We start from the raw sequence: 72,089 nt of genomic DNA, 5'->3' as shown, positions 1-72,089 counted from the left end.
AAGCCTGGTGGTGACATCACGGCGGATGTGGGACACATTATTTGGCGTTGAGGTGGGAGAAGAGGGCGAGAAACGGTGGAGGGATTTGGTGCTGATGGATGTCCAGTCGCTGGCCACATCATAGGAGCTGGGGGAGGGGGTGGGATGGTGGGGTTAGAGGGAAGGGGGGCAAGCAGACAAGCAACCGCTGCTCCCCTCCCCTCTAATCTGTGCCTGGGTAATCAGAAACACATGGCTCCCCATAATGGCTCCAGTGTTGTCCTGTGAAGTGGAGCAGGGCTGTGAGGGTCATGTACACACCAGCACACACAGTCACAGTGACGGTAAATACACAGCTAACACTTCCCCTCACATGCCACTGCACTCTCAACCCACATACAGTTAATATGTCCTGGCATCCATAATATACAAGTAACTGCAACTTCTCTTTCACAGGCTGTTATCAAAGTGTGTCTAACTAAATAAGCCATGGATAAAATAATAAAAAAAAGGGGGGTGGGGGTGTGAATAATCCTGACCCGGCCTTTGTGAGTCACAAAGATGTGATAAAGCAAATCTGATGCAGGCTGAAAAACAGGGGAAAATGTTCCTGCAGGCTACTTCTGCATCGACATGTGTTTCTGTGACTGACTTTGGTAAGAAAAGAGGAAAAAAAAGGAAAAAAAGAAGCAAAGTGTAAGTTTACATCTCAAACAACAAAGCCGTTGTAAGCTCCAATATGTCGGTCACAGCAACGGCTGATTGTGGGGACAGTTGGGGTTCAGCGCACAAAAACATAAACCATCTGCTTATTTTCCTTGGGCAGACACATTCAGTCTTGTGATCATTTTCCGTCCCAAAATGTGGAGTAATGCAGCAGCTCTCTTCCTCTCTCTCCCTCTCTCTCTCTCGCTGTCTTTCTTTTTCTGCTGCTCCAGGTTAGATCGAGTGAGAGGCAAGGAAAGAGGAAAAAAAAAAAAAAAAAAAAGTTTGGGTCAGCCTGTGGAATTATGTGAAAGCTGAAACCTCAAGCCACATTATGAAGTTACTGCACAGATAGCGGATGGATGGGTGTGTGAGGGAATAAAGGACCGGAGAGGGAGGGAGGAAAGGAGAGAGGAAGGAGTGAATGAGGGAGAAGGAAAAATAGGCTACAGAGAAAAAAACACACAAGAGAAGGAGAGAGTGTTAAAAAGAAAGAGAAAGAGGGAGGGAGCATCTGACTGATCTGCTTTCTATTAGCCATCCAAATCTTCTCCTCCTAATATACTTGTTCCATAGTATTATGCTGACAAAGGGGGAAAAATTCAGGGCAATTTGAAGTCCCAGACAACTGTTTGCACACCCTGTCCATGTGAAAGAAAAGGGGGGAAAAAACGAAGGAAAAAAAATCCCCATCTGGATAGAGAAAGAGAGAGAGAGAGAGAGAGAGAGAAACTGTGGCGTAATTACATTGCTGGCTTTTCATATTCATTTGTATTTCCACATCCACTGTGTCTATGTGTCCTCCAGGAGTTAACTCTGCTGGTTTATGCTGATGCATCAGTGTGGCTCTGACATGAAGCACAGCGGGTCTCACTCTCGCTCTCGCTAGAACTAACTCGTCATTTTCTTGAACTTTAAGCACAGTACTGATAAGTTTTGTCCGTCCATGACTCCAGGTTCCAGCTCCGTTGACCTACTTTCCAGCTCTTCGCCAGCTTGTCTGAGCATCTATTTGGGAGGTCGGCTTGTTGTGTAGTTGCGCTTAATTTGCGCATTAAGAGCAGCCCCCATTTTTAGCCCAATGCCACTGCGAAGGGACTTGCGGGTCTATTATAATGACAGTCTTAAATCGCCGAGTGCGTAGATGTCACTGTAGATCTATAAACACACATTTGATGCTGGCACCCCCTCCATCCCCCCCCCCCCCTCTCTCACTCTCTCTCTCTCTTCTGGTTTGTGCGCTGACCTCAGTTCTCAGTGGTTTTGGCTCAAGAAAAGCACCAGCTCCATTTCCAGTAAATGTCATTTCATAGTTACTGCATTTCCACAGGGCTGAGAAACAACATTTAACGTGTAAAAGGAGGACTGCAATTAGACAGTGTTTTCTTGCAGACAGCGCGTCGACAGGGAGAGCAGATGAAAACAGCATTTTCGAAGCTCCTCCGGCCGCGTCTGATGCAATGAATCAGCCTGGGAAATGACTGCATTTCAGGAAATCGGGCAGCAACAGACACACATTTACGTCAGGCAGCGAAACTGTCGGCCGTTTGAACGCCAGAACAAAACGGGCTACTTCACTTGCATATGTCAAAGTCTCAGACTGTCTGTTACATTGAGGTGTTGCAAGAAAATAACTTGCAAGGTTCACAAACTCTTACAGCATTTCACCTATAAGTTAAAAAAAAACAAATAAAAAGGGATCTGCATGGAAAAAGTCTCTTTATACGCAGATGAAAAATCCTGGAGCAGATCTTTATGCTCGCATGCTAATAGAAGCAGCTGGGCACTGAACGCCTCTTTCAAGATCTAGAACTCAAATGGAGCAAAGTTTTAATCCATTATCCTGAACTTATACACGGGCACCGAGAAGCCGCTCTCGACTCGGCCCGTGGTAGAATTAATATTTTCAGCCCCTTTTAAGTGAAACCCGACTCCACTTTCTTTCTGCTTTGCATTGCAGAAAATATTTGTCTTTTTCCCCCCACTCATAAATTTCTTTCTTCCTCTCCTTGCAGGGACTGAAATGGCTACCAGATGTGGTTCCAATCTGTTCCCGTTGCCATGGGAACGCAGGGACTGGAATAGATTTTTCTGAGTCCAGGGCTTTTGGCTGACTCATAGGGCCTGAGTTTTTAAAGCCTCGCTGTTTCTATAGACTTGGCAAAGCCAGAACGTCCCAGCTCCAAGTCGTGTTTAGACTGGCAGCCGACATGTCACTGAACCCCCTCCCCTTCCCACACTCCTACCCTTGACTTTTTGACCAGGCTCTCTACACTATCCCGATAAAGCCGCCACTTTGTGTGCGTGTTGTTTTTGTGCTGCAAAGCCAAAGAGAATTCATATTTCACACATCAACTTTCTATAGCAAGTCAATAAAATGAGTAAAATATTGCTCCTAGTTAAGCTGCAGAGGCCAAGTCCCATAATCATGCACAGGCCTGTTCCATTTAAATCCATTCAAGAGCAAGCAGGCACAGAAATCCGTCGCAAGTCGTACACATGCTCAATCAACAGAGTTTATGTTTTGCAGCGGTGACACGCAACGCGCATTTTCAAGCTGTGCCTTTCCCACAACATGTCAGGGATGAAAAGCCAGAGAACATGTGTTGGTATGCTCAGCTGAGAGTCTCCTCCATCTGCGAGTTGAGGAACGGGCAGACGGAGGCACTTGTGTCAACATTCCTCTCCATCCTCGCAATGAATCACAATTCGAGCCAATGTTGCGTTTGAAAAACCGGGATGATTCAAAGGGAGACAGATTCCAGTATCTGTTTGGTTGACGGTCTGTAAAAAGGAGGTTAAAAGGAAGATTGATCGGCGACCTAAACCAGATCCAAGTTGTGACCTATTAAAGCCCAAGAACAGGACTACATCTACAGCCAGATGAGCCGCCATGTGTTGGTGAACAGGGGCGGGGGTTCTTTGAGGTAAATGCTCAACAATGATGGTATGTAGAAGGTATAACATTTCACATATTAGTTTTGTGTGTTAGCTCAAAATATAATAAATCCTTTTGGCTACATCAAAGTAGGTTTGAGTCTGTGAGGTGGAATCAAAACCAGACCGAAGCTCTACAGCCATAACAAGACTTTACACAACTCAACACTTTATCAAACATACATGCATCCATTATACACATGTATGTAAAAGGCAGAACACCATGTCAAAAGAGAAGAATCCGAAACAAAGCGACTCCGTCTCCTGTTTCCAATTACCCATCACATGACCCATGATCCATCCATCCATCCATCCTTACATCCATCCATCCATCCATCCATCCATCCATCCATCCTCCCTCGTTGCCTTGTGGCCTAGTCTTGGTTATATCCCTCTTCTCCCTGCCAGATGAGGACACATATTCAGCGCGTGATTAACTCCTTAGCACAGAGTTTCCAATGTTTTCCCCCCTATGAAAGGAGCTCTTGTGCCCCCCCACCTCCACCACCACCCCTCCACCTCTCCCCCCGTATCCTGAAGGAGCCAAATCAACAGTCCCCTGGTTCCCCTCGGGCTCTTTGAAGAGGCCGCTGTGACTGAACCACTCTGTAGGACTCCTGCCTCGTTTCTTGCGACTCAGCAGCACCGGTAGCCCAGAGTCACAGGAAAAGGGTCAAATATCAATCAGCGTTTGAATGAATCTCTTCAGAGAAAACAACAGGACATTTATGTGGTGTAATACTCAATATATCCCCTTTCACCTTATTGTTGTTGTAGTTGATAGCACACCGGAATAAGACACCGGTGGAAGAAGAAGCCAAGCAAGAGGTTATGACCCCATGAGGGCAAACGAGGTCCTGGGTGAATTAGTGTTATGACGGCTGCTGATTAAATGAGAACGGATTTCTAAGTTAAGGCTTGACTAGAGCTACATGTATTGCTTTTTTTTTTATTCCAAAGAAGTAAATGAGGAAACACCGATTTAATGACCATACACAAAATGGAAATCAAAAGTTGCTAAAAACAAACCACAAAAGACAAAATACACCTTAGGCCCACATTTGGTAATGTTTTTGCAGCTTTTCAGGCCCATCTTTACAAAAAAAAAAAAAAAAAAAAAGCACTGTAAACCTATAAAAACAGGCACGGGCAAGTCAGATAAAAGTTGCCGCGTCATTATTACACAATGTTATGGTTTTTAGGTATATGCAATTGTTTCAACAGTGGTATCATAGTAGTATTGTACAATCCTTTCTGTATGAGTTTCTTTTTTTTGGTTTTACGGGAGGCAATGATAACAACTGGAGGGAACAAGAAAAGAGGATTACAGATTTCCTGTGCAGCTATTAATGCCATATAATTACACTCTGCGTCATGCAGTTAAGTGTTATACAAACAATAACATCAACAGAGAACAATTACAAAGCCAATGTAAACTTTACAGGAGGAGAGTACTCATAATGTATGTTTGCTTCAGAGCCCAAAATATGCGACATGTCAAAAAAACAAAAAAAGCAAATACAACATGAAAGCCAGTTCACTAACACCAAGGAAAACAGAAGGACTAAAAAAAGGTCATATAAGCACAGCTTACAAAGATAATAAAAAGTACACAATGTATACAAGTAGAAAATGTTGAAAAAATAACCAAAGAAATGTGTTGTACCTTGATAAAAACAAGTAAAACCAAGACAAGTTTTCAAATTAGCCATTCAGCCCAAAGAATACCAATAAAAATCATCCTTCTGCATCACTTTAACAATAATTGATTGTTCATAACCTAATGCTTCAAGTGCTACTTTCAAAATAGCTATCCATCAGTCACTCAAAAAACAAAGCTTTGTCGTCTTGGCAAACTGAATTCGTCCAGTTTCAGTATCCCACCACCCCACCCCCACCTTGCTTGGCTGACCTTAAAACACTTGAAACAAAAGTTGGCGACAACATTTAGGCTAACGTAGCTCATTTCTGCTTAAACTGATCCACAGTTGAGGCACATTTGAACACTCAAGGCACGGTACCATTTAGTCCTATGAACAACGTAACAATGAAATGAAAGCACCTTGTTCAGCTTGGATCTGCTAGCTTAAGATAATATGATCCTTAGGGGACAAAACATCTTTCACAAGACAGTTTTTTTCATTTTTTTTCATACAATACCCCGATGGCATAAACAAATTCTTGTGAAATGATATTGACCTAGTTTCTCGGCTAAACTGAAAGAGCAAATAAAGACACATGGCTGTCTCCTCCTGTAAACTGATATGCGGAGAGCTCTACTAACAGCCACCTCTCTAACGAAACTATCTATTGCATCTGATTTGCAGGGTGATATTGTCCTGCAGTTGATTTTCTTGAATGCAGCACACAGTAGGGAAACTGCAGATGTTGCTGTAATGCGGAGGAACTGGGTGAGTGTTTGAAGGGATTTATATGCATGACATGAAGTGAGGACGAAGGATAGCTTGGGGTTCATTTTTGGTTTAGTGGTTTAGCTGACTGAATAAAACGTACAGTAAGAGCACATTCTGGTGATTTGGTATTAGCAGAGGTATGAAAGAGGTTTTAAAAAATAGTCCCCTTTTTTTGTGGAAAGTTCAAAAAGCTAGTTTGGGCCTCAAAAAATGAGTTGAGCAACAATAAAGCTCAGGAATTAAAGGTCCCATATTTATATGTCCCACTCTTTTGATCATAAAGCAAGTCCAAATTTTACATTAATGGGGTGAAAAGTATCAAAGTGGTCAGTCCACATAGAACACACACAGCCCGTATTCAGAAACTAAGCCTTTGAATGAGCTGTTTGGACTTCAGCAACTTTGTGATGTCACAAGAAAGCAGTCAATGCTCTCAGCCATAGGTCCATCCAAGCCCCACCCACCCACCCACCCAGACCCACCATCCAGACTTGCAGGATTTTGTATCCCTGGGTGCTGAAGAGAGATTCAGAGTCTGTTGTTGCTAAAAACGTAAAAAATATTCGGACCTTTGAAAGAGACTCACAACATTAAAATCCTAAACGTAGCATATCGTGCATACTTTGGGGCATCAAATTAGCATTCCTAATAGCATGGGGTCGCAACTTGAAACCTGCTTTGGTAAATAAACGTAGATCGTCATCTGCGAAAAAGAATAGCTTCAATGCCAAAAAAAGGAGGATTATATCTGACACATCTCTAACTGTATTTGTGCAAGTTGGTCCATTGAAATGAGAAAACGATCAAACATAAACAATTAGCTTGCAATCCTCAGAGTAACCAAATTTCCTTGGTATTTTTAGTACCTTCAGTACCTGTGGAGAGCGTACATTAAAATAGCTATTCTTTTTTTTTTCCTGACAACTGCATAGCAAATTACAGTTATGCAACCTCAAAAAGCAACCCATATATAAATATAGTGGTGGACATACTGCAGAAGAATAGAGATGAATGAACTATGGATTATGTCTGAGCGCCACTGTTCTCACAGTTGTGTCCGGCGTAGCCACAGGTTGTGGTGTGAGATCGATACATAGTTGTTACACACACACACACAAAAAAAAAGATTCTTGAAATGTAATACACTGGTGTAATAGAGGTCATTATAATACAACTCACCAATATGCCCTCGATTTAAAAGCATTTCTCACTTCTCTTTGGCTGGTCCTGACGTCACAGCACACTCACACAGGAAGACGTTTAAATTCCTTGATTGAAAAACTATGTGGTTCATCAACAAATCCATCTGAGTCTTTTTTTTTTCTTTTTTAAATCCATCACAACATTAAGTCTCTGGAAACTTCTTATTTCACTACCTGTGGTGGCATGATGGCTGTCTTTTGCTGGGGTGTCTTATTTTCAGGTGTATCCAAAGTACCCTCCTTGCCTTTCTTCCTAGGCGGCTTTTTAATCGGAGTCTTCTTTGGCGTAGGATCCAGCGTTGAGTCCCCTGACCTTGAGCCGTTCAAGTCCTGCTTCTCCGGGCTCTTGGCGTCGGGGTTCCCGAGGTCGGCGGTGACGGGCGCCACCATCTTCTGGAGGCTGCTCGTGGTGGGCAGCAGGGGCTTGGTGGAGCCCTGTTGGGCCATTCCACCGGAGGAGGGGGTCCGCTTGGCTTTCTGTGGAGGTGTGGGCTTCTCCCGGTTTCCCTTGGGTGTGGAGAGGCCGTTGGTCTTTGTCAGGCCTGTTCCCTCATTCCTGTTGATGCTCTGGGTTTTCTCTTTCAGCTGAGCGGCCAGCAGCGTGGCGGCCTCAGAGTTCATATGAGGATGGATGACCTTGGGGCTCTTGGGTGGCTCCTTGGGGGTCTCCTTTGGATTGTCAGCACTCTTTTTCTCGGACGAGGAACTGTGAAAGTTACTGATCTTCTTCAGGGCATTCTGGACAACGCCGTTAATGTGCTCCATGTGGCTGGGGCTGCTGTGCTCGTCCCCAGACTTCTTACCTCGCAGAGGTTTGTGTTTGCTGGGGGAACCGTCGGCCTCCTGCTTCTTCTGCTGCTCGCGGTTCTTGTCCTTCATTTTCTGACGCTCCTCACTCTTGGCTGAGCCGTCGCTCGAGCTCCTCTTTTTCTCTTTAGGCACCGTCAGCGCCTTCATCCCCCCCTGCCCCTGCCCCTGCCCCTGCTGCTCTGGCTGGGGAGACCCTGTGGTATTGCCATGTATCCATGATATCTTTGGCTTGGTGGATGGGTCTGGTGGCCGTGGTTTGGGCTTGCCAGGTGAAGGTGGTGGTTTTCCATTGCGCTTGGCCTCTGGTGTTGGAGTACCATCCCCATCCTTGCCGCTACTGTCATCCTCCTTAGACTGCTTGGAGAGGCGGGCGATGCGGGCGTAGAGAGCTGCAGTGGTGGACTCAGAACCACTGGTGGAGCCTTCGCTGTCTGAAGACTTAAGCAGCGGCTGCTCGCTGCCCTCTGGTTTGGTGACACTGGTGTCTTTCAGGGAGGTGTACTCCCCAGCATCCTCCTCATTAGGAACGGCCTCTGGCCTCTCTGCTGCTGGGCTGGGGCTGCGCTTCTCTTTGCTTTCAGTCACAGACTCTGTGGATCATTGGCAGGCGTTAGTCAAGGATTATAAATCCAGTCATCAACATTTTCTCTCATGTTCATTTAGGTGTTTTAAACTTTAAAAAAGAATCCATCAAACCTTTCATGCGAAGTAAAATTCATAAACAACTTAAAAACTTCAATCAATACACGTTGTGGTTTAGTCTGGTGTAGTCGTTAGCAAGAATGTTTTGCCTCAGGCCAATTTTTAAAACAGAGATTTTAAAAATTGATTGAAAAAAATGCAGTTGGAATTTGCTTTGTTATTATTGTACACTTTGTGATTGGCCCACAGTTATTGTTATTTCTTATTCACACACCATATTGCCTGCTGTTTCAGAGGTCTATTAAGCATGCAACAGAGCCACTGGAGCAAGAAAACCATTCAAACGTCTTCAAAGAACTTTTCAGAGTAAAAGCTCAAAGTAGCTGAAAATAAAGACTTGCAAATAGAGAAAAAAAAATCACTAAAACCATCAATCAGGCAACAATCACTGCCTGATTCTTGAATCTATCGATTTTTTCTCAACATTGACAAAATGCCAAAAGTCTACTTCAGGTGGGTCGGGGGTAGATTCTCTATTTTGACTGATAGCCTAAACACTAGGCGATGATTAAAATGACCTGGCCAGATGTTAGCAGATGTTCTGGCCCATAGGTCAACAGTTGCTGACTACCATCACTAGCTTAAACATTAGCCCTATTATTGGCTAATGTTAGCCAACTATCACAACCATAGACATTGCTTGTGTTACAGACATTATTGAGTAAGTTAACACACTTGTTCATTCACTTTATTTTGCTTAAAACAACTGTTTTATGGCAGTAAAAAGTTAGTTGTCTTTATTTTGTTCTGTTTCTTTTTCTACTTGATGATTGATGACATTTTGTGTCTCCCACACCATTGTAAAACATTTGTTATTTTTTGATTTTGAGCAATTACGTCGACAACATTACTGTAGAGAAGAGACTACACTGCTTTATAAAACAAAATCTATATAGAATGTGTGACCTCCATAAAACAGCAACTTTCATTGTTTTCTCTGTAAAGATACATTATGTTCTTACCACATTAAAAAAAAGCACACTTAAAGAGTGATATCGGCACTGCTTCATTTGTTAGTTTGTGTACACATACTTGAGAACTGGAGCGGCTCCACTGCAAAAGATCTTATCTGTGCAAACTCTAATTCAAAACTCTTTCATGATGTTTACTGTAATCATTCTGTGCCTGAGGCTTTTTTTTTTTTTTTTTTACTGAGGATCAATTGTTTTAAAGCCCTTGAAGCATTCACAAGGAGAATGAGAACAAAACCAAACCAAACTACTCAGGGAGCACTAAAAATATATCAGTCAAATGCACAAAAAAATCTGCACAAACAAAACTTGACTTGCAACGTCAGACGTCCAGAATAGAAAGTGATGGAATGGGTATTTTCCACCAAACTTCAAGGGCCGAGTCACTGTTTGGATTTGTGCCAAGCTGACTTGACTCTTCCATTTCCTGTTTATACTCCCATTGGTCTTGGAGCAAACCTGGAGCTAGATGGCAAATCTAACTAACTACCAAACCAACTATCTCCATAATGAGATTTACAGAAATGGGTGAGTCACTGCCCGGCACAGAGGGGGTCTTGACTTCTTCAGAAACATGTCCATCAATGTCTATGTGTGTGTGTGTGTGTGTGTGTGTGTGTGTGTGTGTGTGTGTGTCAAGGCCCTTACATGCCAAAGACAAATTATGGATTTATGTGCGTCATTCTAGATAAGTAAATTGTTTATTTATCCTCAGGATGACTCACCTTCATGGGGCACACAGTAAACTGGCCCCTCGTCTCCGCTCTCAAAGGAAGAGAAGGACTCCTGGGACGACCAGGAGGAGGGGGAGGGCTGCTCGGCCACCGAGGGGGGCTCGATGAAGCTGCAGTTGAAGGTGTTCTCTGGGTCGTGGTGGGCTACTGAGAACAGAAAACAAACGCAGAAGCCAAAAGGTCAGCCAGAGGGTATTGTACCGTGTTACAAGAACAACAGTCTGTTCTCACTCACTCTCACAACGGCAGCAGAGTTGTACAAAGCATTGATTTAAGTGAGTCTGTGGAAAAAAAATAGTTTTATTGGTCTTGCATGCGAGTTAAATTGTCTGATGACATTATTGGTGTTTTGAAAGCAAATGCAGAGATTCTTTATGGAGCATAAGCTCTTCAGTATTTTCATTTATCGATGCCAAAAAGCGATTCAGGTTTCATCTTCAAGACAAGAAACAGCACTGTGACTGTCATACGAGACAGAAAGTCTCAACTCACCCAAGACTAACAGAAATCGTTCACGGCGGGTCAACAACAGTTCCCTTTGAACCCAACTAACAGGGAACCAAGAGTCACTTTGGAAGATCGCCACAGACAGCACCGAGGGCGCCGAAGTTCATTTACTGAATCATTCATCTATGAATGAATAAATAAAATATTGAGTATGGGAGTATGGGTCTTTTATTATTAGCTCTATCAGTAATATGAGTGAAAGTAAAGTTAAAGTGCTTTTAAAATGTGAGTGTGAGAGGTATGATACCAATCTCATCTCTCTGCTACACAAGTTAAGCTTATTAGCTTCATAACTATTGCATATGAAGAAGTGTGTACACCTGCTCGCCAGTTCTGCTACATTGATGTCATGTCATGTGTTACTGTGGTTTTCTCTCATATTTAGACGTGGAGCAAAATGTTGAGTAAACTGAAATTGTTTTCTCTTGTCATCATCTTCCACAGAATCCTCTCCCACAATGATATGTAGGTCAAGCCATGTTTCTCTCTCCCTCTCTCCCTCCTGCATGCTCTCTCCATCCTCCTTCCTTCCTCCTTCCTTCCTCCCTCCTTCAGACACTGCAGTGTTCTGCTGACCCCTCAGTCTCAGGACAGCTGTGGTTTCAGAGAGATACTTGCGGCCGATCTTCCCATCTGGCATGAATGGTTCTGGCATAAACTGTTCTGGGCGTTAACTCTACATGACCGACCACATCAGATGCTCCTGTTTACATGCCCGATGACACATGGGCCCATCCGTTTGTTTAGACCTCAGATAAACCCTCCATGCAAGGAATCCCTCAACTGTGCCCCGGCCAGGAACAAATCCCGGCTTCTTAGCTGTTGTTGTTTGACTGAATCTAAAACAAGACAAGCTACTTTAGGAGATCTATGGCGGGGCTTGTGCAGTGTCAGATGAAAAACTGTATTTACTTTGTATTTCATCTGTGATATCAGTATATGAGAAAGCCCATGATACTCACATTTCATACTGCTTTGTTTGGATTCCCACCGCATCGTCCCTCGTTAGTGTTTGACATGCCCGTGCTTTTAAAATTGCGACTGAACAAGAAAACCTTGACCTCAATAAATCTGTTTAGAGCTTCCTCTCACCATAAAACGTAAACTGAACATGTCCGATTTATTTTTCATTCTCAAACTGCTCTGATGTTTACTCTCTTCCTCACCATGTCCGACCGTCTGCCTCACACCATGTGACTCTTTGTTGAGCCTCTCTCGCTTTCAACATCGTCTCAGACAGCAAACAGATTTAGTCACGGTCAAATCAGAAGTAGTGTGTGAGTCTATGTGCTACATGTTTTTGTACAAAGCTTTTCATAAGGACCCTGATGTGTCTTTTTTTCTTCTTCTTCTTTGATGCTGCTGTGTTTTATCTAGTTTTCCAGACCACAGTTTTTAGCTGCAGGTTGCTACCTCAGATAAAAGGTCTGGTGACATGCTGGGATATAATTATGAGTTCAATTAGGTTAATCTTTATGTAAAACCATTGTTTATTAAAAAAAGTTTTATCCCCAACAAGTAATGTAAACCTCTGACCTACATGTTTGAGTATGGGAGTCTATGTGTTACTTGTAGTGTGGATAATATCAACACAGGTGCAACTTGTCTACGATAAGTTAGGTACACATAGACCAAATAACAAGTGTGTATATATGTACAGGATATTTCCATCCAAGGACACCTCTGTGTAATTATTTAAAGATATCCTGTTTGCCATGCATTAGTGCAGTGGTTCTCAACCTTTTTTGGCTCGTGACCCCGTTCTGACATCACAAATTCCAGGCGACCAAATCAAGATGCGCCAGCTCACATATTTTTATATGCTGCATTTTATTTGAACTCAATTTTTATTCGAGTATAGAATACAGTTGTTTAAGATTGTGTGTGGTGTTTTCAATCATAATTTTAAAAAGAAAAAAAAATAGTTAAAAAATATTTTTATCAGTAATTTTTTTAATCAATTACTTGACATTTCAGGCGACCCCATTTGAATTCCAGGTGACCCCACGTGGGGTCCCAACCCCAAGGTTGGAAAACACTGTGGTTAGTTAGGGCTCCCGTGGCTACACAAAGTCTAACGTGGCTCTTCTATTCTCACTAGATTTAAATCAGCTTTGTGTGGATGTGGAAGATTAGTAACAATATACAGTACATAATAACAATATACAGTATATAAAAGGGGCCATTGAAAAATATTTATCTAGAGGAGTCGATGACACAAAAATATTAGCGAGAAGAATAAATAAATGCATGAGATGGCGTATGTGCGCTATCTGCACTTCTGCCCTCGCAGGGTCGTTGCCGTGCAGCAGCAGCAGCAGCAGCAGCAGGCAGATAGACGGAGACAGAGGAATGTGGAGCAGCTAACCTATGCAGAGACTTCAGCTAAGTTAGTCAACAAGCTAACACATGGGCTATTTTGCAGCATTAGTTCAACACAGCGATGAACAACTGCTGCCCTTGAAAGCTTTCTCCCTCCCAGACCGCGGGGCCGGCAGTTCGCTCCGCAGACTGGATGCCACTGTGATCCCTCCCTACATGGAGGCCCGATACACAACGGGGCATTATTGACACATCCCAGCTGCAGAGGTCCACCACCACAGTTGCTCAGTAGGGGAGGGGAGGTGGGGGTCGTGTGTATAGACCCGGGGCAGTGGAAGTCTAGAGGCTGCAGAGAGCTGGAGAGAGCTGAAGGTCTGTCTGCTGGTTCAAATGTCTGGCCCAGCTGCGGAAATCTGGGCACAGAGTGGGGGATATTGGTTGCCAATAATAATACGAATCAATATGTTTCAGCCTGAAATAGCCCATGTCAGGGTTGCATGTCTAAACAAGTCTAAACAGTTTAGCCAAACACATTACGCATCCAACGTGGCCACCTCAGAGCCTAGAGACCAGACACTGATCCCAATTGTTAACACATTACGACTTCTTTTTTTTCGGTGAGGGGGTGGTTGTTTTTTCATTAAGCAGCTCACAACTGCATGAAAATGAACCTGAGCGTGTTAGTGCAAACACATTTTGCAAAAACCAGGCCAACCTTCCCCCGGATAAATAAAGATGAAAAAAAGCAGGTGGTGTTCCTCTCAGCGCTCACCCATGGAGGGGGGGAAGCATTTGGACACAGAGGATGCGAGGAATGCCGCACAGACGTGATCTGCAGGGCGTGGAGTAAATACACTCAGGGTGGAATGCCAAACTACAAGCAAACAGTGGGTAGCTTTGCCAAAAGGGGAATAGGTGACGCTGCGTTCATGTGGCTGTTTCTCTAAGAGGCACAACCAATGCTACGACATGGACGGAGGAGCAAATGTTGTCTCCTTCCTCCTCCTCCTCCTCCTCCTCCTCCTCCTCCTCTTCCTCCTTCGCTTCTTCCCTCTGACGCTGCTTTTTCATTTCTTCTGCCACATCTGTTGCCAGTGACCCTGGTGTGGATAAATCACAGTTCTGACACAGGCTGGGGTAAATTTGACCATTTCCTGTTTTCACCTCCTCTGGGCCCCCTCTGGAATGTGTGTGTGTGTGTGTGTGTGTGTAGCTCCAGTTAGGCTGTCTTAAAATTGGCAGACTACACTTGTGTGGGTACGCCTAACAGAAAGCAGGGCAGCAAACATTTTGGATGGGGACAAATCAGGAAGCAGAGGACAGACAACGATCGGTTGGGATAGACGAGGTCTTCTCTGAAGTCTGATTGGTCCACGTCGTCTTTGTTTTCTGAAAATGTTGTAATTCTGATAGTAAAAGTTGTTTTTTTTTAAATGTAGAAAATGCAACACGGATTATTTGTAAAGGCCTTTGACATCTAGCCTCTGGCGCTTTGCTTCACATGGTCAGGGTTTTTAGAAACAAACACACTGATGTCCCTCACTGTGATGACAAAGGCAACTCTGTCCCACAACTCTGTTATTTTCCGAGTTGAAATTCACTGGAGACAGATTCTTGGTTAAATAATCAGCTGGATAACCGAGGAGGCACGCGCTGCTCACACAAAGGAGCAGAAAGCAGGTCGTCATGTTTTAACTGCTTCCACGCCACACACCCACTCCAACAGACCTCTTGAGATTGACATTGATGTTGACCCACATCACCCAATCAGGAGGCTCCGCAACACTGACCAATCAATTTATCAGTGAATCTACAAGATGTCAAGAAAAAATCCCATTACAAGCTCTCTGAAGCCTAAGTTGACATTTTTTTTGGAGGTTTGCTTGTTTCAGTTCCAAATATTTTCAGATACAAAACAAACAAAAAGTGGCAAATTATCACATCGGGGGAGTGGGAAGCATGCCACTGTGACTGTGTGGCATTGTTTTCTTGATAAATGGCTTTTAAACGATAAACAGCCTATAAAAAATTGTTGTGCATTAGGTTTTGGTCAGAGAACTAATTGTTTAATTGAGTAATTGCTTTGGCACGACTACAAATGTCATCCCGATAATCTGCCAGTGCTGTTGTTTAAACATGATTGATCTCCCACTTGAAATCAGTGAACAAAAACCTTTGCACAATAATGAGTCCCACACAGCGACAAGAATAATTGAATGTATTGAATTTATTGGATGTCCTTTATAGAAATGTGTAGCCTATATGATAGAAAACTACAGCTGCTGTGGTCTGATGAAGAATACAGTGATGTATTTATCCTGCAACTGCATGAGCTGTCACTACAAATAATAATAATTTGTGCTGTATAAAGATAAAAGAGAGGTGGTCTCTTCCTACAGCTGAGAGGGTCGGGAGGTCAGTTTTCCAGATAGTTGTGTATTTTCACAACTCACCAAACACTCTGAACACAAACGGCCACGTTATACTATGTGTGTGATGTGCTTTCAAAGATCAGCACATCTCCTCTGTCTGCTTTAAAAAAAAAGAAAAAAAAAGAAAAACGGGGTCACAGACAGATCTGTCACACACCACGAGACCTCCACATGGAGAGCAGCAGAGCCGCGGTGTCCACCCAAACAGAGCGGCCTTTGATAGCGCATCACTCACCACCACCACCACCACCACCACCCTACCCCACCCCACCCCCAACCCCCTCCGACAACCACTGGCTGCCTTTTAATAACACAGCCTCCTCGTCAGCTCGAGAAAAGACGATGGAAACGAGCAAAAAGAAAATGGGAAGAAAAAAAAACAACAAAAAAAAGAAAAGCCCCAGTTTAGGGTTGTAATAATATGAACACATGGCATTTGAGGGTGCCAAGAATAATAAGGGGCTCTAAAACCAGTGCATTCCTTTCAAATGAAACCCCATACTCGCCTGGCAGCCACCATACACTTTTCAACCCTATTCATCATCTCAAGAGGCAGACGAAGGTAGCTCTGAAGTAAAATGCTCACTCTGACGACCGCGCGCTGACTGTCATTGTCTCAGTTGTGAAGCGCTTACAGACGCTGAAATGACTGCTTTTACGCTGTCTGACATCTACGCTGCTGCTATCATGTCACAATCTGAATAACTAACCTGATTAAGCACCAAGAGCCAAGGTGTGACTTTCTTTATTGATTTAAGTTTATGCAACCTCCTCTTCAACAGACTGTGTTGTACAAGCACCAGAGAGAAGGATTACATAAACCGAAGCAGCTTCCGGCAGCTCTGCGGTGGGATAGGAGAGAGAGAGAAGGAGAGTTTTGGGGCTTACCGACTACTTTGGGCAGTTTCTGTCGCCTCAGTGGAATACGGGGAAGTTTAGTGCTGATTCGGCTGAATCGTCCACACAGGATCCGCTTGGCTTTTTTGCTGTTGGTAGAGTTGTCTTGGTTAGGATTGAAAAGGGATGACGCCATGGAAACCCAAATGAATCATTCAGAAGAGGCATATTAAACCTGGCCCTGTGCCTCTTCTGAGGGCTCTCTGTCTGCTCAACATCGCAACTCTACGCTGTAACGTACTTAGAATATATATTATATCTATTTGCTTTATTTAAAGGGATAGTTCAACATTTTGGCAAATTGGCCCATTGCCATAATCCCTATAGTCTTAGCAGTAGGTTTGTTACCTTTAATTGTCGGTGCAAGCTATTTTTAGAACGGTGGAGCAGAGCCGTCAGCTGCTCAGAGCTACGCTACGGAGGCTCATGGGATTTCTTGGTTTCACTCATCAAACTCATCAAATACACAATCCTACAACTCCAAAACGCTGGTGGACAAGTTGTGACCTGCACATTAACCGCACTATGAGATAATAACAGAACGTTACCAGACAGAGTTGTTGTTGTCTCTGCATTTGCCTCTAAAACAACTCTGTCTCGTAACTTTCCATTATTATCTCATAGCGTGGTGAATGTGCAGGTCACAACTTGTCCACCAGCATTTTGGAGTTGTTGGATTGTGTATTTGGTGAGTTTGATGAGGGAAACCAAGAAATCCCATTAGCCTCCGTAGCGTAGCTCTGAGCAGCTCGCGGCTCTGCTCCGCCGTTCTAAAAATAGCTTGCACTGACAAGGTAACAAACCTACTACTAAGACTACAGGGATTATGACAATGGTTCAATCTGCCAAAATGTTGAATCATCCCTTTAACCACCTGAGAGGAAGCTGAGAAAAAGTGTTTTTTTCCCTCTACGACCTATTCAAACCTCCTGGAGGCAAAAGATACCAAACTGTCACTCACTTGTGGTCGTCTTTGTGTCGACACAGGCAGCAGCAGCACAGCAGCGAGAGGAGGACGATCAGTAAGAAGGAGACCAGCGTTCCAGCCGCAATCACACCCATCCGCTGGTTGGGCTCTGAAAGACGAGATGCAGAGAGTGAATTCAGGGTGGTGGTGCCACGCTGGTGCTGGTGCTGGTGCAGCAGCTCTGAGAAGCCAGTTTCAACAAACCTCTCTCTTTGTCATTGCTGAGTACTTACAAAAAAATAACAAAAAAAAACCCCGGCACGTTAGAAAATCATTATGATTTACTCTAAAACTACGGTCAAACGACTTTGAGCGTTCGGTTTAAACTCACTGTGCATCATTTTTATTGATGTGATAGTTAGCTCCGGTAATAAAGATAGAGCGTGGGGCCGCGTTAATAATTGATTCTCAGTAGCTGATCTGACGTGAAGCATCTCGGAGGAAATGAGATTGCGACGGGCTAAAATTCTACACAAATAATTCACTATTAATCTTATCTCCCTGCAGACACGGGACCACTTACCCTTTCACTGCTGATTTCCTGCGAGCAACTTCTCTCCCCCCCCCTCTTTACTCCCTCCCTCCACCCCCCTTTTTACTACACCCCCCTCCCTTTTTCTGTAACTCCATGATTTATTAGCTCCCCCGCCCTCCCTCCTCAAGTGAGATACACCCCCCCCCCCAAAAGATGATAACAGTGCTGTGTGTTGCATAAGTGTGGACGACATTCACAGCTCGCAAGGACAGATGACACCAGAGGAGAGGTAAGCCATCAGTTAAAGGGTCTTTACCGCTGTCACATGAAGTTGAGATGGATTATCGGGCAGACTGGGGGCGTGGTGTGTTTTTATTGCCGGGTTGTGTGTGTGTGGGAGGGGGCGGGGTTTAGGTAAACGTGATATCGCTGACCAACACGGCCGCTGGTCATAGTGCTCACAGGCCAGAATCAGGATCTCTGCTATACCTTTACGTCCCACACAACCACCATCATCATCGTCTCCCCTCCCTGCGCTCCAATCATCACTTTTTCCTCTGCTCTCTGTCTCCCTTCCAAGTCCTCTTTCTCTCTTCCCATTTCTCCATCCCCCCCTCTCGTTTTTCTTCTTCCTTCCTCTCTCCCTTCCTCTCTCTCTCTCTCTCTAGCGGAGCAGGAACTAAGCCAACAAACACAGCCATAAAAAGGACACCGGTCTGGGTCTGGAAACGCTATCAAGGCCCCGCTACGTTAACACTCCTACTACAAACACTGACCTGAATAGATGTGCTTGTTGGTACTCGGCGTATACAGCCAACTAATAGATATTTAATACAAAGGCGGCACCAGTGGCATCTGGCCTTTAGGACAAACAGCTTCACAAGGTTTGAGACTGCTTCTGTTTGTGCAACATGAAAGAAAATATCTGTTCTGTCTCAGAAGAAGGTGCACGACTGCGAAAGCACTAGTTTCTGACTGCAGCGCCGTAAAAACATGTGGTTATTGTGTTGAAAAAAATGAGGGTTTTTCTTACGAAGATAGCAGGCACCGGACACGGGATCGCAGTTCTTGTCATGGCAAGAGCAGGTCTGGTTGCAGTTCACTCCGTACTGGCCAGGTTGACAGGTCATATTACAGCTTGAATACAGAGAGGAGACCAAAACAACATCTGTTTAATGTTCAATCCAAGTGACAGATGTGCAAAATGGGACACGGAAAGGAGGGAAAAAACACAGCATTTTTTTATTATGTGATGGGAGTTAATAGGAATTTCACTTTTTTATATTCCCAGAGTGTACTTCATCAGTATCTGTAAAAACATGCCTCAAAAAAAAAGCAAAAAGCAAAAGCTCACTCCTTCAATTCCCAAGATGTAGAAGTGTGTGACGAATGCAATATGAAAGGCATCAATCCTTCTGACTGTGTTCACTGCCAAAGCCCCCCCCCCCCCCCCCCAAAAAAAAAAAAAGAAACTGAGTTTTTTGGAGTGTGAGGTGTCTTATGACTTACTAGGTGCCATAAAAGCCCGGGTCACACAGGCACTCTCCGGTGACAACGTGACAGATGCCGTTAAAACAGTGGCTGCAGTTGTTCTCACAGTTCTCGCCATACGTGCCGTTGGGGCAGCGCACCTCGCACCTATGACACACACAAGGAATGCCGTGATTACAGTCATTACAGACCAAATTACAAGAATGCGTCATGGGCATTTTCACAGTGTGGAAAATTGTGTTATTGTTGCTACTAGTTAGAGGCACAGCCATTAAGTGTTTTGTAATAATAAAAAAAGCTCTTTGGAGAGGAAAACAAATATTGTTTTGTTCGTGTGTCTTTCACAGTTTCACAGTTTTTTTTTTCCTACCTGTCCCCAATCCAGCCGGGGTTGCAGTGAGAGCACTTGCCATGAATGGGGTCGCAGTGGTGACCGTCTTTACAGGTGGGACACACCTCCTGGCAGTTCTCGCCGAAGAAGCCCTTAGAGCAGAGCTGATCGCACCGCGTCCCGTTCCAGCCCCTGTCGCAGGTGACGCAGCGTCCCTCCGTCACCTTACAGGGCTGCTGGCCCTTACAGTGCCCGCACCTGTGTTCAGCCAAACACAACAGAGAAAATCATTCTCATTTATCTTGTTTACGCAAATCTCATCCAAATGCAATGAAACTCTTAAGAGGTCCTGAAACCCGATGAAAGCCATCTGTATTTGCATGCTTTAAATGTTTGCTCTAATGATCATTTAAAGAGGGAGATAATAAACAACACTGAACTCTCACTGTGTTCTTTTTGGTTTATAGCAACAGCGGCGTGTGAGAACGGTCCAGTCCATGGAAGGTAAAGCACTTAGCCTGAATTGCTTTTACATGTTGGCTGATGATTATGGGATAATGCGAATACCAACCCCTAAATCTCACTTTATTATTGCTCCATTAAGAAACATGCTCAGATATTTTAAGGGTTATCAGCTGCAGCATATATCAAATCTTATTTCCTATCAAAACCACAAAACCACACCATAATATGGATCAGACAAGAGACCAGAACATCAAGGCATCTGTAAAACTGCATGTTTCCTGTGTTTTTGAAATGGTACATTTGCTTTGCCAGGTTTTTTTTTGTTTTTTTTCTCTCCCCACCTGTTCCTGCAGTTTTGACCATAGAATCCAGCAGGACACGGCTCCCTGCAGAACTTCCCACGGTAGCCTGGCGTGCAAGTACACGAGCCGTCGGCTTGGTTGCATTTGCCGTGGATGCACTGGCAGTAGCGCTCGCACCGGGGGCCCCACAGCCTCTCTCGGCACTGGCAGCGTCCCGTGAACTGGTCGCACGGCGAGCCGTTACAGTTGCACTGGATCGCACAGTTCCTCCCCGTCCAGCCGGGGCTGCACAGGCAGCGCCCTGTCATGGCATCGCAGACGGAGTTGATGCTGCAGTAGCAGTTGTTGTTGCACTGGGGACCCCAGACGCCAGGATGGCACGTGCATTTGCCCGTCTCTTGGTCACATTTGCCCTTTTGGCATAGGCACGCATTCTCGCAGTTTGGTCCCCAGCGATTATGGTTGCAGGTACACTGGCCGGTCAAGTCGTCGCACTGGCCGTTGGGGTAACAGTTGCATTTGCCCTTGCAATCGGGGCCCCAGAACTGGGCAGGACACTCTGTTAAAAGACAGTCAGGTAATCAGGAAGCAAGCAAAACATCTTCTGATTTACAATATCCTTACACAAGAGTAACAGTGACAGCCATGCTAGCTGCAGCAGATTAAAACATAGCAAAACATAGCAGGTTTGATGTTCACAAAGGTTTTTTATTATTTGTTTTTATGCTGTTTTATGCTGTTCTTTTTAAATGTTTTGCCTTTATGTAAAGCACATTGAGTTACTTTGGTATGAAATGCGCTATATAAATAAAGATGCCTTGCCACTGTGGCTTTTTAGCTTTAAATTTGTAGGTATCTGGTGATAAATCAAACTAAAACAAAAACTTAGCAATTCATGTTAAGTGGGAATATCAATATGTTTGCTGTTTATTTCCCCCCTTACAAACCAATCTGTAAGTCATTCTGCTGGTGATGTTAGGGGAGAAGTTACAGATACCTCAAATTCATCTTGTGATCACCATGAATACTGTTACATAATGTCAAGGTAATGCATCCAACAGTGTTGGACCAACCAACAGGTATTGTTGCTGCTGGTACTTTATAGTCAAAACAGCTCAAGAAATGTAACTTCTAATCCTATTTGTTATGTTCAGTAGACTTAATATTGGACCTTCTAAACACCATAGTCAAGCCGGAAAAGTTAGAAATGCTGATGGAAAAAAAGAAGAAGAAGTTCCTTACTCGTGTCACAGCTAGCGCCAAAGTATCCGTGACGACAGCGGCATTCGTTTGGCCTGACACACACCTCATTTTCCTTGCAGGTGAAGTTGCCTTCACAGAGAGCTATGGGCGGAGGCAGGAATAGGTCACATTATTCAACTGGCGTGCACAAAGAGCTGTGTGACTGTGCATTGATAAAGGTACGGTACATACGTGTCGGGCATTCATCCCCTAGCTGCCCCCATCCGCCGCAGCACACCCATCCTGGTGACCTGGAGAAACAACGTTAAGAAGAGAGTCAGAATGAGAGGGGGGAAGGATGAAGCAAAGCAGTGCACTGAAATACAGTAAAAAAAACAAACAAACACACACAACTCATGCTTCTTTGATCTCCCACTTCTTCTTGATGTGGCTGCTACCGAATTCTGCAAACGTATGCCGGGCATCAAACATGACACATATGCTTAGCACATGGTTGCATAACTTTCAGAATATGGGTCATTCACATCCGAGTGTACTTGAAAGGAGCCTTTAACCCCCCTCCCTCCCTCCCCCGCCCGCGAATCTGCAGTTTATCGGATTCTTCAGCTTTCTGCAGCCTTTGGGGGAAAAACTCAAAGAGCAGTATGAATATTCAAGGGAAATATTTAGCAGCCATGTTTTCGGCCCTGTCAGGAAAAGGAGGGATGCGTCTCTTCTTCCTCCCACGCCTGTGACCTCTGTGGGGCCCCTGCAACACGTCAGCTTCCCCTAAAGCGTTTGAAGACGGCAGTTTGCTTTCAGTCAGTAAGCAAGGAGCAATGCTGCTTTTTTAAAATTGTGTATCCCAAAATAGGCACGTGGTAGATAACACAGACCTTTCACTTGTTATGAAGGAGGATGAAGCAATTTTACCACATACTGTATAGCCCGATGCTCGATTTAACTTTTAGTTGGCCGTGGCTGCTCCAAACTCTGACAAACAGCAGATAAAGCCTATGCGGTTGACCCTTGTTGACCTTTAACCTGCCGCCAATCCATGTCAGCACTCAGGCAGAAAGATTACATTCACTATTTTGTGGCGTTAATGCGATGTTTAGAAGCAAAGCGGAGCTCCTGTTTGCCTTTCATTATTACATAAAGAATGTACCAACTACCTTTTGCCAAGGATTTCAATAGCTGCGCTTTCACTGATTCAAAAACACATTTTTTCTGCATCAGTACTCAAAACATCACATGGCTAACAGCTTTTTTTTTTTGTTCCCAGACGGTTTTAAGAACACACGATTCTGGAAAACAATCATCAGTTAGGGGATGTATTACCAATCCAGCCACAGCACAGCAGCTGATTTTGCAATGCTCTGACACGTACTGGAAAAACTGACTGGTGGTGATAAATGCTGAATTACTTCCCCCTATTCATTTGATTCAAGTCAAGAGAAAAAATAAAAACATAATAGGCATAATGGGAAAAACAAGTGAGCGATGAGTGGAGAGTTCACTGCAGTGAATGTTGAATAGTGGAAATAGGGCAAAATGTCAAACTTGTAGAGCTCTGGAAGCCAGCGCTATATATATATCACACTGAAAACTTCACAAAGCACAGGAATAGGCTGTATTTTTGTGGGGAGTATGGGGGGGTAAATGACAATTTGTTGCCCTCTGGAGCATGGGAATATCTATGAGGTGACAGCACAATTTACTTTGCATTTCATTCTGACTGCACAGGAAAGAAAGAAAAAAAATGCACTGTGGCTTTTCTGATAAGCTATTTTCAGTGTTGCTCCAAGAACTTTAAATGCACAGGAAATATTCTCTCCTTTTTTTCTCCTTTGTTTTTACTTTTCACACTCATCTGTTTCAAAGTCTGTAAAAGAGGTCAAGTTCTGTTGCAGGAAACAAGAGATAGTGCTTCAACAAAGTGTAAGCACATGATTTCTTATCACACATCTGTTACAGCATACAGGAGGATAAGCTTGAGTCTATTTTGCTGTTTCTTGCCTCTACCACAGTTTCAAGAGTCATAGACATCTGTCCGACAAGCTTGGATGCTGCAGTCAGCAATTGTGGACTTGGATGTTTTTCTTTCTTTCTGTCTTTCTTTTTTTCCACACAGGCTCAGCTGTTTTCCTAGAGATCACTAGAAGAACCGTTGAGATGATTTATTTTTCACATTTGATCTTTACACCACCAACTAATGGCCAAAATATGTTCCCTTTATCTTTTTACAAACTTCCCCAAAAGCTGTGTGGTTATCAAACGGTGCCACGAAAGCTGTGAAGGCCAATAAGAGCGCCCCCTACAGAGCGACACAACACATCTGTTCCAGATGCACACATCTGTATAGCTGCTTTCTTCAATGGGCTCCACCTCCTCCTGATATACAATGAAACATGTTATATGTAGAGAAGGTGAGAAGTCAAAGTTAAATGTAAATGACGATGTTACTTCTTGATGTGTTAAAAAACTGAATTCAACAGGTTAACGGTGATTCACTTCAGTGAGAACCGCTATTCCTGCAGCCAACACTGTGAAAAATATCCATTGATGACGTTATTAACGTCTCATGTTTAGCTTTACAACACTTTCCTTTTTCATGCATTTCAAAAAAATACTTCGAAACTGACTGATGCCACTTGTTTTCAGTGTTACCCCAACTCTGACCGGAGAGAATAAAGCCGAATGAGGCACAAGGAAACTCACAAACAAGCTCATTTCGATCTACAACCAGTTTCAATAACTCCTAGAATCTCCTCTTACCCCGGTGCTTTGCATACATTCCTGCCTTTGGGGTTGAGTTCTTGGCTGAAAGTGGAGCAAAAGAAGAGACAAACCACCGCAAATACAGCAAAAGAGTTCTTCACTTCCATTGTACAAGCAGCAGCATCCTTCTAGACGCCGTCTTTACTCCGCATTTCCCCCTTCTCCAAAACTAACGATGGTGGCTTTTCACTGCGTCTTAAACACTCCAAGTTCCTTTTACGCACATTAATCCAGATGAAACTTTTTCTTTGGGAAAATCCTGTTGGGTTTTTACGGTTGTTTTTAAAAGTCTTACCACCACCACCTACGCCATTGAGAAACTCAGCAGCAAAAACTTAAAAAAAAAAAAAAGAAAAAAAAAGAAAAAAAGAAAAAAAAAGTGTCCAGCGACAACAATCCCGGCATAAGAAAAGTCACAACACCAAAACTCGACAATCACAGGTTTCTTCGTGAACCATGTTCTCCTGCTGTGCGCCAGTTATCCCATCAAAGTCTCTGGAAGAAGCCATCATGCAAAACTGGATGGGTCCAGACTCATAATGACACAGGAATAACTTTTTTGTTTGTTTTTTGTTCTCCAATACAAAGTCCTCAGCGCGTCCGGAAACCTGTGGATTGATGATAATCTTGACTTTTTGTAGCTGCCTTTCGCTTTGTCCTCTCTGAGGGAGACGCGTTTATAATCCGTAACTTTTGTCCTCTCTTGCGCTCTCAGGAGTGGCAGGAGGGAAATTCCTGATTTGTTACTCTATCTTTGGCTTTGAGCGCCATGTGTGCGCCACCAAATTTACATACGCCTGTGTGCAACAGGGTCTGTGTTAATGGCCCTGCTTTAAAAAGAAAAAAAAAAGCCTCATCGCCTTTTTGTTCATTCTAAAACACAAAAAGTTAATGGAAGTAATCAAAAAGAAAAAATACATTAATCTCATATGAAGAAAAAATGATCACTGTTGTCAATATAATTATACAGTCGCACATTTTGAGCATCATCACACAACATTTAAAATGACAGGTTTTTAACATGGTCTGTGATTTGCAGAATAGTAACCTACTTAAAACATTAATATAAGGCAATCTGAATTTAATGGATGAAGAAAGTCTGTGTTCTGTTTTTTTTGTGAGTGTGGGGGTGGAGGGGCAAGAGTGAAACCACTACATGTGAAACAATGGCTCCCCCATCTGTTAACAGGAACAAAGTGATTCTGGCACATACAGTATGGCACCTCCTGGATTAAACCCTGTAAATGCAACTCCAAGGCTTCTTATTCTTCAGCACTGACAGCTGCTGCAGAGGATGTCCAAGAAAAATATCTGTTTTTTTAATTGATTATAGTAGATGATTGACATCCAGACAGTCCAATACTCTTTTTTAATAGATAGTTGCACAATGCATGTTCACCCCAAATCTCCTTCTGCTGCTGCATAAAAGTATTGTTCATCCAATTCTCATATATTCTTCATGCTCAAAGTCAAGAACTGGAACATCCACACAAAACAACACCTCAAAAGGCTATATACAGTATATAGGCCTCCACACTCCCTATCTCACTCAGTTAAATATACTGAAGCCATATCACATGCATCATCACAAACACAATAATACAAGACCACACACACCCACAACAACAGTATTTCAACATCACTGCCCTCTGGTAGGTTTATACCATCTGCCATCACAGCACTAACTCAGTAGGGATTCAGCATTATGTGAGCTGACATCCGATTGACATGGTCTGTTCATTTGTAATTGTTAAAGTGAATGCTAAGTGTTTGTAAATGTTGTCATCCTACATATGTTATTAACTAACTATTTTGAAGATGGGGTCTAAGGAGGAAGTTCAGATCCAAAATGAAGTCATTCATTAACACCTTTTAATTTCATTTTATTAACAGGCTTACAAGTTGTGATAATTATGCCAATAGACTTCACTGGCAACATTCAAAAGAGACACATGCTGTTTGACAGGTCTTCTATAAATGTCCTAACACATATTTAAAGAATAATTATCTCTGATGTCATTATTTGTAGAACAAATTACGCAAAAGTTCTCTTAAAATGTATAATTAATGCCTGACAAAGATAGCCCACTGCAGTGGTGAATTGTGAGTGCTGCAATTACTCAGATGTTACTCAAACATGCGATAATTTGCATGGAAGATTATCATGCCAAAACGTGAATTACTACTCAGTCACTCGTTGCTAATGTGGCCATGTGAGGGCAAACACTGAGTCTGATTTACATGGGTGTAAAGAGCAGATCCCTCTCTCTTTTAAAAAAAATATGTATCAGCACAGAACATACTGTATAAAGTGTAGGCTATGTATGGCCGCTGTATTGTACGGTATGGTTTTTTATTGTATTCTGTCATAGTATTGTTCTATAGTGGATATTGTGTGTGCTCTGCTCTGTTGTATTGTGCCATGTTGTATAATTTATGTCATGGTTGTTTGATATATGGTCGATGGAGTGGGTTTGGGGCAGATGGATAAGAGCTTCAATATATGTTATGTCTGTTGTCGTGACTGTAAATGTTGTACGTGGTAGTGGGACCTCCTCTAAAACGAGATGGCTGCTCACCTCAAGGGGCTATCCATAAATAAATTCAAAATGTAAGTGTGTTGGGTACATAAAGTAAAGCAAAGTGTAAATTCAGTCCATTATTTTCATTGAAACTGCATTTATTTATGGTATTCTTGTACAAGTATCTATCTATCTATCTATCTATCTATCTATCTATCTATCTATCTATCTATCTATCTAAATAGAAAAAAAGAAGTGTGTGCACCTGTGCAGGTGAGTGAAAAAAAAAAAAAGTTTAGGGAGCGAGAAACTAAACTCTTACGTCACAGGTTCTCCACCAACCAAATGATGCTAATTTGACTGTTTGGCACGCGGAGGAGTGTTTACACTTAGCAACTGTGTCCCCCGGTCGGACAGTCAGTCAGCGGCGTCATATTATTATTATTATGGTCTATCTATGGTGTATCTCTACCTCTTCCAGGCTGATGTTTCATGTCAGAGCCGCTCCAGCGTTGACGCGGACAGGGACAGGGTCGGCGGCGGCGGAGACTTCTTCCCTCAAATCATGGCTACTCTCCAGCCGACGACTGCGGTCTACCGTCACCTCCTCCACCTCCACCTCCACCCCGCAGACGGAGCAGCAGCAGCCGGACCAGGACAGCAGCAGCCGGGGAGGCGCTCGGCAACATGACGGAGGAGGAGGGGGAGACGGAACCAACACCGGCACTTTGGTGGTCGACTTTGACCGGAGCCAGGAGGCCTATAAGAGCAAAGACTCATTAGAGCTGCTCCGAAGTTTGGTGGTTTTCAAACTCTGCTCCTATGACTTCCTGGTTGATAAAAATAAAGAGGTAATTACATCATTATCACACGTTAGTTTTAACCGTGCAACCTGTAGTCTACAGTAACCATGACAACACTTACTAATGCACAGTTGTGCAGGTGAAACTCCTCGGTAATAAGCCTAATAATAATAATAATAATAATGGCAGTGTAATAATAAAGTTTAGCGCACTTGTTTACTCCAGTGTGACATGTTCACACAGCACAGAGGAGAGAGGGAGGTTGACATCATGGTTAAAAGCAGGTGCCAGAACAAAAAAAGGAACCAGAAAATACTAGAAAAGTTGTCTGGTGACTTTATAACCTAGAGCAAATTCATAAAATGCATGGCAGTTGGAACTGTAACTGATAATAATAACCCTAATGTTTACATAAGACCATGATACAGTATGCCATTTTGGTAGAGCTTTCCTGATAGAGAGATATCACTACATTTATGGTGATAATATGTTGCATTCAAAAGGAAACTGCATTTGCTTTGCCAAGTCTGAACAACAGACCTTATGCTGCTGAGTGCCGCGAGTCTGTGTTTTCAAGCCGCAGACACTGTTTGTGCCTCAGGCTCAAGTGTAACACCCACATCTCAGGTTACAATCTGTTTTTCCAAGCATGCCGGCCTTTAGTTACGTAACCTATAGGCTACAGTGGCAGTAACCTTTTACTGTAGAATAATGTATATACAAGAACAAGACACGTACACCTTAACCCATACCGTATGTCCATGCTGCGATGCATTCATGTACTTTCCACACTTTGTAACCTCCACGGAGTCAGTGGAAACTAGAGACAGCAAGTGGAAAGATCGAATGCAGAGTGAGGAGTTGAGAGGCCTGCATGATTTGAATTCTATGCTCTTCAAAGATCAACTTGCTGCCTGTCGCCTTTCCTATAGTCTGATAGATAAACCTGTTGCCTTCAAAACATGCCCAGACACGGCCTGACCTATATTTTCTGGGGCATTTATGACTCACAAAGACTAGGCTCAAATGATGTTAAGCATATAGGTATATCCTATATCCTAAACCTGTCTAATGTGGTAATAATGTCCTTTCTTTTTCTGTTCAGATTATGGATCTTGGTAAGAAGGTCATGGGCCAGAGAGCCTTCAACCAGTTCATGAAGATGACATTTTACGGTCAGTTTGTAGCCGGTGAGGACTCCAAGGCCATCAGACCGCTCATCCAGAAGAATCAGGCCTTCGGCGTCGGTTCTGTTCTTGACTACAGCGTCGAGGAAGACATCAGCGAGTACGACACTTTTGTTATTACCATACAGGGATAGTTCAACATTTTGGCAAATTGGCCCATTGCCATAATCCCTATAGTCATAGCAGTACGTTCGTTACCTTTAATTGTCGGTGCAAGCTATTTTTAGAACGGCGGAGCAGAGCCGCAAGCTGCTCAGAGCTACGCTATACGGACGCTCATGGGATTTCTTGGTTTCCCTCATCAAACTCATCAAATACACAATCCAACAACTCCAAAACGCTCTGGTGGACAAGTTGTGACCTGCACATTCACCACGCTATGAGATAATAACAGAACGTTACCTGACAGAGTCGTTTTCGAGTTAAATTCATGCAAAACCGCTGATGAGCGTTTTCCGGTAGTTTTCCGGCAAGCAGTCTCTGCATTTGCCTCGAAAACAACTCTACAACAACTTGTTTTAAAAATAGCTTGCACCAACAATTAAAGGTAACAAACCTACTGCTAAGACTACAAGGATTATGGCAATGGGCCAATTTGTCAAAATGTTGAACTATCCCTTTAACATGTAAAAGAGCTGCCTGCCTTGTCAGTGTTTGGCACAGTTTAAAACTTTCCTCTCATTTGATGCCAAAAATAGATTTACCTTCATAACCACCCAGGACGTTAACTCCTTTTATAACAACATGATTTGCTGGCTCGGCCGTGGCCCCCTGTTCTGGATTGGTTGGCTCTGGGGACTTTCTCACATGTGAGGAATCCTATCACATGCAGAGCACAAGGCGGTGGCTATCTGATCTGAGGTCTGATGTAAATTTGGATGGCAGTACAGACCTCATCTCATTCAAGCAGCAGCAGCAGCAGCAGCAGAAAAGTTAGTTAGTCTGTGCTATGGGCGTTCATGCATTGTGAGTAATTAGGACATCTCAGTGTCCAAAATAAAAGCTGCACATTTTGGCCCATTTAGGAGTTGGCTCACAGTCAAACCAGCGAATAAGATTTCCCAAAGTTAATTTATTTAATGTCCATTTCATTGATGTGAAAAAAGTGCACTTGTCAGATTTACTTAGCATAAGTATAAAACCCAGCCTTAAATAACCTCCTTAACCTTTTACACACAACAGAACAGCTCTGTTTCTATATACAAGCCAGATGCAGTAAATAAACAAAGCTGTTAGGCAGTATATTAACGTATCTGTCTGCAGACACAGAGTGACAGCCGACTGCAATGTCACCTTATGCCAGACAGAACATCCTCTATTACTGTAGCGTTATCACATTTTGAAATGCGATAAAGCTCCCAGCCAAGCCCTTTGCTATGACTTTTTTGACCCTTCTTGTACCTTAGCTCAGTGTAGGTTTTTTTCCCCCTCTTTTTTTCTACAATATCACCAGTAACAAGATATCACCGTTCAGCTTTTTTATCTACTTTGTCTCGGAGTTGCCTGCTCAGAAACATCAAAAGAGGCATCAGACCTCAGCCTAGAAAGCTTTTGTTTGCCGAACATACACCTTCAAACCTGGAGGATGGAGGACAAGACATATTAAGTCAGCTTGATCTCAGACAGCAGGGTTTGACAGGCACTCCAATGATCTGTCAAGATAGCAACAACAGCATTAGTCAGTTCCTTGCAACAGAAAGAAGACATAAGGAACAGAGGCCTGGCTTTGAGATACTGAGAACATTATACTCACCAGTCCCAGCTTTCAGATTCATAGGCCATAATACTTGATTAATGCTTTTTAATGCTGGTTCTGACACTGCTGTAACAAAGCTGTCAATAACTAATATTTTGTGCTGGTAGTCAAATTCATTACCAAATATAATGGGTTATTTATTATCTTTTAAATCACAGTTTCCAGCCTGATTGTAATTCCTGGCAGTGTCACACACACAGAAAATAGCTGGAATAAAATTCATGTCATGTGTATACCTGATACTAATCTCGCTGGAGGCTTTAACAACAGGGTTAATAACACAAGCTATTCAATACAACTCAAAACTGTGGGATTGGTTTCCTTCTTTCTTCTTTGGATCAATTCCAACTCATGATTCTTTTCATTATTGATGAAAAATGTTCACAGCTATTTCATTATTTATGAAGCCGTCACATGTTCCCAGAGCATAAAGTCTTATCTTTTTGTAATATGTTTTTTTCAGACCAGTATTTTAAAGAGACCCCGAGGAATTTGCTTTTGGTTTTAAAAGAGTCTCATATTAATGTGGATGAATCTACATTATGGTCCATTTTCGATAAATATATTGTTTTGTCTTTATAGTTATTTTGATATTATTATTTAGTGGTCGACTCGCCCAGCATTTCCTAGTTTCGGTTTCCCGGACGCTGCCCGGCGGGTCATGGGAATAACGCCACCGGATCACTAGTTGACATCGTTTACGTTCTTGATTAATGAAAACATTCTTGGCAAATGCTTTCAAGAGTTCGTCCGTCTTGTGCCGGTGCAAGAATTTCACCACATGTGCAGAGGCTCATGGGAAATGTAGTGTGAAAACACTTCGCTTTCCAAAACTCCTAGTAGTCCCTTTAAATCTCAGAAATTATGGGCTTTTAATAAGACACTGCACGCGGTAAATTGTCCCCGTAACTTTAACATTGTTTTGTTGGGTTTTTCTTTTAGATAGGGTATATATATATATATACAGTATAAATTACTTGAAATGTCGTTTGAATATCAAAACGATTAGTAATGTGTCCTCTGCCTGAATGACGATTTGACATTTTAGATTAAAAGAGAATATGCAAATAAGTAGAATGTGTTTACGACATTGCAGCTTTGTCACACTTCATTTCTACAGTCAAAGTGTCTGACAAATGTAATGTTCAAAGAAGATAACTGTCTTTGTTTTTCCCGGCTTTGAAACCTGCTGAGGTCTCTGGTGACCCGCATGCTTCCTGCTCAGTCATCTGATAGTTACACGAGATCCCAGTGCGTTGTGATGAAGGGGGGTGGGCCGGGGTATGTCAAGTGTGGAGTGAAGCTACAGCTGCCCTCTGTGTAGGGTCAGCGGGCTGACAGCGGGACAGTTCAGCATGTATAGCGTCACTACACACAGAGACGGCCTCTGGCATCCCATTGCCACAAGGCCAACGTTTTCACAAAACAAACTATTAGTTCCCAAATTGAACTCTCAAAGTGTTTTGACGCTTTGCCGTAATCATGATGCAACAAACACGTCTTAATATTTCCCAAAGTCAGCGCACACTCATTCACTTTATCCTCTTGCATTTCTTCTTTTATTGCAGCTCATGTGCAGCCACTGCAGAGAAAGAGAGCATAGGTAAGCTCAGCTGCCTTGTTTTGTTCCCATTTGTGGGTACAGTATATGATGTAATTATAAGTAATAAGCATACAAATATGCTTTCACCTTCAGGCACGGACCTCGGAGAGACGAAACATAAAGCACATAAACAGTTTGGGGACCACGGTGGGGGAGTGACCGCAGCAGCCCACACGTATCTCCATGCTGATGAGGCCAAATGTGACCAGCATATGGAAACCTTCATCAAATGCATCAAAGCATCTGGTAATAAACAGAGAGTAAACTACATCTATTATACAGAACATGTCTACAATGCGTCTGTCAGCTCTATGCTGGTTTATATCTGGCAGCTTCATCCAGCTCATGCTCTGTCTCGCTGATATTTTAAGATGGATTTCTCCAAATTTTCTCAAATGAATGACGACAAGACAGACATCCTCATGTTCGCATCACTTGGCTCTTCTGGTAGTATTGTTAGTCAACTCGGAGCCTTGTTTGTTTATGTTTACAGCTAGAAATCATGCCTGTCCTTTTTTTTGACTCAATTTTAACGGCCAGGTGAAGAAAGAAGTCCATGAAAAGTCCATGTTTCCTGCACCTCAAAATGATTTATATTTTAATGATTCACATACAGTAAGGTCCTCCGTGTTTTTCTTCTCAGATAGATTACTGTAGGGACTGCAATTACTTGAAAAATGCAGTTACAGGAATCCTCATGGTCTCTAGAAAATGAGTTACCCCATCTTAGCCTTCCTCCACTGGCCACCTATTACTTTTTGTATTTGTATTTAATTAAAGCCTTGCATTATCCACCTACAAACTACATCAAGGACCTTTTTAATCCCTTATGAGTTTGGCCATCTCCTCAGATCTGCAGGCAGCGGTCTGCTGCTCGATCCCAGAACATGTCTTGCTACTAATCGAGCATTTGCAGACCAAGAACCCAAACTGGGGAACAATTTACCTGCTGAACCTGTTACTGCTTTTAAGTCACATCTTAAAAACTGCTTTGTGAAAGTCTTTAATTAATACCATGGGGCTAACGCTCAGAGGCACTGTTATCCTGTGTGTTCCTTCTTCTTTTTCCTTTCATTATTCAGCTTCAGCTTCAAATTTCAGTTCACTATTCCTCCTACAGCTTTGAGACGACCCGGGCAAATTATATTTCAAAACATGGGGCTCGATCAGGATTGGTGTGGTATTTCTTTTCTCTGCAGAATATAAAAAAAATCCTACGGAGAATGAATTTGAGGAGGCGAGAAAACAGAAAATGTATTGGACTTTGACATCAGCTTGGTAATAATAATAAACTCTTCTTCTTTTGTTGACCCAGGCAACATACTAGCCATATGGCCTTATTATATTATAGCTCTGACTTGGATACAAACCCCAGTCTTATTGGGCCCATCTGGTGTCTCTCCTCTGAGACCTTAACGTTTTTTTTTTTTTTTTTTTTTTTTTTTACTTTTTGTGAAACACTTGCTATGTAAAATTATTTTTAATTATTATTTTATTATAGGCTATTTTTAAATATTCTAATCTCATTACTCCAACATGCATCTGCTGTCATGATAATCCTGTAGGTGGGAGTTCAATGGATGGTTTCTCTGCAATCAAAATGACTGCTCTAGGACGACCTGAGTTTCTGGTAGGCACAGAGGCCTGATTAAAAGCTCACAGATTCTCCTGCTGACACGGTAGAATACACTAACATTGTGCTTTTATATACATTTAAAAAAAAAAAAAAAAGCTCCAGTTCTCAGAGATCCTAGTGAAATGGCAGCGATTTTTCAACTTCCTGGCGTCACAGCAGGAGAAAGACGGCATGGAAGCCTTAGAGCAGCGGCTGGAGCTGAAACAACTTCAGGTATCTTTCTCTCCCCCCTGTCCTCTAGTTTTATGCTGCTGATGTTTAATTACAGTGATACATCATATACAGTGCACTTCTATGACATGCACAGTGTGAGTACATTGTTACAGCTGTTGCTACAGTGCAGTGCTCAGATCTTTATATATCTATGTAGGAATTCTTGACCAAAGTGGGTGCAAAGGGCGACTACCATGGCTGGTTCACTGGCAGGAAGGAGGAAATACAAGGGTAAGAAAGAGCACAGGAATATACACAGGACAAATGAGTGTCGCAAATGAGCTGATATTTTATATTCAATGCACTTTAGAGGAAAATTAAACTGATAAAATAGTGTCCTAATGGATTGTGATGTTTTTTGCTGTAGTTACACTTGACATTATTTAATCACACCATTAAATCACCACCTTTGTATCAACATGCAAAACAACAACAAAGCATATTTTATCGTATCTGTTCTTGTTATCGCACATTATCATAGTTGTTATTTAAAATATGAAGTAATTTTTCTGCATACAGTAATTAGTGACAATAGAGATAGAACACCTCTGATTGTTTTTATAAGTAAGGAAAACTATCATGTTACATTGAAGTTATTTTTCTATGGCAGTGCATTTCCTTAAAACAAGATAATACTAATAATATTTAAGAATCACTGATGCGCTGTTGCCACACCACCTGTCTGTCCTCTGCCCTGACAGGAGCATCGACATGCTCGACTGGAACAGCCTCATAGATGACAGGACAAAGACATCAGACCTCCTGGTTGTCCCGAATGTAAAGGTCAGTCGCATAACACTGACAGACAGCGGCAATAACCCAGATGAAAAATGCAGCCAGCAAAAAAACACACTTAATCTTTAAATATGATTCAAGACCCAAACTCCCTTGATGGAGATGACAACCGACTTGCTGGTTTCCCCCCCCAAAAAAATGTTATATAGCCTATTTAATTTACAACACAGGCAGGGAAGTTGACCGGATAGCAGTGATGCTGCATGAATGTAGATACTGGCTAATTATTGGCTCTACAAACTTTGTGCACGTTGGCCTCGACGTATCTGTTTGACCTTGGACTGAAGGCGGCTGAAGGGCGAAGAATATAATAAGAAACACTGACAGGTTTCATGCTGTGTGATACCGGGTTCATTAGCATCTCATGCTGTATATTTTCTCCTGGGGATTTTGCTCAGCAAGGTGAGCTGGAGCCTCTGCTGGAGAAGTTCACTGCAGAGGAGGAGGAACAACTGAAGAGGATATTACAGCGTATGGAGATCTTAGCCAAGGTAATATCACACCAACTACCAACATGAGGAATGATCACTGCGGGTAATTAGTACATAGCAAATGCATTTGTGTTTAATCAGCAAGAACCAAGTGCATACTGTGGGACAAGTTTATCAACATGCTGGCATGTTACAGTATACATAGGCCTACAGTTATCAATATGTATATACTGTATATTCATTCTGAATAGTGTAAGCTATTGTGTTATTTTCAAGATTGATTCAGCAATTTCTTCACTTAATGCAGCATTGTTTCAATAATTTATTCAGCTCATTCAGCTTTCAGCATTCACCCGTATTTCCTTTAGGAAATGCATTCTCTAGTTTTAATATGAATTTCAAAAATCAGCATGTATGTGTGGACAAAAGCACTGATCACATTTGTTTAGTTAAAAAGAGTTTCATTAATTCAGCTATATTTAATGAAACGTTGGATTAACAAACACTGTGATTACGTGATTTATACCAAATTAATGAGCTCTTCCTCGTCCCAGCATGCCCTGGAGAACGGCGTTCGCTTGATGGTGGATGCGGAGCAGACCTACCTCCAGCCAGCCATCAACAGACTGACAGTGGAAATGCAGAGGATCTACAACAGAGAGAAGCCTGTCATCTTCAACACATACCAGTGCTACCTGAAGGTAAGAACAGCTGGAAATAAATACCAGATGTTCCAGTCTGTCACTGCTGACTGCACACACACACACACACATCATGCAATCACAGTATGCAGCTGTAACTCTCTGGATTAAGACCACACTGTTATATACTGTGTAACTTCTGCAATCACATTACACGGTGTTGGTCAGAAATGTAGTGCTTTACTTTTATTTTCAATTTGCTCTTCCGATTGAAAGGCTGTCTTAAAGTTGCAGTGGAGTGTCAATCATTCTTTTTCAAATTATATTTAAAGGACGTGGCCCTGCTATATTCGTCACAGATAACATACAGTGTTATCGTGAAATAAAAAATGACACGTTTAATAATAATAATAATAATAATAAACTTTATTTCTATAGCACCTTTCAAAACCAAGGTTACAAGGTGCTTCACAAAATACAAATACAATATCATTGAAACAACAAAGCAATTAGAAAGTAAGAAAACATCATACAGAAAAATAGTAAACAGGCATAAGATAAAATAGTGGAAATGAATAAGACAATAGAGAGAGAGAGAAAAAAAAAAAAAAAAAAACATTAAGATTATTGCACAAATGCCAGTCGGTACATGTGGGTTTTTAAAAGCTTTTTAAAATGATGCACAGACTCAGCTGATCTGATGCCGAGGGGGAGCTTGTTCCACAGCAATGGAGCTAAAACAGAAAAGGCACGATCTCCCTTAGTCCTGAGTTTTGAACGTGGGACAACTAGCAACATCTGATTTTTAGATCTGAGGGATCTTGATGCTACATACGGGGTTAAGAGTTCTGAGATGTACAGTGGAGCTAGACCATGAAGGGATTTGTATGTAGTTAAGAGGATTTTGAACTGAATTCTGTAACGGACAGGGAGCCAGTGTAAAGTTGCGAGGACTGGGGTGATGTGTTCACTGCGTCGGGTGTTTGTGAGTAGTCTTGCCGCCGTATTTTGTACCAACTGTAATCTGTTAATTGCTGCATCATTTAGGCAAGTGAACAAGGAATTACAGTAGTCCAGGCGGGAAAAGATGAGGGTGTGGATGAGCTGTTCGAGTATGTTTCTGGGGAGCATTGGTTTGACTTTGGCGATGTTTCTAATTTGTATGTAGCAGGACTGAACAAGGCTTTTAATGTGCTGGTTGAAGTTGAGTTGCTGGTCAAATATGACTCCCAAGTTCCGTGCTGACTGTGTCGTGTTAATTGTTAGTGGTCCAAGGTGAGGGGAGATACTGCTGGAGAAATGATCAGGGCCAATAACCAGGACTTCAGTTTTATCTGTATTGAGTTGTAGGAAATTGGAGGCCATCCAGTCCTTAATGGCAGTGAGGCAGCTGTGTAGAGAGTCCAGGTTATTGTGGTTTTCCGGGCGGAGTGAGACATACAGCTGGGAATCGTCAGCATAACAGTGGTATGACACGGGGGTGAAATGGCGGATGATATGTCCAAGGGGCAACATATATAAGCTGAACAGAATAGGGCCAAGGACTGAGCCCTGCGGGACCCCGCATGACATGACAGCTGTTGAGGAACTGAAGTTGTCTACAGTGACTCTGAATACCCTGTCTGACAAATAGGAAGAAAACCAGTTAAATGCAGTCCCGTCTATGCCAACCATGTTTTTGAGTCTATTGAGAAGAATTGTGTGATCTACTGTATCAAATGCTGCGCTCAAGTCCAGTAAAATGAGGACAGTGATGTTTCCAGAATCTGCACTCATCAGGATGTCATTTGTTACCCTTAATAAAGCTGTTTCTGTGCTATGGTTCTTTCTAAAACCAGACTGAAATTTGTCAAATATATTGTTTCCTTCCATTTTTTCTAGGAGTTGCTTAGCGACCACTTTTTCAACTATTTTTGAGATTACAGGTAATTTGGAAATGGGACGATAGTTGTGGGGAAGTGCTGGATCCAGACCGGGTTTCTTGAGAAGGGGCTGAATACAAGCCTGCTTAAAGTAGTCTGGGACCAATCCAGATAGAAGGGATTCATTTACAATCCTGAGAAGACAGGGGGCAATGACTCCAAAAACCTCTTTAAAAAACGTAGAGGGAAAAATGTCTGATTTACAGGAAGTGAGGTTAGTGCTGGCCACAATGTCAACCAGGTCTCTGTGGGTAATGGGAGTGAATTCTTCTAGCAGATGGATGGTTGAGGGTTCTGATATGAGTTGAGGTGAGCTTGCTGGAGTAATTGATGTCTTGATGTTTTCTATCTTTTCAATAAAGTATTTCAGAAATGTTTCACAGTATTCTGCAGAGGTGGCACAGACAGTAGCTGGGGTGGGGTTTATTAGACTATTAATGGTGCTGAAGAGAACTCTTGGGTTGTGTTTTTTCGTAGCAACTAAGTTGGAAAAGTATGAGAGTCTCTCCCTTTTTACCAGTGAGTTAAATGAAACTAATAGCTCCTTCATATAGAGTCTATGAACTTGAAGTCTGGTTTTCCTCCATTTGCGTTCCTCTCTTCTACATTCTCTTTTTAGTCTTCTAATATTATCATTTATCCAGGGCTTTGGATTGGAGGGGCGACAAGATCTTGGTTTCATAGGGGCTATGAAAGTAATAGAATAATAACAGGCACACTGTGGGCCCCACTTTGTCACAATTAGTTGCTGTAGTTAATGATACGTTGCTGATGTTGCTCATATCAGAATCAGCCCCCCCCTCCATCCCCCATGAGAGTAATTTATGTAGAAACGCAACCACAGAGTGATGTCAGCACAATCCTGTTTGACTAATTGAGACCCATCGATGGTTTTACAAGATCACTCTGACTTTGCGTCCCAGAGTGTCTTCTTTTTTTTTTTTTGCTCGCAGGCAATCGTGGTCAGGTAGAATTGATAGGCTGACATGATAAGAATAATTTAACTGTATTGTGTTTTATCACCTCATTAGGCTCTGTAATAGCTGACAAGTTAGATCTGCGGTAGTTAGTAAGAATGGAAATATGATAAATTGCTCAATTCTGCGTCCGAACTCGAAGCTGTAAGGAATCTCTGATCCAGTACCTGCAGAGCAGAACACGAGCCCGGGGTTGAAGGTGAAATTGTTTTTTTTTTTTATTATTATTTCCAACCCAAAAATGGGAAGTAGAGCAGTGGAAAAGGATGGGGGAGAGGAGGCACAGAAGTTTGGGCAGGATGATGGAGAAGGGGCAAAGTTGCAGGCAAAAGTAAAGTAGCAAGGCACCGCTGTGGGTGACCCAAGCATCTGGCAAAAAAAAAAAAAAAAAACGTGTGCTGACTGGTCTTTTTATACAGCAGCGGCATGTGGTGTCGATGGCAAGATGAATATCAGGTGCGGAAGGAGACAGGTGGGAAGAGGAGGCCACACCCACTAACATACACACACATAAACATTGGGGACAAGCAAACACACAAGAGGAAAGGGACCACACTAGGAAAACAGCACCAACAGGGCCTACTAATCCTAATGAACAGAAAGACTGACCTTTTTCTGAAAACTGAATCGTCTCATCTGCTTGTTCTGCAGGAGGCCTACGACAATGTGACCGCGGACGTGGAGCTGTCACGGCGGGAGGGCTGGTCTTTTGCTGCCAAGCTGGTGCGCGGGGCCTACATGTATCAGGAGCGAGAGCGGGCCAATGAGATCGGTTACGAGGACCCTATTAACCCTGATTACGAGTCGACCAACAGAATGTACCACAGGTGGGAGCCAAGGCTTGTTTCTGCCTTGTTAGCTGCTGACAACCATCCAAACCTCCAAACCTGCACTTTGAAATGTTTGATCTCGTTTTTTTTTTTTTTTTCTTGCCAAGCCAAGCTCTCATTTCTTTATCGTGACGGCTGGAACTGTTTTCTATTAAGATAGCAGACAATTTAGACTTGAGCTTTTTGCACAAAAAACAAATCCAGGGAAAACCACTATTTCCACTTGTGCCACTCCAATTCCCCCATGTGGTTCACAGATTTAAACTGCCCACTTTATAGGTACAAATCCACAGCGATTTTGAATTTAGGAAAGTGGTTCTTCAGTTTGAGTATTTACGGCTTTATCGTGTTGTGTCAGCAGCGAGCTTCCACCCTGTTGAGTTGCTCTTGTGCAAGTTACTGAAACCCATCCAGCTCTCTCCGGGGGTGCTGTGTTGTAACCGTTTTCTGACATTCCCGGATTAAGGCAAGCTCAAAAAGAAATCAACCTGTGGAGATCAATATGTTTTTTGCACAAAAACAGCAGAAAAGGCCAAACTCCTCAAGCATTCGATTGGATTTGGAGGTAAACATCAACATAGGACGGACACAGCGTGAGGTGGGATTCAGCCTGATGGTGTTTAAGTACATGCATATTACCACTGCTACACCAGCAGGAAAACAGATTACAGACGGCCTCCCAGAATGCATTGCTTCTACAGTGTTTAAGGATAATTTTACTGTTTTGTTGTGCAGAGGTAGTTCTGCATTGCACAATGAATCATGCTAATGAGGAAGATTTGTATGGATGAGTAGTGAGAATTATGCACGCCGCGTTATGCACACAATGTACTGAAACATATAGAGTTTTAAATTTTACAGTCCGTAGTTTAGCAGAGAGGAATTGTGGTATTTTCCATCTGACAGACAACAGTTCCTCCCTGTGTGTGGCTGTGTAGGTGTCTGGATTATGTGCTGGATGAGATTGCACTCAACAGAAATGCCAACGTAATGGTCGCTTCCCATAATGAAGACACAGTGAAACACACCTTACAGAGGTACGGCTTCAATCCTATCAAAGCAGACGGTTGAAAACACAATTGATTTTTTTTTTAATACAGCACAGGCTCTGGATAAACAAAGTTATTTATATATGTGTCCCTCTCCACCTCCCCCTCCCCCTCCCCTCTCTGTCTCTGTCCCTCATTCAGAATGAATGAGCTGGGTCTCTTTCCCACAGAGAACAAGGTGTACTTCGGTCAACTCCTGGGCATGTGTGATCAGATCAGTTTCCCATTGGGTGAGAAAACACCACACCGACACACTCTCACACACTCTCACACACTGTCGCACACAAACCGCCCGACAATGACGAGGCACTGATCTCTCCTGCCCCCTGCACAAAGCTGTTGATTTGACACTTTCACTGCAGCCTCTGCAGAGTCAGTGTTTGCCATCCTCCTCTATCTGAACTCCCAGCTGCGTCTCCTCCTAACACCGCCGAGTTACACAGGTGCATCACACACAGACAGACACACACACACACACCGCACGGGGTGCACATGTCAGTCTGCGGCCTGTAACGTGACATATGAACCGAGACACCTCGGTATTGACGAGCTGTCTTAACGAAGTGCTGCTGCCGGCTCTCACCACTTTGTTTGTCAGTCAAAGACAGACGTGGCAGCAGCAGGCAGCTCTCTGTCAACGTGAGGCTGAACCTGAAACAGCCTTGACCAGCACTGATGTAAACAGACACATATGTTTCTTTGTTGTTTTCTCCGGGGACGCAGCAGTCTAAGAAACCTGAAACAATGAAGTTTTTATGAAATACAGCAGAGTGAGAGTTGACATCTTTATTTTTTCTTTCTGCTCACTACACAGATGTTTTTTTAAAAGATGCTATACTCAAGTTTTCATGACTTCATTTCCAGATATGCTGTGGTGCAGAGTGTTGTTTTCATGACTTTGTTTTGTTTTATCGTGTTTTGTTGCCTTGTGAGTAACTGTGGATTAGTTTTTTGTTTTTTTTAAAGGAAAGACAGAGAAAAGAGAGTAAGCCCTGACGGAGCAGCCACAGGATGTGAGACTGAGTGACAGACAACAGCAGCTCTTCTAATTCAAATAGAGAAAAATGAGCATGTCTCTGCGTTATGCTGAAAACCTGCTTAATTAGACGGGTTGTAGCAATCACTCATGATGAAATCTCCTCGGTTGTTTCGTTGAGGAATTGCACCCTGTCTGATGTATCTGTTTATCCTCCTCATCTTTGCCATTCTTCTCAGTCCTCTAAGAGCTTTTTTTTTTGTTTTTTTTTCCTTTTGTTGCATCCCATCCCATCCCATCCCATCCTCTCTCCACCTCCAGCTCAGGCCGGCTTCCCTGTCTATAAGTACGTCCCCTATGGGCCGGTCAATGAGGTGATGCCCTACCTGTCTCGGAGAGCCCAGGAGAACAGAGGCTTCATGAAGGGCGCCCAGAAGGAGAGGGAGCTGCTGTGGAAGGAGCTGAAACGCAGACTCGCCTCTGGGGATCTTCTCTACAGACCAGCGTACTGAAAAAAACGCAGCGGAGGAGACAGCGAAGAGAGTGTGTCAACGTGCTGAGTGTTTTTTTTTTCCCCCTCCTCCTTCATATCTGTCTGGTTGACGGCTGCTGCTGTGGCTGTCTGTTCCATCTCCCCCTCAGTACAGCACTCCCTGGATGTGTATCTCCTGTTCTCCCCCTGTCCCGGGGTTTTCTTGCTGACGGACCGTTTCTGCATGTCACTCTTTGTCTGTCATCCCACGGCTGTTTTTCTGCATTTCCTGTTCCCCCATACTGTTCTTGACTGATGTTTCCCACCCTCACCTCTACCTTTTTTTTTTTTTTTTACTTACATGCACTGCCCATGCTCTTTCTATTTCTTCCTTTCCTCATCTCCCTCTGCATCCATAAGCATTCCCCACTTTGTCTTCCCATTGTCTACAGAGCTCTGGTATCCATCAAGTGGACATCTTTACTACTCCAAAAGGACTCCCTAAAATGTCAACGGGACTGGGGCAGACATCTGTTTTTATCACCCTGTTTATCTTGGAGAAGGACAGCAATAATAAAAATAACAGGCTTGATTTAAATGGCAGTAAAGGAAACATCAATATTCCCCGCCTATATTATTATTTTTGACTCTCGGAAAGCCGCCACCGTATCCCGTGGAGACCTCTCTGTAACATATATTTGTGTGCGGTGTTGTTGAGGTTGTTTTGCCAGTTTGAAAAAAAGATGGCCTGTTTATGAATCTGTGAGAAAGAATAAATGGTTCCTCACAGCACATCCCAATTCTTCTCAGAGTGCTACTGTTGAGTGATATTGTATTTACCGGAGGAAGCTATATTCTTGGTCACTGAGGTGTTACGAGCGAGTGTTGAGTATTCAGCGGGTGAATCTCTTTTTAATACAGGTGCATGCGTGTGTGACAGATTGTTGTTTTGTTTTCTCAGGACAGATTGTATGCAAGATGATAGGTGAGAGGGTTGACATTTGATTTGATGCTACTGTGATGTTTTTTAAATATTCTTATTTTTGATAATGTAAATATGTTGGGAGAGGGTACTTCTATTTTTGTTGGCCCTTATGGACGTGTGAAATTTTTCCAATAAATAAATATGTTGCTGTATCAATACCCAAAGTGTTCATGAGACTTTAATTAAAAGAAGGGTTTGATGATATTTACTTGAATATTATGGCTGCGAGCTGTTTGTACAAGCTTGGGTTGTTTTGGGTTTTAATTCTGTGACATATCCAGCTTGGTTATTGATACACAATTAGTATTTGAGTCAGAGGGTAACCAAGCTTCATGATAATTATGGCCTTGTCATTTTATGAGAGCAGTCAGTGCTCTGTAGACCATCATTTAATTACCCATGATGCTACGCTCAGTACAGATCACAGAAATTGGATGCATTAATCATTACTCAGAAGAAACTTTAGTGGCTGTTAAGTTTTACTGAGGCAAAGCGCCACAGAGCTGTCACTGCTGCTGTATTCTATCGGTTTAATTAAGAATCAAGTCGACTTTTGATGTGAGATGTGCCGTTGGGTATACATTTGCCAACAAATCCCTTCTTACACGACACTGGAGTTTTCCTGGTTAGCTTCAGCTGCGAAGATGATTTAGAGGACACATTATAGTTTGGAAAAAATTCCACACAAGCTCCAAAAAAGTCAGTCAGGACTGGAGCCAGCATGGGCTCAGCATATTCTCTGGGACTTATCAACACTTCTGCCCACATTCAAACGCAGGCACGTAATAGAGTCAGCCGAGGCTAATTTACTTTATGGAATGAATGTTGACATTGTATTAACGCCGGGACGTGAAGGATGGCATATACGTAACCGATTTCTCTGGGCTACTCTACCGCACACACGTTTTGACGTCTCCCGATTGTTTGTTTAACTGTGCCCTTGACTTTGTGCTTTTCACCAAGACCACACGGCAGCCCCGGCGCATTTCAAAGCACTGTGACAGGCCGCTGATTTGAAAACATGTTGTGCGTTGTTTCTTGCAGGTTTCTAAATTTTGAAAAGATTGTTTTCTATTGTAGCACAATGAATGGATTGCCCTGCCGTTTAATCTCCTAATTAAGCACATGATGGCTTCAAGGCAGCGAGGAATATTGTGTGTTTTCATCTGTTGACTGCAAATTGAGAGATACAAAGAAATGAAAAAAAAAAAGACAGGTCTGGGCACAGTGAAATGAATGGCTGCAATCACACCCACTGTACGAGATGATGTTCAAACTTTACTTCACTCCATGAGAGCAGAGGAAGGTTAGAGAAATCATTTTTGCTATATACAGTAGTAGAGTGATTCATGAAAACAATTTTTCATGTAACCTCACCTTAACATTCACCTCAGTTATTTGATCTCCCCAGCAATTTAGCAGAACCACAGAATGAATCATCTGTGAGTCCATCAGTGTACTCCCACATGTTATTGGAGCAATGATAGGAATACTCACTAACTAACCACCTGCTGACTGACCTTTGTCTGTTATTCCACTTCAACACTACCAGGGAAATCCAGTTCTGCTGCTTTGTCAATTTTCACCATAATAAGCTGTATTCTGTATGACAACAGGTGGCTGCTTTTTGTTTAAAAAAAATCATTTCATTTCCCCTGTTCAAATACAACCGGAGTTTGGATGGAAATACAAAAAGGAGAGATCTTGCTTAAACTATAGACAAGTTAGACTGTATTTCTTGGCATTGCAACATGATATCAGCATCATTTCTTCATGGCCAGTCAGAATGACAAGCGCGGTATAACTCTGCATATTGGCGTCGGTGAAAATGCTGCAAGACGTGTCAATATTTTATACCAACATCTGAGGCTAACTCGGCCCAGATGTCTAACAAGGAGAAAGGGTTGTTAACTTTTGGCAAGACACTGACATTTCCTCTGTGAAAATAATTGGCCACACAACACAACAATAAAGGTACACAGAAAAAGTAAAGCAACAAAGCGCAACTGAGGCAACTACTAGAAAGTGTTAGGGTTAATTAAATGATAAATAGTTTCTAAATAATTGGAAATATGTATCTACACACAGAGGCAAGAAAAATTAAATAACCTTTGTCCTAAAATAGTCGCAAAAGTTATTATGAAGAATTAAGAACAAACACAAAATATTCTAAATAAAAACACATAAATCATTGTGTTGTTCTTGACCTTATTAGAAAACATCATTAAAACACATCCTGCACTTCGACTAATGGAGTTAACAAAAGTTAATTGGAGTCAGGGGTTATCAACCCTGAGGTCCAATCAATGAAACAAGATGTGAGGTGTCGGGTAGAGCTACTTTGACTCCTAAAAAACACAAATGAAACATTCAAAGGTCTAAATGAGACATGCTTTAGAAAAAAAAAGACGTTTAAGGCATTTTTCTTTTGTTCAGAAAATATGAAGCTAGAGCAAGCAGCCAGTTAGTTTAGGTCGAGGCACATGGCCAAGAATATACCTTTTGGCAAAAACAAACAAACAGTGGATTCTTGGTGCTAACTTAGCGTCTTCACCCTGTAAAAGTGGTTTTGAGCCAAGCTGAGCTAAGCTAACTGGCTAGCACTTCAGATAAGATAATAGATAATTGAGGCATTTAGGGGTCAGTATAGCAAAACATGTACAGGAAATCAGAATTTAGAAGAAAAAAAAGCTTTATTGTCCATTGCAAGAGCAGTGGAAATTCATCTTTGATGTGGCTATAAGTTAAGAAGAAAGGCCGCTACAACACTGCAGACAAAGCTAGAACACGTGCACCCCAACTAAAGGTATTGTGACTATTTACCTTGGTCTCTAACATTATTTGTTCATGTGGACTTGTTTGCTTTCACTCTCTTTAGTGTGTCAAAGGAGCAGCTGTAAGCCTGTAAACCAGCTTTAGCCTGAAGCTGAAGGAGCTTTGACGAATGTGATCTCAGACAGAGGATTAGCTCTTTGCTAATTATTTGTAGCCTATTTCCTTTTTATTATTATTTTCTTCTTATTTTTAAGTCTGTCATCATACAAAATCTATCATAAGCTTCCTGTGATCCAGAATTAGCACACAGGTATGAAAAAAAACCTGCGAGGATGATGGAAGTCACGTGAAAAACAACATTTGGTATACCGTATATTTCAAAAAATCACAGTGGACAAGTTTGGCTTTTATTTGACTGTTAAAGTCTCCAGCTGCGTCTGTCTTGCTCATCGACATAATATGAAACTGTTACAGGAGTAGCCTACTTTAAATCACCACCTGTCCCGTCAAGCTATAGCTATTCATGTTTTGCGTTTATTTCCCCTGTAGCAAAGAAACTACTTCACTTGTCAAACAGTTTCTAGTGAATTAGCCGTTGTTAGTCCTGTTTGACAGCGTAGTCGATCCAGTGCTGGTGACACAGTTGGCCGACCTCACTAAACAGCACTGTCAAAAACTCACAAGTGGTCTGCAGTTCTCCTTTTGGCTCTGTCATATGGCATTTTTCCATTACTTTGCTTTTCATTACAGGGAGAAATGAAGGGAATCTGTGTTGTTCATCATAGCTACTTAGTGAGAAACGTAATGAATCAGTGAGCTAAGTTGACCTCAGAGTTTGGACCGAGTCCTGCCGCTGAAGGAATCCCCCTGGCCGCGGCGAGCTCTGATGTGAACCAGTGAGTAAACAAATGAGTCGTAAACACAACAGATGGGACAGACGATGACTAATCTCATCTGTCCAAAGAGAGAGTAACACAACGTAGAGCACAAACGATCAAAAGCGGAGGGGGGTGTGAGAGAGAGAGAGAAAGAAAGAAGGGGTGGGATGGGAATGGGAAGTTTGTGTTTTCCTGTCCCGCGTATTGTCAGGCGAGCGTGACGGAAAACACTTTCATTTCAGACGACAAATGCTCCACATCGTGCTGCCGCCTCCATCGATGTCACCACTGGGCTTATCAAACACAAATCACTGAAATCACGAGTGTTGTCATTCATCACAGGTTTTTTGTGACAGGAAGGGCTGAATAAGAAAATGCAAATAACCTCACATCCCTCACACACACCCAAAATTATCTCTTTTTTCCCCCACTTTCACTCAACCTATCATTACAGACTATTTTTATTCTTACTAATCTCATTTGGAGGCGAGTAAAGCTGTCCAGGAAATATTAAAGCCACAAAGGCCGTCCGTGACAGCAGCCTCCCCCCAATCCTCACCCTTTAAAGTCACCCAATTTAGGTGGACGAGTTGATTTCTTCCACTCTTCCATTTCCACCAACCCCCCCAGCCCCCCCCATCCCATCCCATTCAACACATGAACCTTTTGTTCTGTGCCAGTGGCACCCATGTATTATAGATCATTAAACCGCTTTCATCTCCTCTCTTTGAGATGCATACTGTTTTCCCTTTGAAAGCGATAAGCATGGTGCAGCACGAATGACTGGAAAAAAAAAAAAAAAAAAATCAAGAAGAAGATGGGCGTTTTTTGTGTGTGTGTGTGTGTGTGTGTGTATTGAAGAGGAAACTGCCACCAGTGTGGAAAAGAGCAGAGCAAGCGATTCGTCACAGCCACTGGCCAAACATCCTTGTTCAAATACCCGCCCTGAAGGCTTAGATTTCCCACCTTTGGCCCAAACACACAGACACAGCTTTCACACAAATGTATCACGGCGCTCATGCATAGCCACGGATGCACATGCAAACATTGAGAAATCATATAGCTTTGGATGCACGGTCACAGATTCATGCACTGACTTTATAGGCTCACACACCTGCACCTGCACCTGCACACACAAGCACACACTCTCACTCTATTCCTTCCATCAGTTCCCATATCTATCAGTCTGGGGTGAGAGATGATTTGAAGCGGCTCAATGTTTTGATCATTAGTTTGGACTCATGGAGTGCAGCAGCAGTGAAAAATGAGACTGCTATCTCATGGCCACCTGTTCTTTTAATAAGAAAAAGAACAATTCCTCATCACAGGATGAATTGGCTACCTGATGCCCGGGGAAGAAAAGCATGTTGGTGTGTGTGCACACTTTGGTCGAGTGTTTACTGGTGGCTGCATGCATGTGTATACGCCGGAATTCAATTCTACCTACATGGTGTCTGTGGGTATATATATTGTGCGTATATACACAACAAAACTGGGATAAGAGGTAACACATACATCTTCCTGGAGTGAAAAGATAATACAGTAGATATCAGGTAGAGCGCTGCAGGCCTCTGTGGGTGAGGGCGGTGAACGTGTGTGCGCTTTTATTTGTGACAAATGAAGATGCTATGGTATAGATCAAAGGATCAAAAAAGATAAGACAATATATATGTACAATTACATATCAAGTTATAATAAATAAAATAATAAAGAAATCCAAGCTGACATTACTTCAGCTTACTTCAAATCCACTGTGTTGGTTTTTTCTTTGCCTTTGAAGGATTGAACACAGGAATCTAGTGCTTTATAATATGAATAAGATAATTTCAAAGCCATGCAACAACAAAATGCCGACAAAATAACTTTTATATTATCAACCAAACAAAATCAGAGTCTTCATACAAGTGTAAGAAATCGAACAGTTTATCATTTTTATCAGCAAGTAGAGTTAACTCAGGAACACAAGGACTAACTGTGTTGATGTTGGTTTATACTAACAGAAGGTCACATCTGTAGATTGGGGACATATAAAATGAATGGTATTACGGCTTTTTTATATGGATTGGGAGTCATATAGACAAAAAAAGACATACTACATTAAAAAAGAACAGAATCTACCAATAAAAAAGGTGCATGGAAATCATAATAACAATATCCTAGGAGCTGTGTTCAATATGTGAATTCAGTGCCAATGCAGTATACGTACTGTGTTCAATATGTAAGGGCAGACTCCAAAACAAGTTGGCTTTATGTCAGCTGGAACCACAATCTATCTCACAATGTTGTCATGTGGCGTGTAAGATGTGTGTCATGTCCTCTCGCAGAAGCAAAAGCAGAGGTTGTGTGATGTTATTTATCTATCATGTGCGAGCATTTGCCCGCTTGGTTATGTCTGCATTGTGTGCCTGTGGATTTCCATTCATTGCCTTGCATGTGTTAGTGAATATATATATAGGTATGTGTGTGTGTGTGTGTGTGTGTGTGTGTGTGTGTGTGTGTCTGCCTATAGAACATAGCATGATACCAGGGAAACACGATATGGTGCTCTTCCGTTTGGGGATCCAATTGTCATGCCAGAACAGTAGGAGGAACATTTATTCAAGTCAGTGATGCTGAGATGAAAGCAGAGGGAGCCGAGCAGCCGGCCTGGTTTTCTCGCTGCTCTGCTGTGAGCAGACAAACAGCGATCGACCAGATTGATGTTTGGATTTGTTGGAGATAATGCCAAGGTGCTTTGGTGAAGGCAACAGAGCTAAACCCAAAGTAAACTGTGCTAAACTGAATGTTATGGTTTTGACCCACTTCCAGATTGTAACCTTTCCCTTCCCTTTCTCTTTCTCTCTGCCGGCATTTGTTTTAGCTTCATGCATTATTTGCTTTAGGCTCGCATTACTTACAGTGTCTTCAAAGGGTTGGTTCACTTGTATCACAAAACATTTTCTCACTGACCTCGGTACATATCTGATCATGATTAATGAATGCACATGGTTCTGGTTTTATTTGTCCAACCTTTCAGAATACATTTGTATTTGTGTTTTTTTCCAAAACATAGCAGAAAAAGAAATCTCAAAACCAGGACACAATCTATATCAACTATCTACAAAATATATAAAAATAGTATTAATAGAGTGAATAGAACCTTTCACAAAACTCTTCTATTGACAAATTTTGTGAGTTTTTAAACCTGTAATAACTGATTTTCAGCAAACTGCTGTGTCTGAAAACTGCAATGAGAGCATTACAGTCAACCAAAACAAAAGGATGTCATGTAAAACAGGAGCCACATGCTGAAAGACACTAAAACACTCTAGAGTGGGACGGCACAGAGGCCTGATAATTCTCTGCTTCATTATAATAGTGAAGTCTTCATCCAAACTGTGCACAAGTAAAAGCAAATCAATGCTTGCTGCCTTTCATTAATGCTTTGCAAATATTAAAACATTTGGTTTATTGAGATAAGCAGCTGGAGGCGCAAATCTTCCAGTCGGGTGCCATTAATCTGTAGCAGAGGAGCACGGCTCCAGTCAGACCTCGAATGGTGCAAAACAATGTAGAAACAGATTGAAATGTGGTGTTTAGTCTTTTCATGGCTCCACACAGATCGTATGTTCTTCACAGCCGGTTTGCTCTGTTCTGATTCAGAGGCTAAAAACTATACAATTGTTTTTTTTCTTTTCAATTTAATTTATTTAAAGTGGGACAGTGCAAGTTCATGAACGAAACAAAATCGTAAACAAGCCGGATTGTAGCCACAGGCTAATTTCCATCCGCTGTCCCATACATAGATGTTCCATTGGGTCATTTTTTTTCACAAGGTAACAGTCCCCAAGCGGTACAAAGTTGTAAACAAATGCCATGCGCGAACCAACTGTTTTCTCCTAAGAAATCTTGTTTGAAATCTTGTCAGGAGGAGAAGGAGGTTACCCCGGAAAAACAAAAACCATGGAATAGAGGTCTCAATGCACAGGTCCAATCCGACCCGACCCAACCCTGAGTCATCTATTTTCGACCTGAACCACCCTTCCGGTTGTTGAGAATCATGGCACATCAGCAGCGTACCATTTGTTGTGTCAGGTTGCTGAGTCGATTATACTCTCACTACAAACCAATCGCTCCAGGACTCAAATGGAAGCAAGCCGAGGCCACCCCTTCTTGGGTGTTTTCTACACGCTTGTTTTATCCCGCATCCGATTGCTGTTTTCACATGGGGTTAAACGCTCCCTGTTTCAGAACAACTGCTCCAAACGAGCCAGGTCTGAATACACCCTCAGTCACTATTAAAGGGGAACTATGCAAGTCCGCTCGCTTTTCCGCTGTTTTGGTTACGCTCCTCTCGCCCATGTGCATTTGTCTACAACGAAGCCGGCGAAAAATCTATAAATGGAGCGGTGGAAAACGTTACATAACATATACGATGTTACGGCGCGTGTGTTTGTGTAGTCTTAACCGTCATAAACAAAATATTATGTTTTACGGAGCGCGTTTGTGTCGCGGTGCCCAGAGACGAGAGCTGGGGACACCGGGGCAGCGACCGAGTAACTACACTGATGTTGCAAGGTTGGTTTTCAGCCGTGTGACGCCAGGTGGAAGACAGAGAGCCTCCGTCGTCACTCGTAACAAGTCACAAGTCATGTAGTTAATTATCACAATTACTCCGGAGCTTTTTAATTAAGGTAAAAATGTAGCATAGCCATGGGAGAAATCCTGCTTAGTTCCTCTTTAAGTTGCATGCTTCATGGTCATAATGATATGTCTACTGCAGTTTATTGCGGTTTTCTTTCAGCCATACTCCACTTCAGACAAACATGCAAACTTTTTAACCTGAATTAATCCATTGTTATTTTTTTTAAACACATGTAATTTTATATTGATAACACAATGTGATCATGTCATTGCCTGTACAATTCAATAACTCTCAAACTTGATGAAGTACAAAATTTTAAACCGTTTGCCATTTTCGTCCTCCATTTTTGCCTCTCTTGTGAAATATGCTTAATTGCATGGACCTATTCAATAAAGTTTCAAAGTGACAGCTTGAGTAAAACTACAATTGGATCGAGCTGCTCAGCAGAACACGATGAATCAATGAATGAATCAAATGGGTTTCTTGAGTGAATGGAAGTAATTTGACACAGGACACACTTAAATTAGACGTCCTGTTCGCCATAATGAACAGGTTTTGGCGCCTGAAGAGTCATCGTACAGATAATATACGGTCGACACTTTGTGTAGAGTTGAAAAGAGGAGCAGTTGGAGGTGAGCTGCGTCAGCTGTAGTAACTTATTTGATCCTTCTCCAAACAGGATATGAATAATTGCTTGTTTTATTTCGGGATGATGAGTCAGTGAACGCCTCCTTATTCTTACACAACCTCAGGCTGAACGTGAGGCGCCGGCACACGGATTCTCTGGATAAGACAACCAAGTCACATCTTCATCGATTCCCCTCCGCTCTCCCTCATGGTTGTGTGGGCTCCAACTCGTATACGAGCTATACAGAAAGAGGGCGTTTGAAGGGGAACGACACGGACATCTCATCTGTTCTCGTTCAGCGTTTTGGAACACCCACGGCTCGGCTGAAACAGTGATCATGACGCCTTTATATGAGGAAACTTGAACCCACATGTTTCTGTTTTGCCAAATGCTCAGCAGTGGTGGTGGTGAGCCTCTGGATGCGAGCCCGTGGGGGGGGAGAAGAGGAAGAAGAAGGAAAAAAAACATGTTATCCCAGTGGCAAACACCAGGGGGCAATAGTAATCTTCACGGCCCCTCTATGAACCTCGACCCAGCAGTCTATGTGTGTGTGTGTGTGTGAGAAAGAGATCCTCAGCAGCATCTTCTCCTCCACAATCCTCAGTCCTAAAAAGCCCTTTTTAAAAGGCTGTATGAAAATTCATCGTGCTTTCAAACCGACCTATTTTGGGAAATCGGTTGCTTGGCTTCTCTTAATTTTTCTCCCCCCCCCCTCACACCACTCCCCACACCCCAATACTCTGTCTTATGTGATGAGGATTTCGAGAAGACAGAGGAAATATTGGCAAGTTGCTGTGGCAGATTTAAACAAACGAAGGCACGAGCAATGATTCGAGACTGGTGCTAAAAATAGAAACATAATACCCCGACATGTCTCTAATTTTCCATAAATTACCTAAAGAACATATGGCAGCTACACACCCACACACACACACACACTAACAGACACAGCACTTTCTTCCTCCTTCTTTATTTTTTTTTTTAACTCTGTCTTTTCCTCTTTTCTTTCTTCTGCTATTTCAAAAAGCGTCTTGGAAGCCCAAACGTGCCACCATCACCATCACTGGGCGAGAGCACTCCATTTCCACAGACATGCACCGTAGTAAACACAGTAATCCCCTCCTCCATGTTTTAAGGATTAATATCATCTTTATTCATAAGCATAGCAGGAAAACTGCTGTCGCGCTCGACGAGGGGACACTCAGGCGACACTCGCACACAAACACATGCGGGCCATGCGCAAATACCCATTAAGTGTCATGCGGGCCGGCTCAAACACACGTGTGTCCTCGTCTTCTTTCCGTGATGACACGATCTGTGGGTGGCAGATTGATTTGGTCCAGCGAGAGAGAGAGAGAGGGAGGGAGAGAGGGAAAGAGAGAGAAACAATCAGATCAAAGAGGATGGAGAAGTGAGAGAGAAAGAGAGAGAATAAGCAAGAGGGAGTGGGGGTGGAGGGGTGGAGGAGGGAGAGGGGGAGAAAGAGAGAGAGAGAGAGCTCTTCCACTTTGACTTGATGGATTTAACTCTCATTCAAAGGGACAGACTTATGACACATGGGAGAGAGATTCGCTTTTCCTTCCTTTCATCTGCGGAAGTGCTACTGTTGGCTCTTCTACACTCAACACACACACACACACACACACACACACACACACACACACACACACACACACACACACACACACACACACACACACACACACACACACACACACACACACACACACACAGACGTGGTTGTAACAACACCCACACACTCCACTGTCCTCTCTCTCTGCTCCACACACACAAACACACACCCCTCCAGCACTCCTCATCTTTCCCCTCTACCCTACTCTTCTCCAGTAGCCCCCCCCCCCACCCCTCCTCCTCTTTCCTTTCAGAGATGGCTCCAGCTCCAGCTCCAGCTAACAAGCCCAGGGCTCGGGGGTTGCATTAAGCGAGGGCCCTTGGTCGGCGGTCGGTCCCCATCGCTGAGCTGGAGGACGGGTTTCAGAGCGCTGCTATCTACCTGATTGTCTGTGTGATAAAGGAATAAAGCTGTTAGAAGAGGAAGAGGAGGAGGACAAGGGGGAGTATCATCGTAATGGCCTTTGAGGGGCCACAAATTCGGCTCCTGGGGGCAAGATTGCGCGCCTCTGATTTCCCTGCATGCTTGGTACCCGGACTGATAACACACAGGCTGAGTGTGCATGGGGGGGCGCTTCGCTTCTATAGTAGATGTGTGTTTGTGAGGCATCTTGGTGGCATTTTCTTTATGACTCGTGTGTGTGTGTGTTAGTTTGTGTGTGTGTTTGTGCATTGGTCCCAGGCGAGGATTACCTTAGCACTCATTATCACTCACGGTGAAGATCATCATTATAGCTTTGCCTGCTCCGCATGGCTCCTGTACCTCCCTACAGTAACTCAACCGCTAATACCCACACTGCTCTGAGACGCACCGTGGGCTGCCTGCAGCCGGCATTAAAGGCAACACGCTTTACATGCAATGAAGCTGGCTAACAGGGATACTCTGCCTCATACTCTGCTACACACACACACCTACATATACAGTGTATATCCACTAACACATGCAAGGAAGGATACAAGTTGCACGACATATTAGCTGCAACTTCAAATGCATGCATCCATGGAAAGCGCAAAGTCTCAAAAGCAGGCGAGCGTGCACGCCGCTATTTAGTATTGTTTTGTCTGAGTGAAAGCTGCTTACAAGCTGCTCCAGCGGTTTACAAATCTGTTTCTGAGATTTCACTTTCACAGACCTCCCTCACGCCCATTGTTCTCAGTCTTGTGCGTCCCATTTGGGCATCGCAGCCGGCTCACCCCTTGATCTCACTTTCTGTGCACTGGCTGCATTGTTCCCCAGTGGAAGCTGGATACGAAATCTATTGCTTTGTAATGCAAATTCCATATGTGCTGCATGTACTGTATATGTAGGGGAATGTGAATTTAACTTAATTATTCTTCTACAGTATGCCATTCAAGTCATGATGAAAAAGAATCCAACTGTGATATAAAGTTTTAAAGGCAAAATGTTAAAAGGGGGTGTTTTGTGTGTTGAATGTTGCAGCATCACAGCATGGGCTCTGTTAATTATGTGATAGATAACATGTTGTCTTACTCTTTTTGAGTTTCACTGATGTGATGATGATGATAATTTTCCTGCAGGGTTGGAACTCAGTGGGGAAATGAAGAGGTTTCACGTGCCTGATTAAAGAGGAACTATGCAAGATTTTTACCTTAATTAAACAGCCTCGTAATTGTGATGGTTAAATTACTTGTTACGGGGAAAATGGAGGCTCTCTGCCTTCTACCTCGTGTCTGACTGAAAACCAACCTGCAAGATCAGCACCTCCAACTCAGTGTCCTCAGCAAAAGAGCAACTGGACTCAGATTATTTCCATTTAAAGGGATAGTTCAACGTTTTTGAAAATTGGCCCATCGCCATGATCCCCCTAGTAATAGCAGTAGGTTCGTTACCTTTAATTGTTGGTCCAAGCTGCTTTTAGATCGGGGGAGAAGAATACCGAGCGGCGCAGCTACACTACGGAGGCTAATGGAATTTCTTGGTTTTGCTCATCAAACTCAGCAAATACACAACCAAAAAACTCAAAAACGCTGTGGTGGACAAGTTGTGACCTGCACATTTACCACGCTATGAGATAATAGCGGAAAGTTAAGAGAAGTGAAGCAAATACTCGGAACTACTTTCTTCAGTGAACCACTGGTCGGAGGGACACAGTGTGCGCACCTCAGCCAGTGCCGTAGTATACTGACGTATCTGCAGTAAACAGGCGCTTTTGAAATCACTCCGCCGAGCAGCCGTCTAGAGTGTAAAGTCCGACTTTGCCTCTAAAACAATTCCATCTCGCAACTTTCCGCTATTATCTCATAGCGTGGTGAATGTGCAGGTCACAACTTGTCCACCACAGCGTTTTTGAGTTTTTTGGTTGTGTATTTGCTGAGTTTGATGAGCAAAACCAAGAAATTCCATTAGCCTCCGTAGTGTAGCTGCGCCGCTCGGTATTCTTCTCCCCCGATCTAAAAGCAGCTTGGACCAACAATTAAAGGTAACGAACCTACTGCTATTACTAGGGGGATCATGGCGATGGGCCAATTTTCAAAAATGTTGAACTATCCCTTTAAGACTTACCCAAAACAGGTAAAAACTGCTTTTTACTGTGGTTGAAACTCAGCTGTAATTGTAAATACTGTAATATTGACACAATTCAAGACACTATGAAAATGGACAGTACCATTTCTTTAGCCTTGACGCTAGTCGACATTAAAGAGATGATATCATCCAGATTAGAGGTTAGTAGGTCAACCTACAGACCCCAGATGTTAATAACAGGTAACTCCGGAATCAGAGGGGAATAGCACTAGCATATCATAACAAAATATTGGTGAAAGGAACGAGTTTTGCGGCAGATAATGCGTTATTTAGAGTCTGCATTCCGTTGCCCCATGTACTCGTATTATACATGGCTCTCGGCTGGATCTAGTTTCGTCGGAAGGACTTGTAATGACACCAAAGTTATCTGGGTGAGTTAATGATCGTACAGTATTTATGCTAGAATTAAGGTCCAGATTGTAAAAAAAAAGAAGGAAATTCTCCTTTAAACCTCAATTAAGACACTGTTATGAAAAGTCAGCATTAGTAGTGTTCCATTAATTCGCCTAAGAACTTCTAAGTTTGAGATTTTGTGAATGAAATTACAGTAGCCTATGTCAGGTAGACTATCTAAGGAGGAATGCTAATGTTAGCTATCAACTTTTGCCTGAAGTTACGGTTTAGCTACCTAACGTTCGCTTGCGTTGCCTTTCATTACTGCTACAAAGTATCCTTTCATATTTTCGCAAACACAGCTGCATAGTAGCTATCGTACAATCACATGGTAGTTATTCTTCATTTAATGCTATGCTGTCCTACTTCTCTGTTACATTTAGGAGGGAAATATCCACTACTATTATTTGTCAGCTTTACATTAACAAATAAAATACTGTTAACTGAAACACCTCTATTTCACCCTGGAGAAAAAGTTCAGCCTCATGATTATCATTGAATAATTCACACTCTCGGTTACCTGTTTTTATTTTCACCACATTAACACATCTTGGTGCGGCTCTACAAAAGACAAACAAATCCCAAAAGTTTCAGACTTGGAAGTTCTACCTCAGACGGACAGAAGAAACAAAAATGCTGTGAAGAGTTGAAATATATGCCACACAAGCTTTTGTCACACAAACAAAGTAAACCCTTTCCTCCCCCTTTTTCACTATTTGTCAAAAACTAATCTTGAAAAGCTGAAAGCTGCCACCTACTTCTTATTGCGAGGTGAAATATAGCTTGTAAAAGTACAAGCGTATTATTATTCATGAGTGACATCAAATAATATTTCACCTACATTTTAATGTTGACTGAGGAAAAAGTGGTGGGTTTGTGAATAATGTCATCTCAAACAGTTGAAGTTTTGATTATCTTGCTTCATGCCAGGGGAATAATAAGACTGAGCAGCCCACATAAGCAAGACAGAAAAATACTACTAATGCTTTTCATGTGGTTTCAACATAGTATAATGAGAACCTGAGTTGTTAAACATACTGTTTTTACAGCCTGGCTTGTAGCCGATGAAAACTTCACGCTGTAACGCTCAGAGTCTGATGGATGAACTTCAATCACTCATGCGGTAAGATCAGTGTAGAAAACACACGCCCCGGGGGATAGTTTTCTTGGAGTTGATCCTGCTCTCCTTTTAAATGCAGAAAAACAAAAAAAGAAAAATAGATCCTTCTTTGGTCTTTAGATGCAAATTCACTGTTATTTGTCACACAGAAAAAAATTGAAAACCACCCAAAGGGCAAAGAGAAACTTCATGATTGTCGTTATCTTAGTTTTGTTTGACAAGGATAAGCTGATACAGAATGTGTTTAAAGCACTTTTTCCCCACTTCTGTACTTCTCCTTGACGAAGAAGAACCTGTGCTTGAAATGTCTTCTGACACCGCTGCAGCTCCGGTGGGGGTAAAGGGGAAATGAGGTGTGGCCGGAGGTGTACGAGACTATTTCTAAATGTAAACAGAGGCATTCACGACCATTGAGTCGCATCTGTCTCTGTCTGCAGATTCTTCTGCCTCTGCTTCTTTTTCTTTTTTTTCCCTCCTCGCCCCAAAAATATTCACCGACACGCACGCTCACACATAAATTCATCTCGTTCTCTATCCCATCATCCCAATTCACGCTCCCTTTCAGTTGCTTAATCACTGCAGAGAATTGTGAGACACAGCGCTGATAGAAAAAAAAAAAAAAAAACTAACAAAAAGAGGAGCTAGATATTGGCTGGGCAGTAGTCGATGCAGATTCCAGTCTGAGCAATCCCAACCTCAGCCAACCTTGAGTTGGCGTTAAAGGGAGATATTGAAAGCTGTCTGCCTGTCTCGTTCACAAACTCGCACTTCCTCTCACCCATTTGTTTTTCAATTTCCCCCTCTCTTAAACCTGGCCTCACCTGAAGCCATAGCTACAATGCTTTCTCTAATCTGCCCACCTCCCGTGCCATCTCCCACCTCACAATGTCACACATACACGCACACACACTAATCTCATCATTTGTAACACCTAGCGGAAATGAGTCCCCCTCCCCCTTTACCATTTACCAGCTGCCACATGTACTGCAATCTATTACAAGCATACGTTTCTTCTGGATGAACATTTATTTTGCCTCTGTCTATTGCTTGTTCATGTACATAACAGTAATTCATGCTACATCCACCTCTGGAAAGCTTCTATATTTTCAGCCATGTGTAAAGAAGCCTCTTACCTTAAGTTGTGGTAAATTGACTCTCTGCCTGTTTAGTGCATCGTGAGTCTTATCGAACCCTCCATTCACACACACATTATACAAAACCTTTTTTTCTTCATATATATGGCACTTACAGTATGATACCATATACACTCACACCAATGATGTATCCGGGGCATTTGGAGGTTAAAGGGATAGTTAAACATTTTGGCAAATTGGCCCATTGCCATAATCCCTATAGTTTTAGGAGTAGGTTTGTTAACTTTATTTGTCGGTGCAAGCTATTTTTAGAACGGCGGAGCAGAGCCGCGAGCTTCTCAGAGCTACGCTACGGAGGCTAATGGGATTTCTTGGTTTCCCTCATCAAACTCATCAAATATACAATCCAACAACTCCAAAACGCTCTGGTGGACAAGTTTTGACCTGCACATTCCTGTTGGGAGCAGTTTTTTTCAGCAAGCAGTCTCTCCATTTGCCTTGAAAACAACTCTGTCTCGTAACATTCTGTTATTATCTCATAGAGTGGTAAATGTGCAGGTCACAACTTGTCCACTAGAGCGTTTTGGAATTGATGGATTGTGTATTTGATAAGTTTGATGGGGGAAACCAAGAAATCCCATTAGCCTCCGTAGCGTAGCTCTGAGCAGCTCAGGGCTCTGCTCCGCCATTCTAAAAATAGCTTGCACTGACAATTAAAGGTAACAAACCTACTCTAAGACTATAGGGATTATGGCAATGGGCCAATTTATCAAAATGTTTAACTATTCCTTTAAGTATCTAGCTCAAGTATGCGTGTGCACTGAAGGAACCAGAAAATCGAACCACTGACCTTCCGATTAGTGAAGGATACTCACTCTACCTCCTAAGCCAAAGTAAATTAGGCCTGTTTGGTTACTTCTGCCCAGTGAAACCTGGAACCCCTTCAAATCTGGAACATGAACTGACATACAACAGAGTTTTTCGGGGTTTCAGCCAAGAAGATTGATTCACATGTCTCAGTCATCCTGCTTCCTGAAACAAACAGGCCTTGGCATCTGGTGGAGTCTTTCATGAGGAACTGGATCATAAAACCCAGTGATGGCTTCCAACCCGGAGTGTAGTATATGACAACAGAGGTGTTTCTCTCTCGCTTTCTTGTTGTGCTCCACACACCACAGATGTGAATCAGCGTCTCTGTTCCTGAGCCCACTGGCCAGTTCCACATTTAGATAATGTCACACTCACTAAACAGCACATCAGGGCTCTGGGGAAGGTTCCCGAAATATTAAACCTTCATGGTTTACAGAGTGAAAATAGAGAGAGAGAGAGAGAAAAAAAGAGGGAATTTTCCTTTTTTTGCTCTTGGGTGCCGAGTGTGTGTTTGTTGCAGTACCATGTTTGACCACTGCAACAAATTGGTATCACAGCTCATTTGCTGCGCTACATCAATTTCTCTAGCATGTTAAGTGCATGAATCAAAGCCTGTTTACACAGCTTGGGGAGTTGTAATGCATATTTTTGAAAGAAAAAAAATGCATGCACGGATGAAACCTTTAGGGATTCCACTCTAACTTCAGAAAAAAAATGAAGGGCACAGAGTCAGTGTACCACACATCTAGAGCTCACAGCTAAGCAGCTGAAAAGTTAAACCAACATGGAGGTAACAGAACAGAGGCTACCTCTAAAGGTGCATCACTCACTACAGACTTTTATATTAAAATCCAACTTTGCATCAAAAGCAGAGATGTTTACAAAAAAAAACAGTTTTGGTCTCTATAGCTCTGTAGCCATATATTTTTCTGAAAAGCACCAGTTAAAATGTTTTTTGAAGCTCAAAGCTCTGGATAATTGAGGGCATGCTATGAGTGAGAGGTGTGTGGGAGTAAGCTTGCCATAAACTGGCATGCACCAAAGTTTCTACAACACTAATTCTTAAGGCGGAGTCAGGAGCTGCCAAGACGACAATGGCTGATCAGCACCACTGGGATGCAGCAACTACGTCGTCCATCTATACAAACTGTCTCGACCGGAGATGAGGCGTTTGGAAGAGGCAAACAGCACGTGGCTTCATTACTTCCTCCTAGCGTAACACACTCAAATCTCCATCCAAGCTGTCAGTCTGTCTGTTGCATTGTGGGCGATGTAGGTGCCAGTTTTGTCACAAGAATCGACAAAGTGTGGCATTAGTTTGATCCCTTTTCTCTATGGTGAAACAGACAGGAGTGCGATAATGAATCGGTGAGTACTCTCTGACTATACCCAAAGGCGTCAAGTAGAAACGTGACGCATCTGCTGTTTACAGAAGCGACAGACAAAGAAGGGGAGTTCTACTCCAAGAAACGAAAACTTCTGTGGGCAGAAGAGCGGTCGAGGTATCACAACGTTGCATGTACCGTTTTGTAGCAAGCGTGATATATAAATAAATACGGGGGAACCATCCACATTAATGCCAAGAAAAGTCTGTTGCTAATGTGTAAGCATACCACAACAGCTGCCTGTTGGTAGCTCTGGGCATAGAGATTATTTTCTAAACTAAATTACAGTTTGTTTCTTCGCTAATTACATAGGTGCAACTTGTTTACGAGTGGCGTGTCTCGGAAATCACGCACACGCGCCGCTAATTCACACATTTGTTCTGTTAACTTCTTCTCATGCTCACACAGCACAGTGCATAAAAAGGATATCGACTGGAAATTGATCTATAATGTTTATGTTTCTTTTATCCTCCCATCCCCATCCGCAGAGATGCAAATAGCTACAGCCTCGTTCTTCTCAGCGGAGTAGCTCAAATTTCTTTTGATCCAGGATACCGGGATAGTAAACACATGTCAAAAAAAGAAACAAAGAAGGGTTTAAAGCAGCCCCAACAATGACTAGGAAAAGAAGACGGAGGAAACATCTAATTTACCCATTATAGATGATTCCCAGCTGAATGAGGTGAGATTTTAACAAACCCAAAACAGAAACTTAAACTCCCTAATGATGGAGCTCGCTAATTAAAAAAAAAAAACAGAGTCCTTGCAGATACAAGAACAAACTGCTTGGACTGTTTATGGGATCCAGCATTGGGTGGATACAGTAACTAAGCTGTGGCATGTAGAAATAACCTGACATGGAAAAAAAAAGTGATAGGGATTAAAAGGTCATCTATTGCTTCAACTTCAGTGAAGTAGAAACATTTGAGCTGGAGAACAGTCTGAGGCAGAGCAAGCAAAGGATTAACCCTGTCCTCCAGCACAGTATGATACTGTACACGTCTGCCTGCATGCTTGTGTGTGTGTGTGTGTGTGTGTGTGTGTGTTTAGCAATGGCATATCTGTATTCCTCTCACTCGCTCGCTGTGCATGTGGGATGCAGCTGGTAGGTGGAAGGTGGTCTGGCATTTAAGCATTTGACACTATCAGTGGAAGCGGGAGTGAGTGTCAGGAGGAGTGTGTGGGTGTGCAAATGTGGGCGAGAGAAAGGGATGAAGAGGGTGTGTTTGTGTGTGAGTGAGGAAGGGAGGGAGTGAGGGAGGGGTGTGTGTGTGTGTGTGTGTGTGTGTGTGGGAGGGATTTCCACTGAGCCACAAAGCAGATGGTGCAGATGTGAGTGGGTGTTCTTAGTTCTCAGCAAGGCCAGGTTTATCCAGCAGCCGTGTGGAAGTCCAGGGATTCGTCTCTCCCTCTCTCTCTCTCCCCCATTGAGGATTCTGCTGCTTACTAGCTCATTACCAGCCTCGGGCTAAACTGTGAACATTTGTACATATATATACACACACACAGCACAACTGGATCACTGCCAGGCCACATATTGTGGCAAAAAATTTTGAGCTGGGTGAAAGTATACAGGCGTTGAATTGTGGAAGGTGTCAGAGTGATGCATCATCATCATCATCACCGTGCTGCATTGCTCATCACACGGTGGAGGAGAGGGGTTAGGTGTGGGATGAAGAAAAAGGTTTGTCAGATTGTAGCTATTTCTAAAAGAGGTGTGACCGCCGAGGTGCGATGCCGCCACTGCCGTCGCCGCCGCCGACAACACACAAACCTCGCTTTGTGAACCGCAATCACACACGCATCACACATCTCAGTGTCGTTCCTCCTCTGTCTGTCTGTAAACAGCACAGATGTTTTTTTTTCTCATGTAGTTTTGGTTAAAAATCCTGATATCCATCGTTGTGAGAAAGAAAAAAAAAAATCACATCATTAATAAATGTATGAACCAATTACTCCACAGATCAATTATTCAATTTCTACATGAATTAACCATCCAAGCAATCAGCCACATATGAGTCAGTCAATCACTGTTGATCCAACAGAGGCCTCTGACTGCGTTCTCCCGGCGCCACTCTGCCCTTTTCCTATCTCAATAGATAAATGAGATGGGAGAAATACTGTAGATGCGGCGTCTGATGTTCCTGCCTACAGGGTAAGCCTGGGGCCAATTTTCATCATTACTTCCACGTTCATAAGTATTCTGCTGTGGCCTGTTCTTGACACACTGGTGGCATTTTCAGTATGTCAAGTATGTGCCTGTAATCAGCTATAACAGTCGGGAGTATACGGTCGGAGAAGAAATCCTGTTTGCATGAGAACCAGTCCTGGCTTATACCTGTCTGGAGTGGATCGAACCGCAGCAACATGACTGCAAATTACCAGCGCCTTCTGTTCAATTATTTCAGGTGGCATTTAGTAATATGTGACATTTAACCTTCGACCGGCAGGAATTTTGGCAGAGCTTGTTTTTTTTTTTTTTTAATGGAGTCTGGAGAGTCAGGTTGCAAGAGTAATATTTTTCCAGTGTTTATATCCAAACCTTTAGTGTTGATGAAGTGGCACAGGTGAGACATGGGAGCGCCCATCGTCAGGATACAGTTGATGTGATGTGAGTATAGGGATGTCACGATTACAGATTTTCTTGGTACGATTACAGTCAGAGAAATAATCACGGTACTACGATTATCATGATTATTATGCATCAATTAATTTCAAACACTATTAATGTGTAAAATCAAATATAGTCAAAATATAATTACATTACTAATTATTTCCACAAAGTATCTATTAAAATATGACCAATTATTAAAGTGTTTGAAATATATAAGTCATTAATTGTCATCTATACCAAATGTTTAAGTTCATTTTAATATTTTTTTTTATTATTACAAATGACACTGACTCTAGCATTTAAATTCCTACCAATTCAATGTTACGTATGGACCAGTATCTGTGCATTTACCTTTACTTTGGTGCACATCTGCCAATACGGTTCCGACATTATCTTTTTTTGGAAAGTGACGGTATTTAGGAACCTTTACGATAAATTAATTGTGGCGTTTAATACTGCGATTAATTGTGAAAACAAGTAATTGTGACATCCCTCGATGTGAGTATTTTACATTGCTGAGAAGTATTTTATATATATATAGTATTTTATTTTATATCTATTCCAACTGAATAAAAAGCAGCAACCAATTTCAAGGAAAAGAGCAGAGCCACACAAAAGGTGGGAAAGTCATCAAAGTAAATTCCAAAATATAAACATGATGCGTTTGAGATAATAGACTGAGAGGTTCTGTGGTTGTTTTATATCATGAAGGAAATGCATTCAATGCTTTTGTCAAAGCTCAACAATACAAAGAATGTGGTTCGGTACAAAAACACTTAATTGTTTAGAAGAAAACTTCACAGAGTACCTTTAAATGAGAATTGATTTTTTTTGTTCATCATTCACACAACATGAGGATATTGAGGTATTAATTGGGAAATGTTTATTCTTTATTGCATACTATTTAACTTTGTAGATGGTTTATTTAGATGAAAACATAGTTTAATGACTAAATGCTGCACAACACACAACAATATTATTATTCTGCTCTCATTCTCCTGCCCTCAGAAGTTTTCACCTGCACAACACAAACAAAAAGTGATTCAGAAAATCCTGCAAAGGACACACAAAGCAGCGCGAATGGTTTAACATCTGAGACGAGAAGCGTTTCAGACTCAAAGATGAGTCAGCTGCTTAATTAGTATGAAGATCCAACAAAGAATGATCCCTTAGAGGTAATGGCTGGGTTGAGAGAAAGGCAAGGGAGCTGCTGGGAGGAGATTTCCTTTAAAACCACAAGAGAGGCTGCGAGGCTGGACGTGACCGAACGCAGTACAGACAGCTACAACAATGCTGTCACCAGAACAGCTGATTAGCCTGTCTGTCTTCTACTTCTGATAGTGATAACACTGCTGTCAAAACACGCATAACATCTATTCAAAAACCATCTAATGACACTGAGGAGACACAGAGGGGTGGGTGTTGGGGCGAGAAAGACGATCTTCCAGAGAAGCCAGTATACGACCCGATGACATTTAGTGCTGGCGGTGTCATTCCGACTACACAGGTCACACACTGTCGCTGATAACGAGGCCTGGGTCACCAGAGAGCTGAGACAATCGCAACCTTGACATTTATACAGGGAGAAAAAGAAATGTGTCGATGAACTGAAAAAGAGGAGCTGAAATACAAAACCAGGCTGGCTCTGCTCCAATATGGAACAAAACGTCTGCAACTGGACTGCAGGCCCAGACCAGAACCAGCTACAGTACGCTCCTGGCTGCACCCATCAGGAGTGAGAGGTTTTTTCCATCCTCCAGCCAAGGTTACATCCAAGGAAGGCTCCTCGCAAAAGAGATCTAATCTCAAGGGACATCCTGGAAAAAAAAAAGGTTAAAAAAAAAAAGGACTAGTTTGGCCCAGTCAAACAACCACAATCCTCGTAAACGCAAGCTAAAGTACTGCCAAGGAGATCCATATCCTGCTTTGATCGGGCTATAAAAGGCTGAGCCTTTGAGTCAAGACTTTTGGTTTCTTATTCTTTCGTTCTTTTATAATATTATGATTCTTTGGCCTTCGCCGTGGCCGTCATATTTCGGTCGTGTCTTAATAAATAGTCTCAATAAAACCTCGACTGCTGCTAGATCTCGCTCCTGTCGTCTCTGAGTCTGAAATTTGGTCAACTTAAAATCTTTGACATGTAGGCTACTGCATGAGCTCAGCCGGACAGTGTGGTAGTGTGCTGGTGAATCTCCTCCAGGTGTGTCCGGAACACCAGCATCATGCCCCCGGGCAGAAACGGAAACAACAATCGAACCTGTTCCCAACAAAGCCTCGTGCCAAACCATGAGCGATTTCAGGCCTCTGGCGCTCGCTCACCTTCCATCCTCTGAAAATGCATGACGAGGGCGGTCACGGCAGAGCTTACCACCGCGGTGGGCGAGAGCCTGCACCCGGATGGGAATTAAAGAAGCCAGCATAGCTCTTCGAAATGCAGTTGCTACAGGCGTTTTGACTCAAAACACATGTCAGGATTTTACTTAATGCCTTTAAACACAAACACACTTCCAAGAAAGCTTACCAGAGCCGAATATCAGTAGGGGAGAGGGATTGTGTTTTGCAGGGGGGGGACACCGCACCCTCTCTCTGGACCACTCAGGCTGGAGGGGCAGGTGTTGAAACAGGCGGAGATCTCAAGTACTTGGACACTGAGGTCGACCACCACCTGTCCTTCACACAACGGGAGGGGGGGAGGTCCAACAGTGAGGAGGCCGCAAAGGTTTTAATGTCAGACAGGACGTTCACTTGTCGAGCCAACAGTTGAACCCACAGAAGCTAGAAAACGCTCACAAAAATCACCAAGCATGCAGACAAAAATCACAGATGCCATGCAATCCCGGGTAAAAAATGAAAGACGCCATCACTGAGGACTCTTCACACCCCCTTCACCACGATCAGTCATTTTCATCAGGCAGACACTTCAAAGTATCTCTGGCCAAAAAAGAGAAAACAAACTCTTTTGTTCTGGCTGTGAAATCCAACATCAACAAACGACAAACAGACTTAACATGCAGCTTTTGCTCGTGTTTATATGTGGAACTGGTTGAATTTAACAGTTTTATATGTTTCACCTTGAATTGTTGAAATGTTGAATCTAATTATCATGAATCTTTGGTATTGATCAGGAATCCTGCTCATAAATCATTCATTTCTTTTGCAATGCAGAAGAAAAACGTTACTGTCTCTTTAACTGACCCAGTAAAAGGTGATCAAATCTGTCTACATTACAGCCACATTACAACATAATAACCAAACTGATTAACCCGCTAAATTGCACTTTGCCACCATCTGATAGGCATTGGTGTGCGTCAGAATATACGCGCGGCCACCGCTGTGATATTCCCCCGCTCTATCAAAAACTTCGCCCTGTGGTCATTCCTCGCTTTCCTTCCTTTCATCATCTCGGTCTCATTATAATTATCATCCTCCTTCCTCTCTTTCTGTATTTTTCATCTCTCTCTCTCTCTTCCTCCTCCTCATATCCCACCCCCACTCGACGAATAGCTCCTTGTCCTTCTCCTTTTCTCCTCTTGCCTTCCCCCAAACCGACTCCCACAACCCATCTCCACCTCTCTCTGTCTAATGAGAGTCAGCCAGTGCACCGAGTGATCCAGCGACCAGCGGACAGAGGCATAAGCCTGACAGCAGCCATTCACTTATTTCGGATTAACTCAGTGCAGCGTCTCCCACCACCAATGACCAGCCACTGAAACACATGACTGACAGATGTAATGGTCAATCTGCGTCCCACTGACAGGCCACAGACTGATGTTTTGGGCGCAGATGTTCTACGACCTTTTTTTTTTTTTTACATATATTCACACATTTGTCAATCATTATTGTTATCTTACATTTCCCAGAATGTATGTTCAAAAGAGCACTTTTCTCCCACGCTTATATGCTGCTTATTTACGTACGCCAAATGCATTTTGCAGTGAAAAACCAATCCAGGAAGTGTGACATCCCTTACACCACAAATACGAATACGCTTTCAAACTTTGAAATTAGCAAACTGGGACTCAATCTATAATCCACTGATATACTTGCCCAAAGCAGCACTAATCAATATTTTTACGTTCTACACAGTCATTACTCTACTGTCACTCGAACAGTTCTCATTAACCTTGTTTCCAGCTGCAGCAGACAGCTGGTTTTCAGCAATAAAGCCCTGATTGATTCACTTCAATTTGTCCGTTTGCTCTTTGGCCAGACAAAGTTAGTCGCCACGCTTCCATCAGCCTGCTTCTGAAACTGTGAAGTGTGACACACAATATTTTATATTCCTATGGCTTTTATTCAGAATATTAGAATATTTTCCATATATTTTTTAGAGATGCACAATAACTATCAGTACCAATAATTATCAGCCTGATATCCACCAATAATTATCAGCCAAAATACACAGATAAGTCAGTAAATTAAACAACTGGAGCCAATTATAATCAGCAAACATTGCCTTGATTTTGCTCATTTTCAGTCAGTTTGCCCCCTCAGTTGATCTGAAACAATAATGAAATTTTTGATGAGTCATAGATGTTCTTGTTTTTGTTGTGATTACAGTTGTGATGCTGGTCATAATGTGTTAAAGGGATATACCAGCGTAAATTTAGCCCATGGTCCAATGCACCGTGACACCAAGTTAGGCCCCTCCTCGAGATGAAGTCTGCTGACCGCTAGCTTCTCTAGTTGTAGCAGCTTTAGCAAGTCTATTTTCTCCACTCAACAAACCACGATCAAAAAGCCACTCATAGCCACAAATAATGCTCAGTCAGAACAGCACCAAACTTCATCAACAGTACAAACAGGGTCCCAGCGCATAATAGGAGGCATCAAACATCTGTTAGCTTTGCCTGGTTTCTATTGAAAAGAGACGAAAACAACTCACCTACTCTCCTCCATATGCAGCAACTTTCCGCGTCCAGGCACTGACAAAACACGTCCGAGTCCGACTGGCATGCAGACAATGACCACACATGACCAATTCCCCAGCAACGAGACTCCAACGGCATCTCTCCCTCTTTCGCTTTTCTCCTTTGATTTCTGCTTGTTACTGCCATGGTTACAGGTAGTCCGCTGGCGTGGAGGCGATTAAGTAGAATCCAGCAGCTCAAGGAAAATGCAGCCAAAGTTCCTATGTATCTTGCCTATCGGTTTATAAAAGTTATTATCCAGTGTTCACAGGGAAATGAACGGAACTGGGCATTTTCTAACTTCAGATATTTGCGGGAGAAAATCACGTAAACAAGCGCGAGATTAGACGTGACGTCACGCGAGATCAGAGGACGACGTTTGTTGCCGGAAGAGACTGCCTGTAACACAGTGAAGCAGACATATAACAGAATGGACATGGACAACGCGGATTTATGTAGTTTGAGAACAACGACGACTGGTTTCATTTCGATGGGCGCCTCTATCAGTTTGAGACCGAGTTTACTGAAGACAAGCTGAAGGAAATGAAGGAGAAAAGTGAAAGAGGGAGAGATGCGGTGGAGTCTATAATGTGCTGGACCTGGGGGGTTCGAGTGGTCACCATGGATCTATTCACTGCCTGCCAATGGCCGCTGAAACTGACTGTTTGTGCTGCCAGTCGGACGTGTTTTGGTGCCTGGACCCTACGTTGGACACAGAAAGTTGCGGCATAACGTAGGACAACTGGAGGAGAGTAGGTGAGTTGTTTTCGTCTTAATAGAAACCAGGCAAAGCTTAAAGCTAACAGATGTTTGATGATGCCTCGTTTTATGTGCTGGGACCCTGTTTGTACTGTTGATGAAGTTTGCTGCTGTTCTGAGCATTATTTGTGGCTATGAGTGGCTTTTTGATCGCGGTTTGCGTGTGGAGAAAATAGACTTGCTAAAGTTGCTACCATGGGTTAAAGCAGATATCAGTGGAATGTTTTTGTTAATATAAGTCCTAAATAGTCCTATTTTCCGTCAGCAATCACTTACATGAAGTATTTCAGCCTAAACACGAGTCTCTCCGTCACTCTGCTCTGCTGTAACCCGAGGAGAAAATTTTCCTTGTGGGATACAAGTGTTATCCAATGAGGAGAGAGAACGGCATGAAGGGCTGTGTGTGCAGCCAAGGGATGCGCGTGAATGTGGTGACGTAGCACGAGGACCAATTGATGCCTGACAAGGGCGGGGGCTGCTAACTCATGGTGCGTTCAAAGAAACTCGTACTTTGTGTTTTTCCTTCCTGTGAAGTCATACCAGTTCGATCTGGTACGAGTTCACGGGTCGGAAGTTACGAGTGGCCGTTATAGACCGTTTCAGAGAGTATAAACAAATACAGGTGTTACCAAGGATACTAATTAAGGCTCCATTCAATTTAGTGTACCAGAGCGTTTTCTAATGAGCCACACCTGTCTTTGTTTATACTCTCTGAAAGGGTCTATAGGGAACTTTCACAGACAACAGGTTGGTAAAAACACGAGCTACGGGTTACCTGGAACGCTACCAAGTCGTAGTTGTGACTTGAAGCTGTAACTTACGGTTTCAAAAGCCTGCCTTGAACGCAGCATTAGCCGAAACGGCCGTGAAGCTGATATCTGCTTTAAATCAGTGTTTTTCAACCTTGGGGTTGGGACCCCACACGGGGCCCCCAGGAATTCAAATGGGGTCGCCTGAAATGTCTAGTAGGCTATTTGATTTAAAAAAAAATACAGATAAAAATGTTTTTTATCTAATCATTGTTCTTTTTAAAATTTTGATTAAAAACACCATGCACAATCTTTAACAACAGTAGCGTATTCTATACTTTCACTTTCTCAAATATAAATCGAGTTCAAATAAAATGCAGCATATATGAGCTGGCGCATCTTGATTGACAGCGGGGGGTCACCAGAAATTTGTGATGTCAAAATGGGGTCACGAGCCAAAAAAGGTTGGGAACCACTGGGTTAAATTCACGCCGCCCGAATATTCCGAGGCAGAGGCAGAGCTATAGAGCTCCGGACCCCACGTGACCTCCAGCGTTCGAGCGGCCATTTTGGCAGGAAACTGACCAGTGCGGAAGCATTGACTGTAAGCGCCGAAGCCGTCTGAGTTCACATGATCTCTCTTTAATTCCAACACATTGGACTTAATATAAAAAAAACTAAATGGATTAAATATTACCGACCCTTATAATGCCCCCGGGGTGCTTTTCAAAAATATTTTTGCCTAACAGGACGTCCTAGACCTGCAGTATCTGGACACAGCTACCTGATCAACTACTCTACAAGCATACAAAAGCCAGCTTTATGCTCTTTGTGCTCCACAAAATGACACAAGCAGGAAAGACGGTGACAAAAAGAAAAGAAAGAGGCAAACACACAAGATTAAGAGTCTCCTTCGCCTCCAGCCTTTCCAAGCTGACCCAAAGCCGGTCGCAGCGCACCGCCGCATCCGCCGCGGGCTGATCAGCACCGGGGAGAGCTCCCGGCCGGCACCCCGACAGCACCCCGGACGCGATATTTTTTTTCGTAGGATGAGTCCGGGAAAGTCCCGCCTTTCCCGCCGTTCCCGCCTCTGATTGGCTAGATGGGCTCCATTTTCGACTCTGATTGGCTAGAAGGGCTCTCGCCCGATTGGTTGTTTGTTTTGGTTGTGAAACGGCTGTGAAACGGCTGTGAAACGCAGGCTGTCGGCAAAGCGTGATAAGTGCCCTGGATCTACTTGGACTCTCTCTACCTATCTGGCCTGTCTACACTCTACCTGGTCTTTTTACTAAACTTAACCAACTCCTTTCTTCATTGCCTAAACCTAACCAGTGGCACAATTACACTTCTCACTCAAACTCAAAATGTAAATTTGGACTCTCTCTACTTATCTGGCCTGTCTAGCCTCTACCTGGTCTTTTTACTAAACTTAACCAACTCCTTTCTTCATTGCCTAAACCTAACCAATGGCACAATTACACTTCTCTCAAACTCAAGATGTAAACTTGGAATATACATTTAAAAACTAAATTTTTTGAAATGTGAAACCAGCGGGGATCGAACTCGGATTCACCACACCGCAGGTGAAAACGCAAACCGTTACGCCATGGCGTCTGATTACATTTTATGTTTCAGTTGTGTGTATTTTAGTTTACTACAGTACTGTTGTGAGATGACGTCAATCGAAGGAGAATTCATCCAGCCAATCA

General features: G+C 42.8%; 2 protein-coding genes across 2 annotated transcripts; one reads left to right on the top strand and one right to left on the bottom strand.

The window, feature by feature from the left end:
* Window positions 1-7,399: 7,399 nt before the first annotated feature.
* scarf2 (scavenger receptor class F, member 2) lies at window positions 7,400-25,306 on the bottom strand (the record flags this gene model as incomplete). The annotated part of the gene is made up of 11 exons (XM_083978316.1): window positions 24,604-25,306; window positions 22,078-22,136; window positions 21,886-21,987; window positions 20,683-21,202; window positions 19,916-20,134; window positions 19,564-19,692; window positions 19,088-19,191; window positions 17,574-17,688; window positions 16,604-16,731; window positions 10,446-10,601; window positions 7,400-8,637 (listed from the first exon to the last, which is right to left on the bottom strand). The coding sequence occupies exons 1-11, from the start codon at window positions 24,711-24,713 to the stop codon at window positions 7,400-7,402; spliced, it is 2,880 nt and encodes a 959-aa protein (XP_083834442.1). The 5' UTR covers window positions 24,714-25,306.
* Window positions 25,307-27,613: 2,307 nt separating this feature from the next.
* Window positions 27,614-43,547, top strand: prodhb (proline dehydrogenase (oxidase) 1b; the record flags this gene model as incomplete). The annotated part of the gene is made up of 14 exons (XM_083979854.1): window positions 27,614-27,979; window positions 29,037-29,218; window positions 32,443-32,477; window positions 32,571-32,723; window positions 34,043-34,107; window positions 34,210-34,326; window positions 34,484-34,557; window positions 35,028-35,109; window positions 35,520-35,612; window positions 36,107-36,253; window positions 39,744-39,919; window positions 40,861-40,959; window positions 41,113-41,201; window positions 42,269-43,547. 14 exons carry the CDS (start codon window positions 27,614-27,616, stop codon window positions 42,457-42,459), a joined length of 1,869 nt encoding a protein of 622 aa, XP_083835980.1. The 3' UTR covers window positions 42,460-43,547.
* Between the last annotated feature and the right edge of the window lie 28,542 nt (window positions 43,548-72,089).

The sequence above is a fragment of the Trachurus trachurus genome, assembly GCF_905171665.1.
Source record: "Trachurus trachurus genome assembly, chromosome: 9".
NCBI classification, from domain to species: Eukaryota; Metazoa; Chordata; class Actinopteri; order Carangiformes; family Carangidae; genus Trachurus; species Trachurus trachurus.
The sequence above is the reverse complement of the archived record's forward strand: the minus strand, read 5'-3'. Positions and strand labels throughout refer to the sequence as shown.